Consider the following 63,839-nt stretch of genomic DNA (forward strand, 5'->3'; position numbering starts at 1 on the left):
TTTATATATTAAAGCCCCCAGAACCTCAGAATGTGACTGTATTTTGAAATAGGGTCTTTAAAGATGTGATTAACTTAAAATGGGGCTGTTAGGGTGGACCCTAATCCAGTCTGACTGGTGTCCTTATAAGAAATTTAGACACACCAAGATAACTGGGGTGAGAGCAAGCATACAGAAGAAAGATGGCGTGAGGACACAGCGAGAAGGTGGCCATCTGAAGAGAGGCCTCAGGAAAAGAAACCAATCCTGTTGACACCTTGATCTTGGACTTCTAGCCTCCACAACTATGAGAAAATCAATTTCTGTTGTTTAAACCACCTAGTATGTGGTATTTTGTTATGGCAGCCCTGGCAAACTAATCCACTGACTAAATGATCAGTTATATTTTTTCAAAGGTTAGGTTAGATTTTTAACATTCCTTTGAGGAACTAAAGGGCCCTAACCCAGAAAGGCAGTTAAGCAAATAAAGCACTAATCTGAGAGCCAAAGTATCAACCAAATCCATCTGCTCATGCATGGTTTATGAACAAGCAACATGGTCATCATTAGAGGAAAACATGTATCTAGTGCTTACTATGTGTTGGCGATAGTTCTCAGCACTGTTACTACATACACTCATTTCATCTTCACAAAACCCTGTGGAGGAGGTACTCTTACCGATGAGGAAATGGGGGCACAGGCTGGTTGAGTCACTTAGCTAGCAAGTGTACCAGCTGGGATGCCAACACAGGCAGTCTGGGCCAGCATCTTTGCTCTTAACCAGTAATCCATGTGGCTTCTTTAGTTAGTAGATTTCATATTTATTACCCCTCCTTCACCAACCCAACACACAGCAGTGCAAAGTGGTGAGAAGAGCATCTTATTCCTCCAGGCAGTTTCCTTATCTGAATAATGGGAATGATTATGCCTACCTGTAGTGTGGGGGTCAACTGAGATAATGATATAATGATGCTGGCAGGTGGCATTAGCCCCAGGCATTGCAGGCTATTTATAGGACCTGAGATTCCTTTTTAAGATAGTCAGAGGGGCGCCCGTGCTGAATGGGAATCCACCATCCACAGTGGCCTTAGTTCCATGGAGGCCTTAATAGTCCCTTCCAGTTGGTCTTATACCTGTAGTGCCTGAGGGCTCACCCATGCCCATCCACACAGGCCCATCACCCCTGGCCCTCAGTAAACCATCCTGTGGACAAGTCAGCGTGGGAGTGAAAAAGAGACCCCACATGCCCTTCTCTAGCCCCTAGAGTTCTCTCCCACCTTCCATAGGTTTCTGGAGAGCCCTTGGGAACATCACATTGAGGAAAAGCAGAGCCTTTGAATAAAAAACATTTGTGAAGGGGGCTCAATGAAAGAAGGAAGACAAGCACAGACCAGATCCTAAGGCACTCCCCTGTGGGAGCCAGCAGAACCCATGTGGAGCTTCTCCCCACACCCAGCAACCCAAAATGCCTTCGAGCTCCCCACCTGTGGTCCACATGGCTCTAAAGGATCCAAATGCCAGGCCAGCCATCCCTGGAGCTGGCCTCTGGTGTGCCAGTGTTGGATCCAGTCTACCCAGACTGTGCATACTGATCGTCCCCATAACCTCTGGGGCTTCCTCCCACGCCTCCCACAGCTCCGGCGTTTTGGAAGCACAACTGATAATGTGAGTTGTCATTCAGTCACCTCTATCTCTGAGACTTGGTCTCAGCAGCGTTGTCCATGCCTTTTGCCATACACCTGTGTGGGCTGATGACAGCATTTAACGAATCCCCTTCCTCATCTTTTTTCCCCATGGTTTTATTGAAAAATAATTGTCATATGTCACTGTAGAAGTTTAAGGCATACAGTATGATGGTTTGATTTATATATATTATGAAATGATTACCACAATAGGTTCAGCTAAAATCCATCTTCTCAAATAGATACACTAAAAAAAAAAAAGAAGGAAGAAAAGAACCTCTTCCTTGTCTTGATATTAACACAGGCCTCTGAATGGAGAGAGAAACACTCTTTTGAGAACCTGCTTTTGAAATCGGCACTCCCCACATACACTCGCATTCCTTTCAGCTCACATTACTGCAGCTGCTCCCATGTCTGGTTCTAAACCTGTCTTATCCCGTGTCCGGTGCAGCTGAATTACCTTGCGGAGAGAGCTTTCAGCATCTTGGCAGGGCCAGGGCACCAAGCCATTAGAGACTAGTTCTGTATTTGATATAAATCTTAACATATTCAGAGCCATAGGAATTGTTTTCCTGTGCTGAGTTTCTTTCCATACTTCCAAAATTCACAAAACAAATGACAAAAATGCCACAGGCCAGGCTAAATTCAGTGCCCGTTCTCTAGGTGTGCGCCATCACTGAAGGGGAATGCATGGGATTGCTTTCCCCCCTCTCATGGAAATAAACAATCCAAGAAACAGAGCACTCAAGTTTTTAGGACCAGGTGCTCATTTACCTCACGATGTCGTCCGTTGTCTCTGCGGGTTGCGAGCAGGGCCACTGAGAAGTCCAGCCTTCCCAGGTATATGTGGCACAGACAGCAGAGAACGTGATCTGGCCATCCCACATCATATACTCCTGCCACAACTCAAGTGGACGGCTCAATGGTCCATCCTCAAACTATCATCATCCTGAAAACTATTACAATTTAGGATTTTCAAATTACATATTCCAGACCTTCAAAGTGCATAGCAGACCACGTGCAATTGAGTTTTACCAATGGGATCCCCATTCAAAATTGTCCACAGTCCTTATGGGGTGTCAGAGAGCTAACATGAAGTTTTGTGTCCATGAGTCGTTCTTTAATACTAAACGTCTTAAGACATAGCTGTCACGCTGGGTTTTACACAGAAAATGGTTCTCTCTTTGCAAACTTAGTCATGGTAATTTGTTAGCTTTGATCTTCTAATTGAACTGTGTTTCTTTCCCTTGCCAGTGTCCTTCATCATTTTGTGATTAATGCTGAGGGGCAAGAGAAATGTTTTGCCAAAAATTTCTTTTTTGCTCAAACTAGTTTTAATAACATTTAAAAGCAATGTTTTAGTGCCCCCTACTGGTATGTGACATTAATAATAGTCCATTTGCAAAAGAGTTTCATTTTTAGAGAATAAACTCACAGAAAAGTAAAAAAAAAGTCTTTGATGAGCCTTTTAAAATTTAATTTTTATAGTATCTTAAAAGTAACAAGTACGCCACCATTTTCATTATTATTATATATACATATTTTAACATTAAACATCTTGATTTCTTGACATCTTTTATTCTATCTAGTTTAGGTAGGAAAAAAAACTTTATCAGTTACATTTTGGGAAACTGGATCATTTTTACTTCATAAGTAAATGTACTTATGAAGACAAAATTTTCTTTAGATCTTTATACCCTGAAGTGTCTTTTTTTATTAGTCTAAAAATAGAATCTTTGTTTCACTTGAGAAAAGGGGAGGAAGTGGGCTTTGGGACTAGATGGATCTTTAAAGGAAATTATGCCTTGGATTTTCATGAACAATGACAATAATTACAGAAGTGGATTGATGAATAGCCGTTATGATAAAACCCCAGATCTCTATAATAATATACAAATACTCCATGTCACATGAGAGACTAGTGGATGAAAAGGCCATTTACGTGGACAGGAACTGAGGCAAAGAGGTGAGGTGGAGGGTAAGAGGTGGAACTAGAATGATTACTAATTAAATGTAGAGAAAGATTTTGTTCCTGATAAGCAAGCCCTGCTTTAGACAGTAAAATAATTTTGCAACATTGATTTGCACATGGAAACCATTTTTCCCCCATTGTATTTGGGTAGAATGTACAGGGCAAAAAAGCATCCCATGTGGCCTAGAGTTCTCTGTCCACTCTTAGCCAGAACTGAGGGGAGAAAATGTAAGTGAGCATCCAAGCAACACTACTCAGCCAGCTGGAGCCTGATCTGCAATGATAGTTCCCAGGGCCCACTGGGGAAGGAAGACACACGGAGTTCACTGATCCAGGGGTTTCCGTTTCAGTCAGTGAGGGGTGGGCCTGTTTCTGCAAAGCCAGAGGGACACTAGAGATAGATTCATGTCAAAAAACGGGCCAAGTGAAATCATTTCACTTAGAATTTTGGGCCAGATTTGAAAGATTAACCCTGACAGTGAAAAATACTCTCCAAGTGTTATATCCTCACAAGGAACAAAGCTTCCCAGGAAATTTAAATTGCCTGAAATACTCTTCTATTCATTCCTCAAGGATCTTCTAAGCTGTTTTCAATCTTTTTCTTCGACTCATGTTTTTTCCCCTTATCCTAATTTTAATTTTAAGATCCATTGGCGGAGAAGCACTGAAGTTACATTTGTCATATAACTTTTATTTCTGTCACTTATTTCCACCTCTTGCTTTTAAAATCTAAGTGAGAATTGAACATCTCATCAAGGCATATACTTAAAATGTCCAAAACTTGGGAATGTCAGTGTGTTCTGCCAAAATCTTAATTCTAGGTATTTTAACTTCAATTTTAATAACTGACATTATTAGTCATAGTGTAGGGGGGAAAGCTGCCTTAAATGACAGTTCTCCTCAAACCAAACATACCCATTATAATTTTGCAGGAACTAGACAACTTGAAAACCTGTGCTCATCTCCAGGGTTTATTTCTCAGAAGGTCAGAAGCACATGATACCTTTAACTCAACTTTACGTCTCAGCTCATGCTGTAGGAGAAGAGAAGGGACAGGACAATTTTTCTTTTTTTAACAAGCAAGCTTATTAAAATATGAATCATTCTTATGAAGGAGCTCATATTCATCTGTATGCCAAAGTTTGACCAAAATACCTACCTTCAAGAAAGAATAAAAGTAGACTGTCACCTATAAACACATTACAGCTTATGCAGTCTTGAATGGGGATGTAGGGACTCCTTGTTTTAAAGTACAACCCCTACAGGTAGGAAAAGTTGGAAACCCTGATGTAAGAAGCAGTTGCCCTGATTTCCTTTATGCTGAGTTCTACCACTGACTTAGAGAACACCCAGGATCTGGTAGTTGTTCAACAAGAAACTCATTGAAGCTTGCTTACTCAACATTCACAGCTACAGTAGAGATGTATGAATAAGAGCTAACATTTAGTTCACGCTTATTATGTGCCAGGCACTGTTCTAAGAACTTTATTCGTATTACACAACCATCAGAACAAGCGTACGGGGTAGCGACACATTTTACAAATGAGGGAAGTAAGGCAAAGATGCAGTAAATAATTTACGCACAGTGACACAGCTTGTCATGGAGCCAGGCTTCCTGGGTTGGTGACCTAAGTGTAGTGTGCTGATTGACGCTGTGCTACACTGCCCTGTGGGAACAAGGGGGAGGCCAAGGCCAGCTCTGCAGGGAGCAGCCAACTCCTAAGTGGTGTCTTTGGGGGATGGTAAGGAGTTTCCCAATTAGGGAAGCGGGTGGTGCTCCAAACAGGAGGAACAACACATGGAAAGGTACAAAAGTATAAAGTTTGACATATAACCAATGCAGGGCTATGGAAGGCTTTTTGGGGTGGGGCGGGGGGTTAAAGAAAAGATTATTGACACCGTTTTAAGAAAAGATCACTGGAGAAATTCTGTGGTTTATTTGGGGCTCTTTTAGTTATGCACATAGTAGAAGCAAATTTATCCTCATTGTTCATGGGGAAGACAGGGATGCAATGCTTCAGGAGGGGATGCAAAGCCTCCTGCTAGTATCTTCTGGTAGGGCTATGCTCCAGGAAATTATGTTTCCATTAGGGGAGTCCTTCCTCCCCAAATCTGGATTTACCCCACTCTGTGCTTAGAGCTTGTAGGATGATCTTATAGACTTGAGTGTGCTGAGCAGGTGTTTGCAAGGATGGTGGGGACTGAGAGAGAAATCTGGGGGTTTGGTTCTTTCTCCACTTGGGCTGGATGCGAGACTGGGAAAGGGTGCTGGGCGGTTGAGTGTATGTAGGGCTGAGTTGCCAGTGTCCTCCAAGTGGGGGACTCACAAAAACTGACCTGAGGGTCAGCTGTGTGGCGCATTGGTTAAGAGTTGGCTTGGGAATACTGGCTCTGAGCAGCAGGGCCGTGGTTCGGATCCTACATGAGGGCCAGTAATGCTGCACCCTCTACAGCTAAGATGGTGAACAACAGCTCGACCTGGAGCTGGGCTGTCATGAGCTACCATGAGTGGCTGGCAGCCAGTGTGAGCGGCTGGCAGCTGGCATGAGCTGCCATAAGTGACCGTCCAGTGGCTGGCGACCAATTGCCTCTCTTGGAAAGAGCACAATGATAATACCAACATGGGCCAGTGAAGCGACGTCCTCCACAACTAGACTGAAGAACAAAAGGACAACTTGTCTGTTCCCCTTCCCCAATTCCCCAACGCTGTTCCCTCTCCCAATTCCCCAATAAAATCTTTAAAAAACAAACAAACAAAAAAACTGACCTGAAATGAGGGAGAGCTTTCAGAACAAGAAAGTAAGTGGAGGTTTTCATATATCGTGATAGCTTAAGAAAATCTTATCATTCTGTTATATTTTCATTAAACATTTATTCAATTTTAATTCTGCTAGCTAGCATACTAGATATTGAAAAATGAACAAGGCACATTTTAGGAACTTTGCAAAAAAAAAAAAGCAAGTTCTTAACTCTACTTTTCATGCCACTGATTTGGTAGTTATGAGTGAGGCCAACAAGCATCTAAGCATTGGAAACTCTACCATAGGTGGTGGGTGTGAACGCCAAAGAATTTAAGAAGAAAAAACAAAGAATGATGAGAAACGCGTACCACGACTCAATTTCTCTTAAAAATATGTATGCTCAGCATGACTTTCAGGTAGACATAGCACTTTCCACACTCTACTTCTCCTAGATGACACTGACATGCCCACAGTGCCTGCTCAGGGAAGCTTCCCTGCACTGGTTGGGGCAGGGTTGATCATGAATGGACAGAAGGATCAGAGGATCTGATCCGAGGGCAGCCCATCCACAGACAGGACTCTGAGGTAGCCTAAAAGGACTCTGGTCATTACTGAGACAGCCAGACTTCTTCTGAGTTTAAGTATACAAGGTTGAGGCCATGCTGGCTCGCTTGTTGGTAGGGAGAGGAGGCCAGGGCAGCTGTGCTGAGAGCACACAGGCTGTGATAACTGCAGAAAGGTGCTGGCTCCTAGCAGGGCCTCTGATCCAAGTCAAGTCCACATGGACTTACCACAAACCCTTTTTCTCTTAAGGGGATTTGAATGAGTGAGTCTTGGCTTCTGAAGTAACTAGCACCTAGAAACCATTTCAGGAAGAGTGTGGAAGATGGATTGGCAGAAAGGGCAGATTTTGGCAACTCGGCATCTGATTAAATATTTTATTAAGCTCTTTTCAAATTATTAGTCTAATTGATTTGCATTAGATGCTGTCACGTCTCATTTAGGCTCTCATCTTCTTTAGGCACTTTCTCTTCACTTTGCACTCCAGAGTGGCTGACGTATTCCCTAAGCTTTACATCTAATGGGTCCTCTATAAATGTTAAATTTAGAAAGCACAGCATGCTTGCAGACAAAACTCTACTCCTCAAAGCTTTTGGCCAACACGACATTCAGATTTAATAAACATAGAATTCTTGTTTGAAGAGTTAAGATGATTAATTACTGTAACACTTAGCATTATGTTGAATGTTACTGGGTTGTCAGAAAAGTCATGATGCTTTTTTGCAACGAAAAACATAGAAAAAATACATCATGACTTTTCCGACAATCCAATAATTGTAGTTCGTTATCGACTGCCTGACATGGAATAGGCTCAACGCTCTGCTCACCCCTTTTATCTCATTTACTCCTCACAGCAAACCTGTGTAACAAGTATGATCATACCTGTTTTTCAGATGAAGGGAACTGAAACTCAGCAATAATGAATGATTTGCCTGAAGTCTCTCAGATAGGATGTGGGGAAGTTAAGGCTGTGAAATCAATATATCCGGTGATCTTTCTGTCACATCTGACTTCAGTTTAAACTGTTCCATCCACAGCTTTCAAAAGGTCAGCTAGCATGCTAATTAACGTTTACTCCACCCATCTTCCACAGTAGCTAATTAGACTGGGAGAGGGCACCTAGCCCAAAGGGATCAATCCATAGTGTGGCCAGGGGCTTATGATGCGGATTACTATAAAGACTCTGCCCAAACTGAGACAAGATGGGTCAATTAGATTTTACCCTTCTCAAGAATGTAAACTAAGAGACAAAGATATTGTTGTAGCTAATGGCAGACCTCTGAGCTAAGAGGTTGTAATGTAGAATTGAGAAGCCACAGTAAATGCAACATGAACAAAGAGAGAAGCAGTGATGAAAGCAATTAGACTTCCTGCTCCGGTCCCTTTGAGCCAAGGTGCATTTGGCTCTGAAGTCCGAAAGAAGAATGTTTGTTGTATCCTTACACACACACACACACACACACACACACACACACATACACACACACACACACACACCCTCATATTACTCACACTTTATCTATACAGCGAGATACAGATATAGATATCAATTGCTCTATATGTAGTGGATGTGAATAGATGATAGATAGATAGATAGATAGATAGATAGATAGATAGATAGATAGATAGATAGATAGATAGATGATAGAATAACATGAGGAGAGTAGAACAGAATAGAAATAGCTCCAAATGTCCTGAGTGGGGCAGTAACATTCCATAATGAGTTTAAATAAAATTTTAAGTAAATGTCCTGAGATTTCTAAATATCACCAGCAGTAAAATGGAGAGAGTGAGAGAATGAGAGAGAGAGACAGAGAGACAGAAAGATTGGTGATAGATGGTTAAGTAATTTTCCAAAAGCACAGGACACAGTATCAGAACCAGACATCATGATTCAGATTGCTTTACAAGTAAACTACCAAAAAATCAGCCCATGTCCCCAAAATTCATATATGGATTTGGAGGAGTGTCAAGTGTTTAATGTATAGTACCAAACACAAAACAGTCACTCAGTAAGTATATGTGAGACAATTGAAAGGATGCTGTTGGAGGAGTTCATTGAGAAGACATGACAGCTGATTGACCTGCAGGCTGGACCCAGGCGATTGGAGGCTCCTGCCCTCTCCCCTGTCCTTGGAATGTATTTTCCACCCTTGTTCCCACACACTGGGAGCCACTTCAAGAACACAACCTTGAGGGAATCATGTGTTATTGAGACCACCTGGCCTGTGTATGTGATTGAACTCCATTAAGACCTCTGTATAAATGCCTAAGATTCTGGCAGGCAGGTACAGAGATTTGCTCATCCGTGGCTGTCCAAGACAAGTCTCATAAGTAAGTTCCTTTACTTATTAAACCTGCCACTTACCTCTCTGGAGTGGCCTGCCTCTTTTTTTGGTCGCACCTTGCCTTTCACGTATGGGGTTCAGTTTCAGATCTCACCAGGGGAACTCCCTAGGTTTCAAACCAACAGACACCTTAATCAGATTGGGTTCAAATTTACAGACCTCTGATTAGCACTGTCTTATAGCTAATTGTTTGTATACCTGTCGTTCACTCCAGACTGAAGCTGTTATAGCTAGGAATCATAACTTACCCACCTTTTTGTCCCAAGGTGAATTTGTAAATAGCAGGGAGTGTCCTGAACACAGTAAAGATCAAAATCAGTGGAAAGTGACGAAAGATGTAAGTAGTTGAATTAACTGGTAGGACTGTCTGCTCACTCATTGGTCCCTGGGCCCCTGGCTATATTTCTATTTCAGAATCACCTTGGGGAGGTAGAATTGTTAAAACTTCAGATTCCTGTGTTCAGTCTTAGTTGCGGGTGGGCATAGCCACCATCCCATGTGGGAGTCAAACTAGTGGCCTCGTTGTTAAGAGCGCATGCTGTATCCACTGAGCCATCCGGGCAGCAGCTCAGTTCAAGGTGCTGAGTTCACTCTTAGTTGCAGGTGGGCGTAGCCACCATCCCATGCAGGAGTTGAACTAGCGGCCTTGTTGTTAAGAGCGTACGCCCATATCCACTGAGCCATCCAGGCGGCAGCTCGGCCCAATTCCCCAACACTGTTCTCCTCCCCCAATTCCCCAATAAAATGTTTAAAAAACAAACAAACAAAAAAACCCCTCAGATTCCTAAGACTCACCTCTGTCACCGAAATCATTTGTAGTCCTATCAAACTCCCCAGGTGGCTCCCAGGTGGCAGATTTTGAAGACCTGGGTTTATAGAACCAACACCTACAGCAGAGTCTCTCGTACTTGCCAAGTATCAGAATCACCTGAGTAGGTTTGTTAAATGTCCAGGTCCCTGCCTTAGAGGCTCTAATCAGAAAGCCTGGGGAGAGTCCCAGGAATCTGTTTTTAACAGGCATCCCAGATGACTCTTATGACCAGTCAGGATTACTAGTCTAAAGGAAGGCCAATTGAATCCCGTCCCCATGCTGAAGGCTAGATGCCCACTTAAGATTGGTGGTCAGTTGTTATGCAGCATATTTATAGCAAGCACTAACCAATACTCCCTTTCTCAGAAAGCTGTTGGAGGATGTGCCTCACCAAAAGATGAAGTAAACCAAGAAGAAGGAAGACGTGGGCTACAGGAAAAAACATGACTAATGTCTCCTTCTTAAGGAGAGAGGTCTCCTTAAGAAGATGTAAAGAGAGATCCCAGCCTGGCAGCTGTACGCCCTGTGCAGAGGGCAACCAGTCCAGAGCAGGTGGAAAGCTCCCAGGTGAGACTTCATCAGGAAGGTGAAGTTGATAGCACTGGATGCATCTCAGTATTTTGAGAGGAGAGATTTAGACATTGATTGAGAAAGTTTTAACTTAATCGCTCTGATGGCAGTACAGTGTCTCTTATCATCTCCTGGTATCTTCCAGTCCAAAACTTCTGTTTTACCTTTTCTGGAACAAATCTCTGGTCTTTTGCCAGAGTAGGGTAGGTGATATAGGCACCTACCTGCTTCTTAACAGATTTCCAACCAATCTTCTTTATTTTACTTACGCCCTTCTACCCTCACTTCCAGAAGAATCCGGTAAGTCCATTACAGGTGTGGTGGGTGGGGATTCTGTAGTATAAAATAGGTTTGTCCCATTTTTTTGGTCTGTTCACTCCTTATCACTCACCCATTATCTATACAGACTCCAAACTTTTCATCTTTTCTCCAATTCTCTCCAGCTATATGTGCTAATGCCTTTAAAAAATAACTTTACTGTCATTTTAGTGAGGTTTCAGGGAGTAAGGTAGGTGCGTATATCCAATATTAAATCTGTTATATAGACAGAAACTCTGGTGTAGATTGCAATTATGATGATTGACAATTATGACAATTATAAAAAATATGCAATTATATTTCAAAATTTTTTATTATGGAAAATTTAAAATATATAGAAAATACAGAGAATGTTAAGGACATCCCTCCACACACACACACACACACACACACACACACACACACACACACACAGTATATTACCCATCACTCACTCAGTTTCAACAATTCCCACCTCAAAGTAAATCTTGTTTCATCCATATCCCTATCTATTTGCCCCTCCTCCTGGATTATTTTGAAGTGAATCCCAGACATCATATCATTTCATTTGTAAGTCAATAATGAATTTGAAATGCTTCTGTAACTACCACGAGAGGGTACTTCAAATGCTATCTAACCCCCCTCTAGAGCGTGGGTGCCTAATTAGGGTATGCAATTGGAGCAGCCTGTAGGCTGTAGATTAAAGTTCACTTATACACACATACGTCGCACTGTTAACACTAAAGTATTTTAAAGTAAATCATTATACAAACCAACACTGGAATTCAAAAATCTAGGAGAACTAATGGGTTTTTTCATCTGACTAGCAGAAGCTAAGAGACAGAGCACTCAAAGTTGATGGTTGCATTTTGCTCTTGGGAAAATAGAAGAGAGATATTAAGAAAAGTGGCAATTTCTGGAGAAAGATGGAAAACTAAAGATGATGTTGAACACACAAGAAGAAACACAGACAATTGTGTTAATACGTGATTAGGGCTCAGAGAGAAGTCAGGCTGGGTATTCATATTGAATAGTAGTTCTTATGGAAATAAGAATTGAAAACATGAGCACAAGTGGGTTGTCCAACTGGGAGATTGGAAAGAGATAAGAATGGCCTGAATTGGAGGATGGGGAGAGGAAAAGGTGACACCTGTTTGACAGAAAGGGGGCTGGGTTGTGGCACTTACAATTACATTACAATCTTTTATCATAGAGTGTGTGGTATAAATATTTGCATTATACATGCTCTGCTCCAGGGGCAGCATTCTAACTACTGTGCCAGGGACTCCTTTGGCAGTCTAGAGAAACCTGTGGACTCCCTCTCAGAATAATGGCTTTAAATGCATAAAATAAAATGTATAGGATTATAAAAGAAGCCAATTATGTTGAAATGCAGTTATCAAAATATTTTTAAAACAGTATAATAAGATTTATGCTTTTATTGACACACTGAATATCAGGATCTAGTAGCAGGTCTAATAATTACTGTAATTTTGAAGTAGTAATGAGCGTAAATTATATTTTGAGATATTTGCAACAGTTCTAACATGATATGAAAACGGCTGTGACTTCTATGGGTGACAAAGCCATAGTACTGCTAATACTACTTCTGTTGTGTATTTTCATAATTGAACGGAAATGCTAATTTTCAGTTAGAGGCAAGTAGAAGTAAGGAAATAATTTTTTTTTCCTATCTAAGTTCATACTCCCCCATGCCCAACTCTATCCACGCACACATCTCCTCCCCCAGTGAGGCTCCAGACCCCAGGTTAAGACCCTGTTCCAGAGGTAATCATTTATTCAACAGCTATTTATTGAATGTCAATCTGTGCTAGAGATGGACATAAAAAATAAATAAGCTGCAAGGAGTTCATCGTGAAGATGGGGAAACTGACACATAAATAGATGATCACAATTCAATATGGCGGGTGAAAAGATAGAGAAAAGCTCAGTGTTTAAGGAGAGGCTGAGGAGACCTCTGGAAGCAGTTATGCATGAAATAAGTGAATGACTTGAAGTCAAACTGAACTTGAATCCTAGTCTGTGGTCCACATTGGAGGATCTGAGGGCTGAACTGTGAAGAACCTCGTGATAGGCAGTATCCTCTGCACAAAGCCCAACATGCCTTTCAAGGCTCTGCGTGATCTATTCCCCCCTCCCGCTCTGGCTCCTTCTTGAGCTGCTCTCCCTATCACTCTCTTTTAGTCTCCTCATCTTCAACACAACATCTTCTTTCCTGCCTCAAGCTAGAGTTATAGCTTTTTCTTGGATGTCCTCTTCTCACTCCCAACATGCACACACATACCATGTGTATACAAATACACTTCACATACCTTATTCCTATTCATCCTTCAGTTCACAACTTAAATATCACTTCTTCTAGGAAGACTTCCAGGACTCCCCCAAAACTGCATGATAAATTCAAAGTACTTAATAATAATAATGATAATAATAATAATAATAATAATAATAATAAAACAACTGGCCCTCTCTTGATGGACTTCTAAGTTGTCTCCAGTTTTTCATCATTACCAGCAATACAGTCTCTCTCTCTCTCTCTCTCTCTCTCTCTCTCTCTCTCTCTCTCTCTCTCTCTCTCTCACACACACACACACACACACACACACACACACACACAGCTTTTTACACTGGTACTTACATCTCTGAAGTGAAATTGCTCAGACAAATGCACATTTAACATTTCAATCAATACTGGCAATTGCTCTCAAAAAGTTGCTGTAGAGTACCTGCTTTCTCACACTCTTAGCAATAGTGAATATGACCAATCTTTTCAATATTTGTTAGTATTTTCATAAGATGGCAGCAATCTCATTTCTAACTTTGCATATCTTTGATTATCAATGAGAGAAAATTTTATCATTTTATTATTTAAAATATAAGATATAATTAGTCTGACATGGATAGAAGAATATGAGACAGAAAAGAGAACATTAATATTCCTGCTAAAGAATAAGGGAGCACTTTAGAAAGAAAAAGCACTTTTCCAACTTTGATATAATTGGCTTTCATGTCTAAAGCACATCTTGGAGCAAACTGAATATTTTAAACTATTTAAAGCTAACCCATATATATTTTGCTGCTCTGCTTCAGAATTATTACTGAAAATACTGCATGATCCTATATTGGTACATTTTCTGACATGTAAGCTTTACAATCATCAAAGGATTAGCTTTCACCTAGTGTACACATCTTGGTTTCTATGTGTTATTCTCCAGGGAGAAAAACCAGGGCTCCTTAGAGAAGTGATTGATTACAGGACTGGGGCAGGGACAAAATGAGCCTGGAGCATCTTGTGTTACGAGACAACAAGGAAGTGCTCTAAAAAGACTGGAGCATGTCAAAAGGACACAAGAGCCAATCTGAGGGGGCTCCCAAAGGCTAAAGCTGGAACAACTTGAACAACAAAATAAATGATAATATTAGATTATAACCCATTGAACCAAATTAATATCCATCAGTCCATGCTGATATAAATAAATAATTGGATAAATAAATGTAGGGGAGAATGGGGTAACTCTCCCTTACAGGAGAATTCTAACTAATGTAGAGGAATAAGGAAAATTCAAAATCCCCGTTAGAATGCTGCAGTAATAATTGCTGTCAGCAAGTCCACCGATGGATGCTACAATCAGTGGGCAAAAGTTTGAGGAGAAAAATGATGTTAGCGTAGTTTCAAACTATTTCTTCAAGATATTTATCATTACCAAGGGAAAACCAATCATTTACAGTTGAGAAACCTGGCAGATACAACTTTAACCAAGTGACCAAGGTAAACATCACCAGCAACACGTGTTGAAATTATGTGCCCCTGATTTCAAATAATGACAAGGGCACTTCACCTCTGTGGTATTCTTCCCCCAACCTGTAATCTCAGTCAAAAAATGAGAAAAACATTGGACAAACCCAATTTTTGTACAGCTGGACATTGTACAATATAGCTTACCTGTGCTCCTAAAAAGAGTCCATGAAAGACAAGGAAAAACTGAGGAACTGGCACCGATTGGAGAATACTAAGGAGACAGAAACTAAATGCAGTGCCTTGGGTCATATCCTGGAACACAGAAAGGACATTAGGGAGGGAAATGGTGAAATGCAAATGAGGTCTCTACTTTAATTGATAGTATCATATCAATGTCAATTTTCTGATTTTGATCATTGACCTACAGTTATGTTAAGTTATTAACATTAGGGGAAACTGGCTGAAGGGTATACATAAGCTTCCACTATTTTTGCAATTTTCTGTAAGCCTAAAATTATTTCAAAAGTAAGATAAAAATATTAACTAAAAATAAGAATAAGCTTCATCTGAAGTACAATTTTCATAGTATACATTAAAAACCACATCCTCCTGATCAAAGCTATGTGGAGGACTTGACTTTTATTCAGAATTTCCCCTAATACTGGACTACTCTTCATCTAAACCATGTGCTTTTACAAAATGCTGAAATGTTTTAAAAACAATTTGCCTTCTATTTCTCTTCTTTTATTTTGTGAGTTTATTGAATTAATTGGTGTTCATTCAGAAAATAATTTTACCTGCTTAAGGTACTGATGGGTGTAAAGGAGAAATCTGATCCAGTGGAAAGGGTCCCTGGCCTGAGGTCTGAGGTTCTTGTCTCAGCTCTGCCGTTAATGAGCTGTAAAACCACTGGCAACATACTTGGGCTTCAATGTTCCACACTTATAAAATGAGAGAGTTAGAAAAAGATATTCGTCTTTCTCAGTTTGGGAATTCTGTGCTTCATACTTCCTAATTCCTGACTCCTATTAGCTTGGCCTTCACCTCCAAGTTAGGCTAACAGCTTTGCTGTAGAAGTGACCAAAGACTGTAAATGCCAGTTTGTAGCTTAATATGTCAACGCCTTAATTAACCACATTTTTAATATCTCAGAAAGTTTAATAAAGATCTTAATCTCATTTAAATCGCTTGATTATACACAGTAATGGATAGCAGTGAGCTATTTCACAAGGTGAAATTCAATCTATCTAAATCAGATACTTCATTTTAGGATAACATTTCAAACTCCCTTCCCACGTAAGCATTGTTCAGCAGCCAGAAGTATGGCACTCCCAACTCCTTTCCTTCCTTTTCTTTTCCTGGTACCTTGGTGACAATATAGGGAACACAGACACACTCAAAGTCAGAAATCAGCAGCCTACCGCAATCACCCATCCCCGGATTATTAAAAGCTGACCTAGAATCCAAAGGAACAATTTTCCTTGTGCCCATAAGGACACTGGAAAAATGACTTCTCTTCTCAGTTGCTGTTTCTCACTTGCCATTCCATTTGAAAAATTCTTTTTTCATTGTGGCCTTTGCTCCACTGAGCTTTCTTGTTTTAATTTACCCCCCCTCAATCAGTTCCAAATAGCCCTACTGAATTAGCCCTCTGAAACTCTTTGATTGTCTTGTTATTCCACTCTTTAAACTCTTTAATGATTTTTCATCTACACATTAACTATAGCTCCAAAGTTCTGATGTTTGTGGTCACCCCATGAGTACACCTCACTGAATGCAAATGAAGAAATTCCTATTCCCTTTTCTCCAGATTATCCATATAATTGTTCCTAAAATCTATTCTTTTTTTTTTTTTAAGATTGTATTGGGGAATTGGGGGAGGGGAACAGTGTTGGGGAATTGGGGAAGAGGAACAGCCAAGTTGTTGTCCTTCAATCTTAGTTGTGGAGGGCACAGCAAGCTCAGCTCCAGGTCCAGTCCTGCCACTCAGCTCAAGGTGCCGTGTTCAATTAGTTGCGGGTGGGCATAGCCACCATCCCATGCAGGAATTGAACCGGCAGCCTTGTTGTTAAGAGTGCACGCTCTATCCCCTGAGCCACCCAGGCAGCAGCTCAGCTCAAGGTACCGAATTCAGTTTTTAGTTGCGGGCAGGTGTAGCCCACCATCTCGAACAGTCAACCTTGTTAGGAGCACGAGCTCTCACCGCCTGAGTCATCCTGCCCCCGGTTGGCAGCTCAGTGGCACCTCAGCTTGAGCACAGCTCACTGGCCCATGTGGGAATCAAACTGGCGACACTGTTGCTTAGAACTCGCACTCTTGAGCAAGCTCTTAACCAACTAAGCCACTCGGCCAGCCCCTAAAATCTATTCTTGAGGGGTGCTAGAAATGTATTAAATTCATGTAAATGTGAATAACACCTATCTTAGAGGATGTTTCAAAAATTCAGTGAGATAAAAACACGTAAAGGACACAACACCAGGCCAGCAGCTGAGAAGGACCCTGTCCGTAGTGGCTTTGAGGATGTCAACCATGATGAAGATGATGGTAATTACCTATGGACTAGCATGAACGGAACAATACCCCCTACTGACCTGAGCCCCTGAACTGCACCCCTTCCAGCTTTCCTGTGCCCTTAGCTAACATCTGCTCTTTCTTGGGGTGGTATCGAGTTCTCTATTTCACTTAAGAACAAAGCATTCTTTCTTCAAATGGCCAGAATATCTTTATTATACACATGGTTTGCACTTTATCTTGTAAAAAAAATAATATTGTGGTAAGCTATATAGAACATAAAATGTAGCTATTTTAAGTGTCCAGAGCAGTGGCATTAAGTACATTGACATTGTTGTACAACAATCATCATTATTCATCCCCAGAAGTTTTCATCTTCCCCAATAGAAACTGTACCATTAAATAAAAATAACTCTCCAGGGCCGGCCGAGTGGCGCGGTGGTTAAGAACTGGCTTGGGACGCCAGAAGGCCCCGGTTCGGATCCCACATATGAGGGCCAGTGACACTGCCCTCTACAGCTAAGATGCTGAACAACAGCTCAACCTGGAGCTGGGCTGCTGTGAGTAGCTGGCGACGGCGTAGGCTGCAGCCCCTGCGGCAGTGGGTTGCCATGGGCTACCGTATGTAGCCAGCAGCCAGCGTGAGTGGCCAGCAGCCGCAGTGAGCGGCCGTCCAGAAGCCAGCGACTGATCTGCCTCGCCCGGGAAGAGCGCAATGACGGTGCCAACTTGGGCCAGTGAAGCAATGTCCTCCACAACAAGACTGAAGAACAAAAGGACAGCAACTTGTCTGTTCCCCTTCCCCCAATTCCCCAGCACTGTTCCCATCCACCCAATTCCCCAATAAAAATCTTTTAAAAAAACCCAAAAAACTCTCCATTCCCTCCCTCCTCAGCCCTGGCAGCCACCATTCTACAATACTTTCCATCTCTATTAATACTTTCCATCTCTATTAATTTCACTATTCCATGTACATCATGTAAGTGAAATTATACAATATGTGTTCTTTTGTGACTGGCTTACCTCACTTAGCATAATATCCTCAAGGTTCATCCATACTGTAGCATGTGTCAGAACTTCCTCCCTTCTTAAGGCTGAATAATAGTCCATTGACGTACATACCATGTTTTGTTTCTGCACTCATCCATTGATAGATGTTTGAGTGGTTTCCACCTTTTGGCTATTGTGACTTGATCATATTTTACATTCTGCAGCCATTTATACCTTTATTTTCAGACATATTAAATTTCATCACACTAATATTCTGTATTCCAGGAAGAGAGTTAATGAAAGAGTTTTTATTTTTGGCCATTAGAACTCATTTTTTGGCAGCCACAGACTGGGATTTCTAATTCTGTGCTGTGATAAGTAAGCCATTTGCCTTTTTTCTGTTTCCTTTTCCTAAAGAGAAAAACAGTATTTTCCTAAATTATGATCATGTCAGTTTAATCTATTTTTATAAGTGATAAGGAGAGCAGACGAAAGAATAACCCAAGAACTGGATATTTCGCTGAAAAAGTATGAGAAAGGGCAACCAAAAGGGTGCCTCTTCCTCCCCAAGTTCTGAGCCATGTACGAGACACAATAAAGAGCAGGGCATATAGAGACCAGGACGTTATTTTTATTATGAGCAAAGCTGATTTGGGAGAATGAAACTTATCTCTCTTTGTGGGCAGGGGATCCTCCTAATTCTGCACCCCAGAATTAGGCAGATCCACCCAGCCTCCCCGACCCCACTCCTACCACCACCACCAGACAGTGCCGGCCTGAGACAGCTCTCCTCCAGGAAGGCAACGATTCCAGCTGACATGTGCTGATTAAATGCTTGTCTTTTTTTACCCTCACCCATTTCTCTCCCTTGGCACTCATCGTACTGGAGAAATCTTTAACTTTCTCTTTCCCCGAGCATGTTTCATTCGTCCAGTCTTCTACTCACCCACAAGTTTTACTGAGCGCCTATTTGGGGCCTTGCGAGGTGCTAGGTCTTGAGCACCAGGCTTCACCGAAGTGACAGAAGCGGACAAAAACCCGACCCTTAAGGAAATTAGGATAGGGAAATATTGTAAAGGAAACAGAGTGCTGTGTTAGACAGGAAGAAGGGAGAAACTACTTAATAAAGCAAGAAGAGAAGGCCTTTCTGAGGAAGTGACATTTCAGGTGACACCTTAAGGCGAGGGCATACGTTGCCCACGCATTTATACTCGGGTGTCTCCTGAGGCCTCATTCACAGCAGAGCTCAGGACATGCTTAACAAATTCATGAAGGAGTGATCAGTGTGAAAACACTTTACGTGCAATAAAAATAGTGCACAAGCGTTAGTCACCATCATTTGTTTTTGCTGTGGGAAGATCTATTTTTATTCTGGTTTTTTGGGGGGACACTGAAAGAGATATCGAGGCAGACCACAGAGAAAAACATTCATTAAGGGCATCTGGTCATTTGGACAGAGCTGAGTTCCTTCCCCGTAGGAGTGAGCTTACGCTGTCAGGTATAGGGTTGAGCCCAGAGCCATCACAGGGCAAATCCTCCTGTCCCAGCATCTGCTTGTCCCATTTCTACCTATGAAAGCAAGGGTCCACTACATACTGATGAAAATAGTGATGAAATGATTGTCTATGGATACTGGAGGATGAGGAATATACATCATAAAAATTAAATATTTTGTTTCACCAACGGAAGGTAATGATAAGTAGATCTGAAACTATAAAAGGAGCAAGCTGCCATTTCCAAATAGATGTTGAATCGTGAAAAAAAAATGACTCATTGTATGTCCTTTCTGACACTGGGGGCCTGGAGAGGAGAACAGAGAAAGAAACCTGACATCATTTTTGAAGCACATAGAATGTGCCAGCCACTGTAATATACACTGCCTCATTCAGTCCTAATACTTACAAATCCTAAGAGATAGGAGTTCTAACCATCATTTATAAAGGAGGAAACAGGCGGAGAGGTTGTCATGTTCTCACAATCACAACTCATAGTAACACAGGGATTTGAATCAAAGTTTCTGACTTCAAAGCAGAGAAGACAGGAGAGAAAAATACAGGAAGGGCACTGTAGAATTGTCAACAGTTCAGGAGCTGGCAAGCAAAAACGATCAGAGCATTTGGCTTCCTTACCCTCTGAACTGTTCAGTAAACAGTACAGCATGCAAAGCTAATGATTTATTTTAGACTGGCTGTTGCATTCCATTTTAAAAGCAAGACAGGAATGTTCCATTTGTCAGAATTAAAATTGATAAAGGTAAACCACTATGAGATACACGAAATGCTCCCTCTTAGGATTACTATGCCAGATACCATGTCTGTTTTCTAAATTCTGTACTGCATTCAAAAGGAGCACCTGTATTTCATTCTTCAAAAAGATGTTGCTGAGCTCTTAGAAAACATTAGTCCTTCCTTTCTTCTACAGCTAACAGGATTTTTAAAAAGCAGCTCTAAGTCACAAGCATATCCCAGCAGCTGCTTGCTTTTCCTAGTATGAGCTACTTCAATCCTCTGCTACCATCACTAATATTCTAGTTCAAGGAAATATTAAAAGGCACAGTTAATCATGCTGTTTTCAGAAATTGCTTAGTCCTTGAATTAATATGTTTTAGAAAGCAGGTTTTCTTCAGTCCCTTAAGACTTGGTTACTTAGAATGAAATCTTCCTAATTTAATAGTCAATCTGCATACATGTTTAAATGCATGGGCTTTAAAAGCAACTTTAAGATTAAGAGGGTTTTGTTGTCTTTATTTGCATAATTTAAAGCTGATTACTCAAGCAAGTTTTAGAGCAATTTTAAGAATAGTAGCAAGGCCAGAATCTAAAGCTAATACATTCTTTACAATCAAGTGTGTAAATGGCCAAATAAGGGATGTTTTTAACATTGTCTCAACTGTGGAGATATCATCATTTTTCAAAACTATGGCTAAGCTCTGCGTATCTTCCAGTTATGTACCCATTTGTGTTCATTTTTAAAAATATCATGAAATGTTGTTACATACAAAGGAATATCTGTAATATAATTTTTTAAAGCATAATAATAAAATGGCCCCTGTGAACCTACCATGCAACTTGAGCAATAGAATGTAATAGGGCCAAAACTCCTTGTTTCCCTCCTCAACTCCATGCCCTATCTCCCCTGCCTCCCTAAAACACATCATTCCCATGCTTTTCTTTATAATCACATTTATTGCTCTATGCAATATATTCAAAATTCTGTTTTTGAATTTTATAGATAAATGGTATAATATTGCATGCATTTTTCTGCAACTTATTTTTCACTGAACATTGTTTCTGAAATTCATCTATGATGATGTATATAGTTCTATTTTAATCATTTTCACTTCTGTATAGCGTTCCAATGCATGAATAAACCACAATTTATTTATCACCTCTCCACGTGACAGGTACTTTCCTGATTTTTACTACTTTGAACATTTTTGTACATGCCTCCCAGCACCTATCGGCAAGGGTTTCTTTCAGCATGTGCTCCAAGAGCAGAGCTGAATGTTCATAAGGTTATGTAATTATATATATACAGAGGGTGCCAAACAAAGTATACACATTTTAAGAAAGGGAAACTGTATTAAAATTGTAATACTCAATATACACCAATAACAAAACAGAATACAAGTCACGTTTGACTTCTGCAATAACAAGAGGTGCTCAAAGTGGTTCCCATCAGCGTCCAGACACTTCTGATTATGGCGAACTACTGCTTGAGCAACGTTGACAAAAGGTGTCCACTTGTGTACATTTTTTTTTGGCACCCGCAGTATACTTCTATAAATATGTTATATATACACAATCATATGTTTATATTATATAGTTATATATAAATATTAAAATAGATCATTGTTTCATGTATAATTATACATTGCATATTTATATATGTCATCTGTATATATGTATATATTATAAACATGTAATTTTGAAAGTGGTTGCCATTTTACACTCCTACCACCAACAATGTATAAGTGATATTGCCTAGCTTTTAATTTTTCTCCTTTCTTAAGAGTGTACAAATGTTACCTTAATATGTTCTTAATTTGCATTTCCCTCCCATTCTCTTATATTGTCATTAGCCATTTATAATTCTCTTCTATGAAATTCCTGTTTATGTCATTTCCCCCATATTCTTTTGGGTTGTTTGTTTTCTTCTATTTGGTTTTTAAGAGTTCTTTATACATTCTATATACTAATCATTTGGCTATTATATGTGAGCATTTACCTTCTCTATGTTTCATGCTTGTATTTTCACTCTTGGTGCTGTCTTTTTTGATTAAAAGTTCTAAATTTTAACATAGTCAAACTTATTAATCTTTTCCTTAGTGATTGTGTTTTTGATATCTTAAACCCTGGCCTACATCAGAGCCATATTCTCATGTATTTTTGTTTTAAATTTTATCTTTTTCATTTAAGTTTTAAATCCAACTGAATTGGATATTTTGTACATTGTGTATTAGAAAACCTAGTTTTTTCCTTCATAGGAATAACCAATTGTGCTAACATTTATTGAATATCCACTCTTTTCTCATTGATCTGCAAAACCAACTTGGTCATGTATCAAGTTTCCAAGTTTCTAATGTGTTTATTTCTGTGTTCCCTATTTTGTTCCATCAATCTATTAACTATTTCTGTGTGCTGTCTAATTATTATAGCTTTACAAGTTAAGGCAACTTTCTTACCTCATTTTTTCTTCTTTTTCTAATCTAGAGTATTTTGACTCTTCTTGGGTTCTTTGCTTTCCTCTATGATTGACCAAAAATTTGTGAAGTTCCATGAAAAACCTGTTGGCATGTTGAATGAAACTGCATTAAACCTGTAGATAAATTTGGAAAGAATATCTTTATGATATTGAGTCTTCTTATCCATGAACTTCTTATTCATTTATTTGAATATTTTTTATTACTGTTTCATTCAAGTTTTAAAACGTTTTCTTCATAAAATTCTTACATCTTTCATGAAGATTGTATTCATTTACATTTTTTGATGCTACTATAAATGGTATCTTAGAAATTATATTTTGTTTATTGCCTGTATGTAGAAATGAACTGCAAACTTGCTAAATTCTCCTAATTCTTGAAATTCATAGATTCTTTTGTTTTCTACATAGACTAATAATGACAGTTCTATCTGTATTAGCTATCTTTTGGTGCATAACAAATTACCTCAAACTTAGTGGCTTAAAACAACATACACTTACTACCTCCTAGTTTCTATGGGTCACTTAGCTGGCTATCTGCTCAGGGTTTCACAAGGCTGCAATCAAGGTGTCGGCTAGGCTGTGGTCATTTTTAGAGCTTAGGGTTCTCTTCCTAGATCACATGGTTATTGGTAGAATCAGTTAATTGAAGCCATAGAACTGAGGTCCCCTTTTTGTTGCTGGCTATCTGCTTGGGGTTGCCCTCAGTTCCTAGTGCCCCCACATTTCCTTTCCACATGGCCCATTCACAAGGCTTCTCACAACATGGCAGTTGAATACTCACCCCATCGGCTAACAAGGAGTCTTACATAGGGTAATGTAATCACAATACTGCAATAATTCCATCACTTTTGCCCAGAACATAACCCAATCAAGGGAGTGACTACAACCCACTTTTGCCATATTCTATTTGCTAGAAGCAAGTCTCAAGTTCTGTCCACACTCAAAGAGAGGATGTGGTTCATTGGAAATTCCCTTAGTGTGAATTTTTAACCCCAACAGCTTTTATATTTCTTTTCTTTGATATATTGCACAGACTAGGTTCCCAGTACGTTGAAAATAAATTTTTATCATCTTAAAGGAAATGATTTAATGATTCACCATAAAGTAACATGTTTGCTGTAGGTTTTTGTAAATGTCATTTATTAGGTTAAAGAAATTCTATTCCATATTTTCTAGTATTTTATTTTTTATTTTTTAAAGATTTTATTTGGGAATTGGGGGAGGAGAAAAGACAAGTTGTTGTCTTTGTTCTTCAGTTTAGTTGTGGAGGACGTCGCTTCACTGGCCCATGTTGGTATTATCATTGCGCTCTTCCCGGGTGAGGCAGTTGCTCACCGGCCATTGGAGAGCCACTCACGGTGGCTCATGGCAGCTCACGAAAGTGCACGCCAGCTGCCAGCCAGCCCCACTGCAGCCTATGCCTTCGCCGGCGACTTGCGGCAGCCTAGCTGCAGGTTGAGCTGTCGACAGTTCACCATCTTAGCTGTAGAGGGCGAAGCATCACTGGCCCTCATGTGGGATCCGAACCTGGGCCCTGCTGCTCAGAGCTGGCATCCCAAGCCAACTCTTAACCAATGTGCCACTTGGCCGGCCCTCTAGTATTTTATTAATGTAATGTTTTTATTACTTTCAGGTGTACAAAACAGCATAATGATTAGACTTTTATATATTTCACCAAGTGGTAACCTCAGTAAGTCTATTAACCATCTGATACTGTACCGTTATTACAATATTAACTATTTCCTATGCAAAATTAAATATCCCTGTGACTATTTCTTTAAAATTATAGTTGACATTCAATATTATTTTATATTAGTTTCAGGTGTACAGCTTAGTGGGTAGACATTTATATTATTTATGAAGTGACACCCCTGATAAGTCTAGTACCCATTTGATGCTATAGTTTTTACAATATTATTGACTATATTCCCCATACTGTATTTTACATCCCTGTGACTTTTATAACTACCAATTTGTACTTCTTAATCTCTTCACCTTTCTCACCAGTCCAACTCCCCTCCCATCTAGTAACCATCAGTTTGTTCTCAGTATGTATGAGTCTGTTTCTGTTGTTTGTTCATTTAGTATTTTTTTAATTAGAAACGACTGTTGAATTTTATCAAACTTTTTTGCCTGCATCGTTTGAAGTGATTTTACCCCCCTTTGTTGCTAAAACTCTTGCATTCCTGGAATAAACTCAGCTTGATTACGGTATCTTTTCTTTCTTATTCATTGCTGGATTTACTTGACTCTTTTGTTTTGGGTTTTTCAAATGTATTTCCGTGATTGAGATTTTACCCTTGTTTTTCTAGCCTCTTGAAATTGAGTTGGAGTTTGTTCCCTATTCTCCTGTGCTTTGCAATAATTTGTATGAGATTAGAATTATTAGCTTTCTAAATGTTTAGCACTCTTCTGAGAAATGGTCTGGGCTTGTTGCTTTCTTTCTGGAAAGATTTTAAAAATAGAAATCCGCTTTCTTTAACAATTATTATTGTTTTTTCTTTTTCTCCTTCACTAACTTTAATAGCATAGTTTTGAGGAATTTGTTCATTTTGTAAGTTTTCAAATTTGTTGGTGTGAAGTTATTCATAACAACCTCTTTCAAAAAATCTTTAATCTTTGCAGCACCTATAGCTATCTCCATTTTTATTACTAAGGTCTTTTCTTTACTTAAAAAAAAAAAAAAAAAACCTTGACAGAAATTTGAGTTTATTAGTTATTTAAAGAACCAGTGTTTGACTTTGTGGACCCTCTCTACTGTATTATTTTTATTAAGTTCAGCTTTTATCTTAGTTTTCCTTTTTTTTTTTTTCATCTATTTTCTAGTATCCTAAGGTAGTAAGCTTACCTCATTAAGTATCAGCCTTTGTTCTTTTTTAACATGTTATTTTCTTCTATTTTAACTTCAGCCTACATTTTATTCATAGTGTGCAGTTTTGAAAAATTTTTTCTTTGATCCATGAATAAGAAATTATTTCTATAAGGTTACTTTTCTACAGTGATGCATACTTAGGCAAGGGTAGTTAATTTACTGTGAAATATAAAAAAATATAAATATGCATATACAGAAAAAATATGTGTGTATATATATATATATATATATACACATATTCTATGCATATAAATCTGTCTATAAATCATCTCACTGTTATAGCCCTCTGATGTCATCATATAATGGTATATGGATAACTGTATTTCAAAGAATGGTCACTGAATGAAAAAAAAAAGTTAGAGGCAGTTGTTTTAAACTTATTACTAATTCTAAGATATTCTTTTTTAAAAGAATTACTAGTTGAATCTATAAATGCTAATTTTTTATGCAAGAACATTTTTCAGTTACCATGATATATTTTAAATAATCTGACATTTATACCATTCAAACCAGATGCAATAGTTAACATAATATACAAAAATTTCTACTAAAAATATTTTATTTAGTAATAATATCAATCTCCAACTTGAAATAAAAATTTCCATCATCTTCAATTGAACTTTATGCCACTTTGTTTTAGAATGTCCTGTTTTTCATTAAAATAATTTCTAAACCACTCAATGTGTTCCACTTTCTGTTTAACACTCAGATATGGGTTTTTGGAAAGGCCACAGGTCACTAGCTCCATGAAGTGGCGAACTGGTCCTTGCTTTGGAAAATCCTCCAGGTATTTATCCAGAAATACATGTTCATGAAATTCTGAACCATCATCATCAAAACCTAGGAAATGAGACAAAATACATTACATTATAATTTTGAATGTAAAACCCACATCATAAAATTAACATTAATGAGGTAATATTACAATTAAAGTCATAAACTTTGAAATCAGACCTAGGTTTGCCCACCAATTTAATAACTATGTGACCAGGCAAATTAATTAACTTCTCTGAGCATCAGTTTCCTCAGGCATAAAATAAGGATTAAAACAGCACCTTCTTCATGGGGATTTTGTAAAGATTAAATAAACAGAAAGTTTTTAAAGCTGTTTTACAAAGTTTAGCATACTGTAAATGTTCAAAGTGTAGCAGCAATTACTGCTAATAAATATTTTAATATCTAAAGCAACCACTAAGTAAACTATACAAGGTATACTAAAAAAAAAATAAATACATAAACAAGATGGAATCCTAAAATATGTTCAAGCAGCCTACATGAAGCCAAAAAAAGGCAGAGGAATGAGAAACATAGAAAATGAACAGAAAACAAATAATAAAACAGGAGACATAAGTCCTAATAAATCAATAATTACTTTAAGTGTAAATGGTCTAAATCCACCAATCAAAACACCTCTGTCTTAGCAGAGTGAATATAAAAACATGATCCAAGTATACGTTATCTTCAAACACAACATAAGTAGCTTGAATGTAAAAGAATGGAGAAAAATATATCTCGCTAACATTAATTTTTTTAAAAAAGAAAGCATGACTGGTTGGTTATATGAATGTCAGAGAAAGTAGGCTTCAGAGCAAAGAAAATGACTAAGGAGAAAGAGAATCATTACATAATAAAAGAATAAATCACGAATAACACACAGTATCTGAATTATGTATGCAGCAAACAATCATTTCTAAATACATAAAGCAAAACTAGTAGAAATAAAGAAGAAATAGAAAAATTCACAATTATAGGTGGGTATTTCAATATCCCACTGTTAGCAATTGAGAGAATTACCAGGTCAAAAATTAGCAAAGATACAGAAGAAATGAACAACCAACAGGATCAAACTAATGTCTATAGAACACTACACCAAAGGAAGGCAGAATAAATATTCTTTTTAAGCACCCATGAAACATCCACCTAGCTAAATCATATCCTGGGTCGCAAAACAAATTTCAACACATTTAAAATAACTGAAATAATACACAGTATATTCTCTGATCATAATGGAATCAAACTAGAAATCAGTAACAGTAAGACAACAGGAAAATCTTCAAACAGTTGGAAATTAATATGCTTATAAACAACTCATTAGTCATAGAGGAAATCTCAAAGGAAATTTTAAAAAATAACCAGAATTGAATGAAAATCAAAACACAACAAAATTTGTGGGACACAGCTAAAACAGAGCTGTGCAGAAAATATACAGCACTAAATGCATACATAATAAGAGGAAGTCTCAAATAAATAATCTAAGCTCTCATTTTAAGAACCCAGTAAAAGAAGAGCAAAATAATCCCAAAGCAAGCAAAAGGAAGGAAATAATAAAGATAATATCAGGAATCAATAAAATTGAAAATAAAGAAAAATCAATAAAATCAATATCTAGTTCTTCAGAAAAAAATCAGTAAAATTGGTAACTCTTTAGTAAGTTTGATAAAGAAAATACAAGAGAAGGCACCAACTACCAATATTACAAATGAAAAAAGGGTTATAGTTACAAATCCTAAACTCATTAAAAGGATAGTAAAGGAACACTACAAACAACTATACACTCACAAATTCAACAAGTTGAAAAAAATGGACAACCTAAAAGAAAATCCATTAAACTACCAAAACTCAACTAAAATAACATAAATAGTCTCATAACTATTAAAGAAAAAATGTGCAATTTATCAAACATTTAAAGAAAAACTAACACCAATTTTACACAATCTCTTCCAAACTAGAAGGGACACTTCCTAACTCATTTTATGAAGCCAGTATTACTTAGTTATCAAAAAAAAAAGAGAGACAGAATGGGAGAGAAAGAACAATATGCACCAATATCTCTCATGAATTTAGAGGCAAAAACTTAATTATTTAAGGAATGCAAGCCTGGTTCAATATTTGAAAATCAATGTGATCCACCACATCAACAGGTTAAAGAAATTCACATGATCCAATACTCATTTTGATAAAAACTCTCACCTCACTTCATCTCATCACGTAGGCATTGTATTATCTCACATCATAAGAAAGGTAAGTACAGTACAATAAGATATTTTGAGAGAGAAACCACATTCACATAACTTTTATAAAGTATGTTATGATTGTTCTATTTTAGTATTAGTTATTGTCTATTAATCTCTTACTGTGCCTAATTTATAAATTAAATTTTATCATAGTTATGTATGTATGGAAAAAACATACATATAAGGGTCAGTACTATCTGTGGCTTTAGGCATCCACTGGGAGTCTTGAAACGCATCCCCACAGATAAGGGGGGATTACTGTACCATTGAAATTAGAAGTGGGGATGAGGGACAAAAAACAGGATTAATTAAAATTGGTTTAGGGAATAGCTAGCTCTCCCACATCCCATCTTCCACCTGTACCTCTAGAGGATTATACCATGCATTCCCAAAGAAGATGGGCAGTTTACTTTTTGGAGAAATTAAAATGGAAAAAGAACGAAGTCACTGAATTGATAAGAAGGGAATTAAGTGAAAGTCTGCATGCTGCATGGTGAAACCACCCCTCCCCCAATCCCCATCCTCCCTTCCCCCAACAGCTCTCAGAGCACAGCCAGGACCTAAAGCCTCAAGTCAGGGAGTTGGAAGATTTCTCATGGGAGAGAGTCAATTAAAAGAATTATAAACACGGAGCTGTGATGGTCTCCAAATTAGATCCTTCCAAATTCCTCTGAAATGAAGCCAGCCAGTTGACCAGTCCAATCCATGCACACAAATCCAATAAACACCTTTTTATGTCTTACTCTAAAGTATGAATAAACATCCAAAGAACAGCAGATGTTTCAGGAAAGCTTCTAACATAAGTGACAAACACCTTGGCAGAAACTGATACCCACCTATCAAAATCCATTTTCCCTTTTTATTATAGCAGAAGAATTAAAAACCCGTATGTGTCTGTTTAGCAACATTACATTTTCCTGCCCCCTTTGGGTTAGACATGGCCCCATAATTAACTTTTCACCAATGAAGCATGAACACAATTGACGTGTGACATTACCATGCCAGAGCCGCTCACATAGTGGAATTGCTTACACTATACTCTCTTTCCCCCTTCTTGTAAGCCTGAGCACAATGTTCCTGTGACTCATCTTTAATCACACACATGAGGAAGATACCCTATGGGAGGGAAGATAAATAAAATGGAATAAACCTAGATCCTTGGATACATCTGTGCAGCATGGCTGCTAACTGATCTGGAACTTGAACTATTATATCAAATTTCTATCCTGTTGAACCAATGCATATATGGGTCTCAATGAAAGAGCAGCTAGTGTTAACCTAATAGAAACTCTGAAATAAAAAGAAACTTTGAGAAAACGAAAAGAATGTGGATAGCAGAAAAAAAAATGTAATATCAAGAATAATAGCAATAATTTTTAAAGAGTTCTAAAAGGTTTAGAAGTTAAAAATATGGTAACAGAAACACAAACCCAAGAGAAAGGTTGTAAGATAAAGTTGAGGAATGTTCCCAGACTATAGAACAAAAAGAGATAGAGGGGAGAGAGAGGTTGGGAGGCCTAAATTATCAAATAAAAAAGAAAATATCTCCACAACTGAAAAATAAAGTTCCTAGATGAAAGGACCCAGTGGTGCCTAGAACCATGATTTTAAACAAATTAAATCCCTTATCAAGGATCATCATTCTGAAACTTACGAATGTTATAGTCATACTAGCATAAACAATCAATACAGACCTAACAAAAATTGTGATCTATCTATACTGAAAAGATGAAGGAAGACACACACACACACTAGATAATATCTAAAATGGGTAACAGAATTAAGTATATAATTTAGAAATGTAAATAATAAAATAAAGCCAAAAGATTAAAAGAGGTTGGCTTTGAGAATAGGTGACAAAAAGAATTGCTTTATATTATAAGCTTGATATTAAACTAAAAATTACTATGATTTAAAAAATCAAATTAATTTAAAAAGACAGACTGGGAAACAATATTTTCAGCTACGTAACAAATGATTAGTCCATAATGTGTCAAATTCCTACAAACTGATAAATTCAAAAGAAAAAGTCACAGAACTAATACAAAATACCCAATAAACATACAAAAAGATGCTTAATCTGGTTAGCAATCAGGGAAATGCAAATAAAAACACCAATGTATGTCACTTTTGATCCCAAACATTTGAAAGATTAATAAATATTCAGCATTAGGAAAAGTGTGATGAAATAAGATTTTCATATAGTTGGTTGTAGGGTCAATGGACTATCTTTTTAGAAGAGAATATATCAATATTTATTGCAATTTAAAATTAAACGTACTCAAAAATGTACAGAAAGACATATACAACTCCATCCATCAACAGGAAAATGGTAAAATATTTACAGTGCATTCATACAATGGCATACTATAGAACTATTTTAAATAAATATAAAATAGTTCTATTTTATAAAACTATTGATCTCTGTCTACCGATGCCTGTAACTGAGAATTACTCTGGAGAGCATTTCTAAAACACAAATTCAGTCTTTTATATGTACACACACACACACACACATACACACACACACACACACACACAAATACAGTCTTTTCCTTTCTTAAAATGCATTTACATTTTTTTGGCACCCTCTGTATATGGCTTATGGATATGCAAGAGCAAGATTCTGTTAACTGGGTAGTGCCAAAAATATGGTTAAATTTAAAGTAAAAAAATCAAAGCTAAAATAAAAATGATTTTATTATTTATCCAACATATAACAAATACTACAAAATCTAAGTGGGAACTATTCCACCTAACAGCTCTTGTAAATCTCTATGCTGGCAAAGCACAACAGAAGTGACAAACAAGTTCTTAAAACAAAAACTGAGACAAAAACCTATTTATTGGTAGAGAGAGCATGACATTTTATTAATCTTTAAATTTAAATATAAGAAATATACAAGAATGTTATTGAACTGTTGAGGCTCCAGGTTCTAACAGTTTCTCCGACTATTCAGAAGTTCCTAAGCTGTACCAAGAGGAGTGAGCAAAGTGAGCAAGTTTCCATAGTTCCTTTCCTGTTTTTCATTCCGATAACAATTGTCTTAAGGAGCTGGAAATGAGATACCTCCCTTTCTGACCCCGAAGCATCAATAATATGTACAGTGTATATAGATACTTGTCACATTTATCTCCACAACCTGACAAAAAAACATGTTGATTTTTTTTTTTTTTTACTTTTTTAGAAATTAAACTTTCCCCCAAACCAAGTCAAATTTAAGATAAATTCCTTTGGAGTTTGGGCACTCAAGATTTTGACAAATGCAAACGTTTTACTGTTAATGACAATGTATGGCCAATTCATGCTTTCCTATTACCCTATTTTGTGGTTCCTAGAAAATACATAATATCCTTGCTAATATTTTAAGATTTTAAAATGTTACAGTATAGAGCAGAAATAGTTACAGCAAATCCCCTTGCAATACTGTTGTTGTAGGAAATAGGATGATGATGGTGATGATGCTTTACTTGCATAATCTTTTTTTTTTTTTTTAAGATTTTTATTGGGGAATTGGGGGGATGGGAACAGCGCTGGGGAATTGGGGGAAGGGGAACAGACAAGTTGCNCGCTCTTCCCAGGTGAGGCAGATCAGTCGCCGGCTTCTGGACGGCCGCTCACTGCGGCTGCTGGCCGCTCACGCTGGCTGCCGGCTACACATGGTATCCCATGGCAACCCACTGCAGCAGGGGCTGCAGCCTATGCTGTTGCCAGCGACTCATGGCAGAGCAGCTCTAGGTTGAGCTGTTGTTCAGCATCTTAGCTGTGGAGGGCAGTGTCACTGGCCCTCACATGTGGGATCCCAACCGGGGCCCTCTGGCGTCCCAAGCCAGTTCTTAACCATTGCGCCACTCGGCCAGCCCATACTTGCATAATCTTACTTGTTTCTCAGAAGAATCCCATAAAATAAGTCCTATTATAATACCCATTTTACAAATGGGGGAAGCGAGGCTTGGAGAGATTAAGTTCATAACTCACTCAGGAACTTGAACTCCTAACCACTACACTTCACTGTCTCTCCTAAATAAAGTCCTATGTTATTCTACCTCAATACTGGGTTTTAAAACCATATGCCATATGTTTAAACATGAAGACTTGGAAAACCCAAGTTTCATTAAATAATGATATCTTCCCTTAATATCACATATTGTATTTTGCTAGTTTTTCACTCCATTTAAAATTCTATGATCATACAGGAGGGGGAAGGAACCACCATTTATTCATATGTATTACACACCAAGAACTGTGCTGAGCAACTCAATAACTTTATCTTAATTCTTATATTCTTCCAATGAAATATCTTTAATTTTACAGATGAGAAAACTAAGGCTCAAGATGTTAAATAATTTCCTTCTAATGGACAAAGCTGGGATCTATATTCAGGTTGACACAACTAAAAGTCCCTGGGTTTTTTGTTTTTTCTTTTTTAACCTTAACCTGATACTTTACAGAGTATAGAAACCATAAAACTTTAAGAAATATACATGTTGTGTAATAGATGAAACACATCATTCTATATTAGTGTGTATACCATATAAATATACAAAATATTAAGAATTTGTTAAAGGATTTGTAAATCTCTAAAGTTTTCCTATACAAAGTAATACTTTATAAAAATATAAGACTAAATATTTCTGATACTTAAGCTTCCATCCTACTTATTAACCTAAACACATGAAAGGTTATTAAAAATTAAGATATTACAGTGACAGAATAGTACTACAAACGTTAAAATATGAACTACATTTTCCCAAAACTTATTGAGGTGTTTGCTACTTCTAACTCGTCTTACCATACAAGTGCATGACTCTCTTCTAATTGAAAATACATCAATAACATTTAATGAAAATGTCTACCTGATGACAAGATAGGTGCCATAAAAATAAATAGCGCAGCAATACTCTTCTCCTTTTGACTGAGGAAGAAGTAACAACTCCAGAAAAATCTCCATCAAAGTTGATAATATTTTACTACCGGTTCAAAGAATCTAGGTATGCAGCCAGAGTTCCAAAGAATTTCAAAGCCTCCTAACATTTTTGCTTTGAGTGGCTTCAAGTACGAGACTCTTGCACCACATTAAAGCGATGGTTTTATGAATAAAAGATACCAGTATAAGATTTTAAGAGTTGTGATGTTCTCCAAAATTGAAGTATAATCTCATACCCAATATTCAGTGTACTGGACTTACCAGGTAAGCTTCTGCTTAGCAACCAGAAAACTGTCACCATTTGCAGTTTTCAACACTTTTATGTCATAGAAATTCATGAGGCATTTCTGTCATATAATTTTACTTCTTCATTTTCCAACCAAACATCTAGCATTAAGTGAAATTCTAACATCCTTTTTAAAAACACTGTCAGACACCACAAAAATGTTTCCACAAAGTTTTGAAATTCATGTAAATATATAGGTTCTATAACTGAACATCTGCTAGATTTAACCTCAATCACTAAATTTTATGAACCTCTAATGTTAGAACTTACCTGCTTCATTGTTAATTGGGAACTCCCATAGTATCCCCTCTTTCGTCCACTGGATCATCTCTTCAAAACCATTCTGAAAGTGCTGTTCATTCATTGCTGCTAACTGCTTAGCAAATTCCACATCCCAAAGTGAAGGTGCTGCTTCTGTAATAATAAAAACATTTCAAATAAGCACAAGTCAATGTCAACGATCGTTCTTTTTAAAAATGTTATAATTAACTTTGAATTGGTAATACATTTTTAGAGCTTGAAGCTCATAATTAAACAGTACACAATGAAAGGTCACTCTGAGAGCTAAAACAGAAACAAAAATGATATACAAAGACTACAACCACAGTAATTGCAAGCCTTAACTTTTACTACAATGCAAGGTAATCAACCCCTAAAGTCTCACTGCCTCCGCTACTAGAAAGGAAAAAAAGAAATGTATATTATGTTTAAGGATATTTTGATGAACGTGAATATTTTTTATACAACATGTGACTTAAAGTTCATCCTGTATATCTTTGGTCTGCCAAGTCACTAATGTACTACTAATAAAAACCAAAGGAAAATTAACATGATTATAATGATAATGATAATACATTTAATGGATACTGAGCACTTACTCTGTGCTAACCGCTTTTTGTGTATTAGTGCATTTAATTCTCACAACCAACTCTGTGGGTAAGGTAACATAATGTTAGCTTATAACCCCATCATAATACGTTTCAACCACTTATTTGTTTTAGAAGTTTAAGACATCTTTCAAGAATGAGTCATATTTCCACCAGTCACTGCTGGTGGGAATGTAAAATGATACAACCACTTTGGAAAACAGTTTCTTAAAAACTTAAGAATACACTTATCATACAACCATTTCACTCCTAGATATTTACCCAAAAGAAAATATATGTCCATACAAAGACTTGTATATGTAAGTTCATTTATGACCATGCCTGGCCACACACTGACTGCTGGGTATTAAGTATACTGGCCTAGAAACCCTGATACAGAGAAAAGACAGTAGCAGTTAGGCTTATTAGCCACACACACAGAGTAATCATTACAGTAAAATAATTATACTTACATTTTTAAAATGCATTCAGTGCTCAACCTATGTCTTTTCCAAGATGATCACCAACATCATCATTATTGCTGTTGTTAATAACTACTCACTGACTGTCCACTGTGTTCCAGGCACTGTGCCTGACACTTTAATTACGTTACCTCATTTAATTATTGAGATGTGCGGATTAGCCCCATTTTATAGGCAGGGAAAGGGTAACTCAGAGAGCTTAGTATGGCAGAATCTGAGGTTGAATAATCCAGATACCCAAGACCAAACCTCTTTCCATTAAGGTATACTGCCTCTGAGCTCTAGACTACTCCACGATAAGCTGTAGGGTCTATGACCATATCCTTTGCAGCAGTGGTAAGAACTGAGTAGGGAGCAAAATGTAGAAATCATGGGACAGAAGAACTCAGTCATTTAGTCAATAAAGGCTGTGTGTTAAGAAAAGAACACTATAAGCCTGATAAATATACTCCCCAAAGGCTCTTCTTCTCACCTCCTAAGCAATCACTAAATCACTTTAGTAAGTTACTTCTATAAATGCTACCTCCTCTTCTACATAGGAAGCTGCCTAGGGCAGAAGCCAGTTTATCTTTCTGCAACAGTACAAAGATACATTGCAAATAGCAGGAGATCATTGATGTTCTACCCCAAATTAGTAGCCAATTTATAGGTCTGGATTCATGCAGCTGGTAGTCAGTCCTTACCTCCCATTGTCTCACAGAATGCAACATTTTAAGAGGAAAATCTGACCAAGCCTAGCAAGGTCAACAACTGCATTCATAAGCAGGATCCAGGCCAATGACAGAATGCAGTATTAAAATACCTGATTATTATGCAATCACACATTAAGGATGTTTTTTAAAGATGGAATGTTTCTACACCTTAGAAATAGTATTGTTCTTTTCTTAACAAACCTGTTTCAGGTGCCTCTTCAGTAACTGCCTTGGGATCGAAAATATTAAGTCTCTTTCCCTTGAATATATTTTTCCTAAAACTTAAAAAGAAAAAGACAATTAATTTAATGAGTACTTTTTTATATACTGTCAAGAAAAAATTGTTCATGAGAAGAAAATTTTATATGAAATATTCAGTGTTTAAATTAAAAATAATTGTACTGACCCACACCAGACATTTTAATTAAATTGCCATGTCTTTAGGACTGATAGGTAAAAGCAGGAACAAATACACTTGAATTTTTACATCATAATACAACAAAGCAGTTAAAGCAGTCTAAGTTCCAAAATACCTAATTGAAAAGATTAGCTTACTTTGTCATAATCTTTATTTGATCCATCTTATATTAATGTTTAGAAAATTCAATGTTGTGGGAAGCTAATTTAGCATATCAAAATATGCTAAATTAGAAGTTGTTAGGAATGAATCCAGGACTTCCAGTCAAGGTGCAGAAATAGGTAAGTGCTGTGCTCAGCTCCTAAAACCACATCAAAATTACATACAACTAAATTATAGAAAAACTACCCTAAGAACCGCCTGAAGACTAACAGAACTCCTATAACTGAGGATATAAAGAAGCAGCCACCTAAAGACAGGTAGGAGGGGTAGAGATGTGAAACAGGCTGGTCCCACACCCACCTGTGGAGGTTAATAAGTAGGGATATCTTAGCTGCAGAGGTCCCCCATGAAGAGCAAGGGGTCCCCAGCCCAAGACTACTAGAGCTGTGAAGAGGAGTCCCCACAACATCTGGCTGTGAAAATCAGCAGGAATTCTGTCTAGGCAAGACAGAGGGTGGCTGGAGTCCCCAGCATTTCTCTTAAAGGACCCTTGCATGGACTCACTTGCTGACGGACTCACTGGCTCTGAGCTCCTGCAGAGCAGCAGCTTCCAAAGCACCAGGGGGGGAACAGCCGAGTGGCTCGGCTGGTTAAGAGCTCGCTTGGGAGCACCAGCTCTGAGCAGCAGGGCTGCGGTTCGGATCCCACAGTGAGGGCCAGTGATGCTAGTCCTCTGCAGCTAAGATGATGAACAATGGCTGGACCTGGAGCTGGGCTGCTGTGGGTCACTGGCAACGGCGTAGGCTGAAGCAGGGCTGCAGTGGGCTGCCGTGAGCTACGTGAGTGGCTGGCAGCCAGCATGAGCAGCTGGTAGCCGGTGTGAACTACCGGGAGCCACTGTGAGCGGCCCACCAATGACCAGCAACCGATTGCCTCCCTGGGGAAAAGCGCAATGATCATGCCAACATGGGCCAGTGAAGCGACGTCCTCCACAACTAGACTGAAGAACAAAACAGCAATTTGTCTACCTGTCTGTTTCCCTTCCCCGATTCCCCAACGCTGTTCCCCTCCCCCCAATTCCCCAATAAAATCTTTAAAAAATAAAAAGCACCAGGGGTATATAGGGAGGAACTGAATTCTCTGGCTTCAGGATGGAGAGGCACCTCTGGCCGAGACAAAAGTGCTGGCAGGCACCATTGTTCCTTTGTTGAGCCCTCCCCCCACACAGCCTGCAGGCACAGGTGGAGGACAAATCTGAGTCTCCATCAATCTTGCCTACATTGGTGATTAACTCACCCCACCAAACTCCCACACAGAACCAAACCTCTTTCAGTGGCTATAACTCACAAGCAGCTGGTTGCGGCTCATGCTTCGGACTTTCCTAAAATCTCTCCAAGGTGCACAAACCCCAAATAAGCAGCAACTGGCCTTGGCGTGCCCTGTGTGTATTATTAAGTGGCCCCAGCCCAGCACTGGTGGCAGGGGCCTCAGTTCACAGCATAGCCTCTCCCAAGTGCCTCCACGCCCAGCATAGGCATCTATTACTTTCAACTACAGATACTTTGTAGCTCCTACCAGGTGGCCCCAGGCTGGGCACAGGCAGCAGCTGACCTGAGCCTGCATTGGAGCCCCTCCCAAGAGGCCCCAGAACCAACACACTCAGTGGCCAGCTTCAGACCACACTAGAGCACCACTCAATTAGCTCCACAAATGACATACCCAAAGGGTGGACCCAGCAGGCACCAGAGCCCCCCGCTAATGCAAATCCCACTGCATGGGGTCAGCCCCCCACACAATAGTTCATCTGTAGTCACAGCCAGTCCTCATAGCCAGTTAGCCTGAGGGTCAATCCCACCACTGAGGTGCCAACAGCAATCAAGGCTCAACTACAACAGGAGTGAATGCACAACCCACACAAATGACACCCCTCGAGTACCTGGCTAGGCGAACTGGGAGACTGTGCCACTGGGTCCCACAAGACACCTACTACATAAGGCCACTCGGCAAGACTGGGAGACATAGCAGCCCTGCCTAATACAGAAACAAACACACGGAGGCAGCCAAAATGAGTAGACAAAGAAACATGTCCCAGATGAAAGAACAGAACAAAACTCCAGAAAAACAACTAAATAAAATGGAGGCAAACAGTCTTCCAGATAGAGTTTAAAACACTGGTTTTAAGGATGCTCAATTAAGTTAGGGGAAGAATAGATGAACTCAGTGAGAACATACACAAAGAGATAGGAACCATAAAACAGAACCAGTCAGAAAGAATAGAATAACCAAAAAGAATACATTAGATGGAATTGACAGCAAATTACATGAAGCAGAGGATCAAATCAGTGATATGGAAGACAGTGTAGTGGAAATCACCCAATCGGAACAACAAAAAGAAATTTAAAAAAAATGAGAATAGTTTAAGGGCCCTCTGGGACAATATCAAGCATAACAACATTCGCATCAATGTGGTACCTGAAGGAGGAGAGAGAAAGGGATTGAAAACCTACTTGAACAAATAATGACTAAAAACTTCCCTAATCTGGCAAAGGAAATAGACATACAAGTCCAGAAAGCGCAGAGAGTCCCAAATAAGACGAACCCAGAGAGTCCCCTCCACCCACACACAAAGAAACAAAAAAACATTTAAAGTCAACATTTCATCCTAGTTTAAAGGCAGAAAACACTGCAGTTTAATTACGAATTATAATTATAAAAGATTGCACAGATAAATCAAAATATTCCCACTTATAAAGCAATCATTCTGCAATTTTAAAATGATTAACTTTCTTTACATAACTATTTTTAACTATTGAAATTAATGTCAGAGAGTTAATAGGAAACTTTTCCCTGTACATTTTAATCAACTGCTTTTTACTTCAATTCACGTTCATACTTCAGTAAATTTACTGGCAGATTGAAAGCCAGTTTATAAATGGAGGATTAGTTTTTAAAATAATTTTGAATGATTTTCTGGATCAAATTAATTTTTCTACTACATTAAATTAACTGAAAAATGCAAATACCACATTAAAATTAGATAAAGTGATCTCATATCACATGTTTTCCTCTAGCAGGTTCCTAAGTATTTGTAAACAAGGCAATTATGCCCCAGAACTATCCTCAGTGCCTTGCATTCTCTCCCCAGCTAGCAGTCCTTCAACTTTGCATCAGATGAACAGGATGCTGGATTACAGGAACTCACAGTAAAGAGGGAAGGATTCAACAAAGTGTCGGATTTTGAAAGCAGAATGTACTAAAGAGAAAGGGAAGAGAACAGATTTACTGTGAATCTATTGTACTACATATGGTTTACGCATGTTTCTTTCCTATTCTTCAAGGAAGCCAAGTTAAGCTAGGCTTCACTTTCAGCATTTTATAGATGGGGAAACAGACTGATTGGGGGGGGGGGGTTCTGAAAGTCCCCAGAGAATTAGTAGGTGGTACAGCGCCAAGATTCTGAGGCAGGCCAGTGTGACTCCAAGGCCAGTTCTCTGTGACTCACACCTCTCTAACTAAAAAAATCAGTCCAGGCCTGGATTGTGTTAGGGTGTTCCAAGTGAGAGCAGAGCGAACAATTTGGTATCTCACTATTGCTTCCCCTTGTTCTAGAGTCCTTCAGTCAGCTTTGTAACATTGTCATTATATACACATAAACCCCTTTCCTACTTTTTTAGCTAAGATATAGCATTCTGATGTAGTTGCACAGAATCATCTTAAAGAAGACTGATTCAAAGAAGACTGAATTTAAATATTCTGGAGGAACCTTAAGTAAAACTCTAACACATATTCTACTTTAGTCAATAATATGTCATAGCTATCAAATCACTTTAAATTAGTAATTCAAATAATCTTCCAAAGTCACTGTAACCTCTTGAACTTCCTTTGTTAACTGCTGACCATCCTTTCTAACCTTCCTGTACAAGTTAGTAATTTAACACCTGGAAGGCACTAACTCAAACTGCTGAAATTATACTTAAAATCTATAAAATATGCATCAAAAGTACTCCATTTGTGAGCACATCTGCTATAAAGTTGAGTTGGTTTTTGTCAGATCATGTTAAGTATTTGGTTCCCCATCCCCAACTATCACTTTATGGACTTGAGAAAGAACAGAAACTTTATGTAAATACATACAAATTTCTATTACAAAATAACTATATAAGGCATGGCTTAGCGTTTTTAAGAACTGCAAATTGCTAAACTCAAATTGCCACAAATAATCTACTTTAAGGTATTATAATGGATCTTTGTTTTTTTGATGGTAGGTTATTTCTCAAGGTACATAGAAAAATTATTACATAGAGAGATATAGAGAGTATATGAATATATATTGTTAGGCACATATCAAAATGAAAATAATGCTTCTCACAAAATGTTCATTTGTTCAGAATTCAGTCAGCTCCACTTATTCGAAATCAGGAGACTTCTATTCACCATGGGTAAAGGTGAGGCAGCACCCATTTTGACATATGGTATAGAAAAGTGTAGGATTGCCAAACTTAGAATCTCTCTCCCTCTCTAGGAAATGGTACATGGAGAGTAAGGAGACACATATAAATGCATCCATAATGCTCAGATACCTATCAGCAATAACATGCACAGCAATAAAGTAAATCTACTTGTACAGTTAAATAAACAAAACCAAATAGACCACAAAGCTTCAATACCTTTTTTTAAGATCGACAGTCTTCTGGTCAGCATAACTGTCAGATCCTTCATCAAACTGAATCTGATGAACCGGTCTTGTACTAACTCTAGCTGTGGCAGATCTGGCAACTTTCATATCTGATATTATGTTACCGAAACTGAAATAAGAAAAAGTCAAGTATAATACACATTTTTGCTACAGAATAGTAATAACTTTTCTTAAAAATGTAATTCATATCATTTAATTTTTATTTCACTTCAGCAAAATAACACAACATAAAAAGTATGTTTAAATAAAAGATATGTCACATACTAACATTCATATTCCACAGGCCACTAAGATTTGTTTCCTTCTGTCTTTTTTAAGGATGTTCTTCAAAAATGTTCATTTAAAACATAAATTAAGTGCCACCTATGAAAAATCATCATCTAGAGCAGTTGCTATATAATCAATATCTATATACTTATCATGTAGATTAAAAAACTGAAGCTGAAATTTAGCCATATTTATTTGTTGCCCTGCATTCGTTCAAATACAGATAAAACAAATGATCTGACTGAAGTCTAGTCATCTGTATTTTTCTTATAACTTCCTGAGATAAATCTTACGCACATGCTCATTGTGAGATACTCATTTACATCTCTCTCCAAAACATAGCAGCGCCACCCTACATTTCAGCAGCAAGTCATAGAACTTGGCATAAAGTAATGAGAAATGAGGGGATAAGTGGGAAGATGTCAGCAAAAACTTAAAAATAAGAGGAAAAACAGAAGGAAAAACAGGCCTGAAAATTATCATACTATGCATAAAAGCAGAAAATTATTTAACTGAAACAAATTAATCTTTTCAGAGAAACTGTCTTATTCTGTTATTTACTTATTTATTTTTAATAACACTACTGAATTTATCACTTCTTTTTAGGGAACAAGAAATTGCATAATTTCTCAAAAGAAAAATTTAACCATTTAATTGGTATTTTAAAAACTGCAATCTTACTTAAGACATGAGGTTTTTTAAAAATCAAAATGCTAATATTTCATTTATATAAATGAGTATATTATTTATTTTACTAGTCAGTTACATGAAAACAGCCTATTTTGAGATGTCAGCATTACTGACATGCTATTTGATTCACTAACCTAATTTTAGGTCTTTCTCCATCTTTCTGTGCCCTTGAGTCTTCCTCGTGCTTCCGGAGCTGCCTGAGCAGCTCTGACTTGGTTGTCTGCTTGTCAAAAGGGAGAGAATCTGCAACAGCAGATGCAGCAGCCACCAACTCAGGACTCAGGGACTCACTTCTGAAAAAGAAGATGAAAAAAACAAATGAGAAAGAAAAAAGAGGCATTATTTATTACGCCACTAGTTTAGTGGAAAGTAAAATGATTTTTTTGGAGAAAACATGTGTTGTTCAAAAAAGTATTCAATTTCTGACAAAATCAAGAATTCTTAAATATTAGTTATCAGTTTTACATAAACTTAAATGTCAAAGGTTAACGTTAATGGATACTTGCTGAAGCACAATACTAACTCACAACAAAATATTAAGGTGGAGGGGTGAAGAATCAGCCTTAAAAATCATAAATTAGTGGGTTTTTAAATTAGATGCCATTTTATTTCAAAAACAATATATATTACAAGCAAATATAAGAGTGGCTAAACCTGTTCATAGAAGCTTTATTCATAATAGCCTAAAACTGGAAACAACCCAAGTGTCTTTCATCAGGAGACTAAACAAATTGTGATATACCCATATAATAAAATAGTACTCAGCTCACATCATGACATGAATGAAACTGAATGAAATAAATTGGGATTAAAAAAATGCATATACTGTATGATTCCATTTGTATCAAGTTCTAAAACAGGCAAAATTAATCTAAGGGGAAAAAAATCAAAATAGTGGTTGCCTCAGGACAGAAAGCTGTCAGGGAAGATGAAAATGGGAAATGCTCTGAATCTTGCTAAGTGTGTGGGTTACATGGGCAGATCCATTTATCAAAATCCTACATCTAAGATTTATACACTTCAATGTATGTAAATTTTACCTGAAAAAAAAATCCCATAAATCATCATCATCATTATCATTATCATCATCATCAAGTAGATGTAAAGCCGGTGAAGGTACTGATGATAAAAGAATGGCAAAATGACGATGAAGAACTGAAGCTGGGTGACAGGTATAAAGGAGTTCATTTACACGATTTTGTTTACTTTGTTTTAAATTTTTCAAAAGGAAAAGCTAAAAAAATTAAGCTACTCTTCAGTAAATTATAAGTTAATAGAAAAACATGCCAGATATAAAAAGAAATTATTTATATTTTTTAACTCACTGAGAATTTCCATCTCAATAAGTAGGATCCAAATTAATGTTTTACTATACCTGGCTTTCTATATTATGATCTGTTGTCCAATATGCAAATTAAAGTTCCCAAATCCCTGATGTTGTTGGATTAAGATTTTAAGGACTTTACTTACTAAAATATAGGGGCTCTAAAATCAATTGGAATGGAAGAAAAATAGAATAAAAAAAGGAAATATAACAATTAAAAAGATATGTGCTACTTTCAACTGTTACTTGTAATAAGGCTTAAACCTTATCTCAAATCACTGTATTTCTTTTATAAACTACTTGTGAAGTTTATTTTCAAATTTCAATATATATTTGATCAGAGTATTGATTTTCTAGAATGATGCACTTTATGACAATGGCATTCTTTATCATCATAACTTCTGGGCTTATAATTTGAAATGTTCTAATTAATAACAATGGTCGGGGAGTCTCTGTCATCAAAATGAGATAATTTTTTACATACAGGGACCTTTCTACATAGATTTTTAACAAGATGATGAGAACTTGTTGAAATATCCTTTAACAATCTATTCTATCCTACAATTGAGACTATTTTGTGAATATGTACTTTTTCACATTATGCCCTTCTGAATTTCTTTAAAATGAACTGTGTGACAAACAATTTCAGAAAAGGAACTCTGATGAGGTGAAAGATAATATTTAGTGGACACATACTCGTAAATTGGCATAACTTTTGGCAGGCAATTCAGCACATGTATTATAAGCCTAAAAAATATACAAATCCTTTAGCCTAGCAGTTCCTCTTCTAGGAATATTCGTCTAAAGAAAATAGACATAAGGAATTTGAGGGATTACTGCACACTCCAGACTCAAGACCCAAGCAGTTCTATTCTCTGTGCGAAAGACAAATAATTTCTCAGCTATCTGCATGGGGGATGTTTCTCATTCTTAGCCCCTCCAGATAGTAAACGATGCTAAACTTTAGAAATGGCTTCTGAATGGAGATAAAATCCAGAGATGTGTCAGGAAAACATGGCTGTAAAACCCTTGGTTAAGATCTTGAAAAGATTTAAGGTGGTGCCTCAGAGAGCCTTTCAAACAAGCAATAGACTTTCTAATAAACTTAAGGGTGTGGTCGCACAGCCTCTCAGGAGCTCAATGCAGATGAGGACCTTGGTTCCCAAACTGTACCCTAAGGCACCCTGGAGCACAACAGGAAATAATACAGTGTCTATCACTGACCATGTGAATACTAACTTAAGGTACCTGTATTTTTTTTTTTTTTTTTTTTGCAGCAGCATATATACCTGTTAAGAGCTACGCCTTAGGATTTGATTTTTGGTTTTTTTTTAAGCTGAGCCATTCTGCCACCTTTTAGCAGCTCAGCAGCTGCTCAGCTCAGGCCAGGACTTGAACCGCTGTTGCTCAGAGCTCAAACTCTTGAGTGAGCTCTTAACCAACTAAGCCACTCAGCCGGCCCCACCCACATGCTTTTAATGTTAGACTATTGCATTCCTTTTGATGACATATCTTTGTGAAGATGATTTTCTGGCAGTTGCTGTGATAAAAAGCAAGTACTCTTCAAAAATCAATGCAGCACAGAAAGTGAGAGTAGTGGTATCCAATCTGATTCTAAGCCTACGTCATAAAAATAGATTCCTCCTGGTTCCCTCTCTCTTGGGACACTCGCCCTAGGAACCCAGTCACAATGCAGTAATTACAAAAGCCCAGGCCACACAGAGAGGCCACATGTAGGTGTTCTGCTAACAATCCCAGCCAAGGTCTCAGCTGACAGCCAGCATCAACTGCCAGACCTATGAGTGAGCAAATTTCAGATGATTCCAACTCCTGGGCTTCCAAGTCTTCAACTGAGGCCCAGATATCATGGAGCAGAGATTTAGTCTTCTCCACCATGCTCTGTCCAAACTGCTGACCCCAGAATCCATGAGTATAAAAACGGTTGTTAAATGCCACTAAATTCTTAGGCAATTGTTATGCAGCTACGGTAACTATTGGGTTGTCAGAAAAGTCATGAAGCATTTTTGCAACACATAGCACTAGTTCACTTTGGAAGTACTAGAGTCATTCGCATCTATGTTATTGCTATGTCATTTGACAGCTGACAGTTCTAGCTTCATCCTAAAAAAGAAAACGGAGCGATGTGGTTGAGTTTTGGAGATTTTACACCAAGTTCAAGATGGAAGACCAAACTGTGCATTTTTGCCACATTTTACCAGTTTACTTACATAAAGGGAAGAACGCACGTCAAGCTTGTGAAAAGTTGCATAAACTTTATGGTGACAATGCTCTATAAGAACGTCAGTGCCAACGATGGTTCACTAAATTCCGTGCTGGTGATTTTGATCTCAACAACGCTCCTCTGTCAGGGAGGCCCACCGAGGTTGATGACAACAATATAAAGGCATTGATCAAGTCAAACCCATATTACACAACATGAGAGATTGCAGGAACATTGAATATCCATCATTCAAGTGTTCACAACCACTTGAAGAAGCTGGGAAACGTAAGCAAGGTCGATATTTGGGTTCCACATGAACTCAAAGAAGTTCACTTGACGGCACATATAAACATCTGCAATATACTCATTAAACATGAGGAAAACGACCCTTTTTTGAAGTGACTGATAACTGGTGATGAGAAGTGGATTGTTTACAACAATGTGGTGTGCAACCGGTCTTGGTCCTGAAGTGATGATTTGCCTCAAACGACATTGAAAGCAGACATTCATCAGAGGAAGGTTATGTTCTCAATGTGGTGGGATTTTAAAGGTGTCGTGTTTTTCGAGCTCCTACCAAGGAACCAATCAATTTGAATGTGTACTGATGGCAATTGGACAGTTTGAACAAATCCATCATCCAGAAATCTCCAGAGCTTGTTAATTGTAAAGGAGTTGTGTTCCATCGCAACAATGCGAGACCACACACAAGTTTGATCACCTATTAAAAATTATTGGAGCTTGGATGGGATGTGTTGCCACACCTACCATACTAGCCTGAACGTGCACCGTCAGACTTCCACTTGTTCCACTCTCTTCAAAACTCCCTGCGTGGCATAACGTTCAATTCAGATGAGGCTGTAATCAGCACCTTGTTCAGTTTTTCGCAAATAAAGACAGGTCCTTCTATGAACAAGGAATTATGAAGCTCACTGAAAGATAGCAAAAGGTTATCGAACAAAACAGGCAATATATCATTGATTGATCTTTGTTCTTTATATAAATCAATGACCTTTGAAAAACATGGACAAAATACGTTATGACTTTTCCAACAACCCAATATATCAATTGTGGTTCAATATACAAATAAAGAAATCAAAGCAGGCCATGCATGAAGCAATGATGACAATGCATCATGAACTAATGATTATTAACCCAATTCTGTGCAACTGGGATCCCTTAAAAGGAGAAGAGAGGTCATTAAAAGATAGTTTAAAATTTTATTAAATGTACTAGGGTGACATTGGTTAATAAGATTATACAAGCTTTGGCCTGGCCAAGTGGCACATTGGTTAGGAACTGGCTTGGGATGTCAGCACTGAGCAGCAGGGCCCCGGTTCGGATCCCACATGGGCCAGTGACGCTGCGCCCTCTACAACTAAGACGGTGAACAACAGCTCGACCTGGAGATGGGCTGCCTTGAGTTGCCAGCGGCGGTGGCAGCATAGGCTGCAGTGGGGCTGGCCGGCAGTGGGTGTGAGCTTTGGTGAGCTGCAGTGAGCCACCATGGGTAGCCGTCCAATGGCTGGTGAGCGACTGCCTCAACCGGGAAGAGCACAATGATAATACCAACATGGAACAGTGAAGCGACGTCCTCCACAACTAGACTACAGAACAGAAGGACAGCAACTTGTCTGTTCCCCTTCCCCGACTCCCCAATGCTGTTCCCCAATTCCCCAATAAAATCTTAAAAAAAAAATTATACAAGTTTCAAGTGTACAATTCTATAATACATCACTGGTATACTGCATTGTGTTCACCACCCAGAATCAGTGTTCCTTCCATCACCATAATTTGACCCCCTTTTCAGTCTTCTACCATCTCACCTCTCCCCTTACCCTCTAGTAATCACTATAAACTGTTGTCTGTGTCTATGAGTTGTTGTTTGTTTGTCTGTCATTCATTTGTTGCCTTCAGTTTTATGTCCCACATATGAATGAAATCATATGGTTCTTCACTTTTCGTGTCTGACTTATTTCACTTAGCATATTCTCAAGATCCATCCACGCTGTCACAAATGGTAGGATTTCATCTTCTCTTATGGCCTTGTATAATAATATTCCATTGTATATAGGTACTGTATTCCATTGTATATAGGTATCATGTCTTCTTTACCCAATTATCTATCGAAGGACACTTAGGTTGTTGACATGTCCTGGCCACCATGAATAATGCTGCAATGAACATAGGAGTACATACATCTTTACAAATAAATGTTATCAATTTTTTCAGGTAGACACCAAGAAGAGTCCTATGGTAAACCTATTCTTAATTTTTTCTTTTTTTTAAAGATTTTATTGGGGAATTGGGGGAGGAGAACAGACAACTTGCTGTTGTTTTGTTCTTCAGTCTAGTTGTGGGGATGTTGCTTCACTGGCCCAAGTTGGCACCATCATTGCGCTCTTCCTGGGCGAGGCAGATCAGTCGCCAGCCTCTGGGCGGACGCTCACAGCAGCTGGCCGCTCTCTCTGGCTGCTGGCTACACACGGTAGCCCATGGCAACCCACTGCAGTAGTGGTTGCAGCCTACGCCGGCGACTCACAGCACCCCAGCTCCAGGTTGAGCTGTTGTTCAGCATCTTAGCTGTAGAGGGCAGTGTCACTGGCCCCCATATGTGGGATCCGAACCAGGGCCCTCTGGCGTCCCAAGCCAGCTCTTAACCAATGCGCCACTCAGCCGGCCCCTATTCTTAATTTTTCGAGGCACTTCCATAATGTTTTCCATGGATATTGTATCAATTTACATTCCTAACAACAATGTATAAGGGTTCCATTTTCTGCACAACCTCTCCAACACTGGTTGTTTTTTTGATTTATTGATAATAGCCATTTTAACATGTGTGAGTTGGTATCTCATTGTGGTTTTGGTTTGCATTTCCCCTATACTAGTGAGGTTGAGCATCTTTTCATATATCTGTTGGCCATTTGTATGTCTTCTTGAGAGAAGAGTCTCAGGTTCTCTACCCATTTTTTTTTTAAAGATTTCATTGGGGAATTGGGGGAGGGGTACAGTGTTGGGGAATTGGGGAAGGGGACTAGCCAAATTGTTGTTCCCCAATCTTCATTGCGGAGGGCGCCAGTCGCCATATGACTGCCCGTTGGCAGCTCATGGCCTCTAAGTTCGAGGTGCTGTGTTCAAACTTAGTTGCAGGTAGGTGTAGCCACCATCCCATGCAGGAGTCGAACCTAGCAGCCTTGTTGTTAAGAGCACATGCTCTATCCACTTAGCCATCCTGACGGCAGCTCAGCTCAAGGTTCTTCAGCTGAGTTCAGTCTTAGTTGCGGGAAGGCGCAGCCCACCATTGAATAGGCAATCTTGTTGTTACACCAGCTGAGCCATCCTGGCACCTGTTGGCAGCTCAGCGACTGCTCAGCTCAGGCGCGTCACTGGCCCATGTGGGAATCGAACTGGCGGCCCTGTTGCTCAGAGCTCGCGCTCTTAAGCCAACTCTTAACTAACTGAGCCACTGGGCCGGTCCATCTGACCATTTTTTTAATTGGATTGTTTTTGTTGTTTGTTGTTGTTGAGTTATCTGAGTTCCTTATGTATTTTGGATGTTAGCTCTTTATAGGTGTTCTAGAATGAAAGGCTCTGTAAATGCCAATTATGTCCATGTGGTCTAATGTGTAATTTAAGGCCGATATTTCCTTACTGATTTTCTGTTTGGATAATCTATCCACAGCTGTCAATGGGTATTTAGGTCCTCTACGATAATTGTGTTTTTGTCAGTTTCTCCCTTTAGTTCTGTTAGTAGTTGCTTTATATATTTTGGTGCTCTGAGGTTGGATGTGTATACATGAATAAGTACTACGTCTTTTTGATGCATTATTCCCTTTATCAGTATAAAATGTCCATCTTTGTCTTTTGTTACATTTTTTCCTTGAAATCTATTTTGTCTGGGGCCGGCCGAGTGGCACGTTGGCTAAGAGTTGGCTTGGGATGCCAGCTCTGAGCAGCAGGGCCCCGCTTTGAATCCCACATGAGAGCCAGTGACACTGCGCCCTGTACAGCTAAGATGGTGAACAACAGCTCGACTTGGAGATGGGCTGCCATGAGTCACTAGGCGAAGGCGTAGGCTGCAGTGGGGCCGACCGGCAGCTGGCGTGCGCTTTCGTGAGCTGCTGTGAGCCACCATGAGCACCATCCAATGGCCGGCGAGTGACTGCCTCACCCGGGAAGAGCGCAATGATAATACCAACACGGGACAGAGAAGCAACGCCCTCCACAACTAGACTGAAGAACAAAAAAAAGGCAGCAACTTATCTGTTCCCCTTCCCCGATTCCCCAATGCTGTTCCCCTCCCCCAATTCCCCAATAAAATCTTTTTAAAAAAAATCTATTTTGTTTGATATAAGTACAAGTATACCCACTTTTCTCTGGATGCCATTTGCTGGCAGTATTATTTTCCATCCCTTTACTTTGAGTCTGGATTTGTCCTTGCAGCTGAGATATATCTCCTCAAGGCAGCATACAAGGTCTGACAATTAAGTTTGTGAACTTGTTGTAACAATGTTGCTAGCCTTTTTTGATATCAGAGGGATTATTCATTATGAATTTGTACCAACTGGACAAACAGTTAACCAAGTTTACTATTTGGAAGTGCTGAAAAAGGCTGTGTGAAAAAGTTAGACAACCTAAACTTTTCACCAACAATTCATGGCTCTTATATCACAACAATGTACCAGGTCACACGGCACTGTCTGTGAGGGAGTTTTTAGGCAGTAAACAAATAACTGTATTGGAACACCCTCCCTACTAACTGAATGACTTCTTTCTTTACCCGAAGATAAAGGAAATATTGAAAGGAAGACATTTTGATGACATTCAGGACATCAAGGGTAATACGACTACAGCTCTGATGGCCATTCCAGGAGAAGAGTTCCAAAATTGCTTTGAAGGGTAGACTAGGCACTGGCGTCAGTGCATAGCTTCCCAAGGGGAGTGCTTCAAAGGTGACTGTAGTGATATTCAGCAACGAGGTATGTAGCACTTTTTCTAGGGTGAGTTGGTGAACGTAATTGTGACTTTGTATAGTTGGGTTTGGTTTTTGATGCAATCTGCTACTCTGTTCCTTTTAACTGGTGAGTTCAGTCCATTTACATTTAGGGTGATTACTGATAATTGAGGATTTGCTATAGCCATTTTATCTTTTGTTTTCTGGTCGTTCTGTTTCTCCATTGTTTCTTGTCCCTTGTGTTTCTGTTATTTTAGTTTGGTGGTATACTACAATTTTTTTTCCCGCTGTTTCTTCTTATTTTTATATTATGTGTCTCAGTTTGATTTTTTTTTTGGTGGTTACTATTAGGTTTATGTAAAAGAAATTTTCATATTTTTCTTCTGACTGCATCTTATCTCCATTCACCTGTTGCAAGTTCAGTCCATTACTCCCTCCCCTTTAATGTTTTTTGTTTCTTTTAAAAAATTTAGTTATTTTTTTTCAGGTATAGTTGACATTCAATATTATTTTATATTAGTTTCAGGTATACAACATAGTGGTTCGACATTTATGTAACTTATGCAGTGATCCCAATTAGTCTAGTACCCACCTGGCACTATACATAGTTGTTGCTCTCCTTTTATGTTTTTGTTGTCACAAATTATCCCTTTTTATGCTGAATCAAGTTCATTTTCAACTTGCAGTAGATTGTCTTCTTTTTTTAAAAAAAATGTTTTTACTTCCTTTAATCTTTATGTTATTTTTAAGTGTTTAATACCCTATTCTGAAGAAGGGCTACAATTTCCTGCTTCTGTCTGTCTGTCATCGTGCTCATAGTTTCGTATCCTTTTATCTTTTTGTTCAGGGTAGAGCACCCGTCAGTATTTCCTGTAATGCAGGTCTTGTGGTGGTAAATTCCCTCAGTTTCTGTATGTTTGCAAAACCTTTATTTCTTCTCCATATCTAAAGGATAACTTTGCTGGATCAATTACTGTTGACTGATGATTTCTCTCTTTCAGTAATTTGATTATTTGATTTTACTCTTTCCTAGTTTATACGGTTTCTGCTGAAAAATCCAATGATAATCTAATGGGATTTCTTTTGTACGTTACCATCTTCTTTTCCCTGACTGCCTTGTGAATTCTTTCTTTGTCATAAATTTTTCACAGTTTTAATATAATGTGCCTTGAAGAAGGCCTTTTTGGATTGAGATAATTTGGTACTCTGCTAGCTTCTTAGATTTGAGGATCCAGTTCTTTCCATAGGTTTGGGAAGTTCTCAATTATTTGTTTGAATAGGTTCTCTGTTCCCTTCTCCCTCTCTTCATCTTCTGGCAAACCCATTATTTTTTTTATGAAACACTTCACAAATTTACAAGTCATCCTTGCACAGGGGCCATTTTAATCTTCTCTGTATCATTGCAACTTTAGTGTATGTGCTGACAAAGCAAGCACTACCCATTAGTCTTACATTGTTCTTTCTGATGGAGCTAGTTACTGTACAGTTCTTTCATTTTCTTTTACCCTCCCATCTCTCTCTTCTTCTGAGTCATTTCTAGATTTCTATCTTTGATATCACTAATTCTTTCCTCCATCTGGTCTACTCTATTTCCTAAGCTCACTAGTTCATTCTTCATCTCTTTTATTGCATTGTTCAGCTCCAGAATTTGATTCTTTTTTAGTTTCAATTTCTTTGGTAGAGTACTCCTTTTGTTTGTTGATTTTATTTTTAAATTCATTAAACCGCCTTTCTGAGTTTTCTTGTATCTTGTTGAGTTTTTCCAGAACTACAATCTTGAATTCTATCATTTAAATCATATATTTCTGTCTTTATTTTCTGGAGATATTTCATTTTCTTTCTGAGCTGTCCTGTTACCTTAGTTATTTATGGTTTTGTGGGTTATTTCTTTGCCTAGACATTTATGGGAATGAAATCTGCTTTTTAAAAAACTATTCGATGTTTCACTATTTTAGGAAGTTGATAAATTAGAGGTCTTTCTTTTGTTTTTCAGTAGGTGGCGCTGAAGCACAGGTTTTATTTTCTTTTAACTTGCCCTGCTGGGGCTTCTGGGATCTCTGCGGGGTGGTGTTGCCTTGACAGTGGAAAATGCCTCTCATTTCCTGGGGTGGTGGGCATCCCCTCTGTGACCAGGTCACCTCCGTCTTGGGGTTTCACCCCCTTGGGAAATACGGTGGGCAATGGAGCTCCAAGCCCAGGAGATCCCAGTACTGCCTTCTGCAACTAGATGCTGCCAGCAGTGCTGTGCTATCTGAGGTGTCCCAGGTACACAAGGCTTTGCTGTGATGGATGGGAGTTGAGCGGGCAGAGAGAGGTCAGTTCATGCATTTGTGGCCTTGCTTACTTCCCTGTAATGGCAGCTGCCAGAACTCACCTGCCACACCTTTGGGTTCCATCTCTGCCTCTGTCGCTGGGTTTAGCCAGAATATGTGCTGGCTACTCAGGCAGGAATGTGGATTCTATCCCACTGCTCCTTAGAGCTACACAATATGTATGCTGTAACCCAATTCCTCCCTTGCTTCTCAGTCCTCAGAAGCAGCAGTGAGCCCAGGGTGTATCTATGGCACCGGTCTCAGTCCGTCTTCCTTCCCTTCTTCCTCCTCTGTTCACTTGGATACGCCCACCTTCAGATGTTTCAATTTGAGGATCTCTCAGACATGTTTGTGTGTTGAGCAGGGAATCCTTTGTTGAATTATAGCTGTTCAATTTGTTGTAACTTCAAAGGGAGAAACTTGGAGGATCTCTCACACTGCCATGCTGCTGACATCACCAAAAGATAGATTTTTAAAAACTCAAAACAAATGCACCTCATTCACCAATCTGGATGTAGGACCAAGTCTCTTCTTTGAACACAGGACCACTGATAGAAGTTTCAATATTTTATACATATAAAAGATTTATATAAAAGTTTCAAGATTTTATACACATACAAACACACACACACACACACACACACACACACACACACACACACCCCACATAGTACATTTTTCAATATTTCCAAATTTTGTTTAAGTAGAAACATGGAGCAAGAACTTAAAAATGCTTACAAAGCAATCTGAGTACAGAATTTTCCTAAATTTTTATGTTTGTTGCATTCATACCTAAGTGGAAAGCAATTTCAAAAATTACATTTATTGAATCTTTGCATAGCATTCAACTCATTTTAACCTTTCAATAATAGTTAATTAAATTGTATAACTATAATAAAAAGCTCAATGGGTCATAAACAGTCTAGGAGCTAAACAACTCTTCCAGATAAACACTTATATATGTATGTTTGCTTATTAACTATTCTATACACATATATAATTTTTAAATTTTATTTTGTTTCGAGGAGGAGGCAGCGGTACCTATTATGGGCACTCACTGTTTGAATTAGCTTATTCTTTACTACCCAATTATGCTTTCCAGAGGTATTTTTGATACAATGTGATACAATGTAGAAAACAAGAGATTCCATAAAAATTCGGGAAATAATAAAAAATTAAGTCATTCTGGGAAATAGGAATCTACCTTACCTGCATATTCTGCTAAGAGAAATCATTGATGGGGATCTTGAAGTCACATATGTCATTACTTGAATCAATGATGTCATTGATGTAAGACATTACTCATCACTAAGACAAAATACTGCCATTTATACTACAACACAAATGCTAAAATTTCACTGACTGCACTTAAAATCAGTGAAATATAATGCTCTTGACAAGCACAATTACAATATTTTGAGGAAACACATAAGCTCAGAGCACTGATAACTACTGGTCAAAGGAAGTCATAGAAAACAGTTGTAACCAATATGCTAAAATTCCATGCTTGGTGGAATTTTTAAAGTGGAAATTTCATATAAACAAGTCCTTCAGAGACATGAGGCTACCTTCAAATTAGGATGTAAACTATCTGTTAAATTAACAACTTATTAAAGAGGCAACTAAGTGGCAGTTAATAATATTGATATGTAAGAGAATGTGTAGAATTCTTAATTAAATCCCTACTCTTTTCCTTTTTCTAGATTATATACAGATAGCCCTTCTAGTTTAAATATAGAATAACAGCATTTCTCAAGTAATTACTACAGTCTGTTTACAAACTGATATTTTAGCCATCATTAATTCAGTATCTCCCATGTACTCTAATTTAAAAAGGTTTAATTAAAATTTTTAAATTAAAAATTCTGTCAGGATGTGCAGAGCTGTGTGTGATTCAAGTCTAGGTCAAACTTATTGTCAAACACACCTCCAGCACTGTTACTCAGAAGTCTCTAAGAGTCTACAAGTTTGCTGCATATCTGTCTAGCCTTCAGAAAATTCACCAAAAGTGAAGAGATAAAATCCACACAGATAAAACAGAACTGAACAGTGATCATTAAATGATGTAAAATTTGTAAATTATATATAATCATATATAATAATGATTGTTTTACTTTAAATAGTTGCACTGTACAAAAGGTTTCAGCATAGGTTTCACATATCCGGCTTCTAAATTCACTTAAGATGATCTGTTTGCAGATATTTAGTTTACAGTTTTTCTAGAACACAGTTTTCACATATCTGTTTTATATAGATGAATGAATATTTCACATAAATGAAAATCTATGAATCCATTTGGCTCCTTGAGACACTGGTAATAATAAGTCAATAAGCATTATCTAGCACTTATTCTGTTAGATACTATGCTAAATCCTGGAAGAGAAACAATGAGGCACACAGGTCCTGCTCTAAAAAGGCATCTCTCCAGCAGGGCAGATAAATCAAACAAGTGGAGAATTAAGTAAAAGAGTGTTTTTAATGTTACTGACAACAGGGGAAAAAATAGATATATAAAGATTTTACCAGACTAACTAGTATTCAGATGATACTCGATATATAGAGGCTCAAAATGGAGAGATGGGATCAGGGACAGGAGGGTTAGAGAAAGCTTTGCAGAGCCAAGAATTGTTGCTTGGTTTACAAGGCAAATAAATGTTGAAAGGCAAAACAGAATATATTTATCAGGCCCAAACAAAAGTATAGAGGAAGAGTAAGTATAGGAAAGAGTAAGTGGTTTAATTTGAATTTGAAGAAACATCTGCAAATGGACTAAAAATTTTAAAACCATATTTTTTTTAAAAAAACCCAGCTTACTGGAGTTTCAAATATTACTTGCAAACAAGCACATTCAAATCGTAGTTCAATTTACCTCTTCTTTGGGGCATCTTCTGTAGCTTTTTGAAGACTGCCAATTGTAGCCTCTGAACTTTTAAGTGGTCTTCTGTTGGGCGGCTTTGTGGTTTGTACACTTACTGTGCTTACTTCAACTTTCATGCCCTTAATGATATTTAACAAGTCTTTTTTCGTATTCTCCTTTATACTGTCTTGGTTCTCTGGCTCCTTGGAAATCTCAGGGGTTGGAACGGAGGACTGCCCATCTTTCTTGCAATAGATCACGCTGTTAGTGCCAAAATATCTTTGGATATTACCTTTTGCCCTGGAAAGATTAAAGAAAAAAATGAAAATATAATAAAAAATAATAAAGCAAGGACTCAAAAAAATGTTTCTATGGGTTTAAAAATTTTTTCAATTCATGCCCTTCCCTTTTCCTTTTTTACTGAGGTATAATTGACATATAGTATTGTATTAGTTTCAGGTATACAACATAATGATTACATATTTGTATATATTATGAAATGATCACCACAGTAGGTCTAGTGCTTTTTATTACTAGTGTTAACAACCATAATGACAGCAATTGAGCATTTATTGAACATATACTATGTGCCTAGTTTTATAAAACATATTTTTTGGTAAATTTTCTCATACCTATATCAATTCCACAAGGTAGGTATTATCCCCATTTTGCAAATACGAAAACCTGATTTTCAGGGAAGTGAAGTAACTTACCCAAGGTCATGAAGCTCATAGCTCACTAAGGCCTAAGACACACCGGTATGCCACAAAATGGGTTACAGGTGTGATTAGACATTGATCGCCTAGTCTGTGAGGTGGCCGGGTGAGGCCTGCAACTGCTGGTGCTCCTATCTGCTTGCCCCCTTCCTTTCACCTCAGTGTTTGGTATAACTATCACTTTCCATGTGTTTCATGACATTAAAAAAAGGTTGCGAAACACTGACATCGTTAATAAATTTCAATTTATTATTCTCAAACTCAAATCTGACTACCAAGTCCTTGTTCTTAATATGATATAATACCTTTTTTAAAAGTCATAATTAAACTATGAAAATAAAAAAAAATCTATCTAAAAAAGGTTACTTTCTTTAAGAAAAAAAAAATCTGGGTGTTATTCTAATCTGGCCAACTTTCTCATTGAGCTATGTGCCATTTAACCAATCAGCATTTGTAAGCTAAGCTAAAATGGAATAGAAAGAAGAATATTTTGATATTTGATATTAAAGAACTTTAAAAACTAATGAATGTATTAGTTTCAGTAAGATGGTATAGTGTATAAAAAGTCATTCATTAAATATAGTGAATTGAATATCTACTCTGTGTTGGGCACATTAATGATATATTAGTAAATAAGAATTTTATTGTCTCTATCTTCATGAAGCAAACAGTATAGAGCACTGTTTCCCAAACTTTAAAATGCATAACAATTACCTAGAGGACTTGTTAAAACACAGATTCTTTGGTCCCACCAAGGAGTTGTCATTCAGTCGCTTTGGGGAGGGATTCGGGAGTTGGCATGTCTAACAAGTTCTCAACTAATGCTGATGGTGTCCGTCAGAGGACCACATTTCAATAGCTGCGAGTATGTTATGTACAAGGTGTGATCAAACAATACGGTGAATGTTTAAATAAAAACATTTTATTACAATAAAAGACACATTGCCATTAATCCCCTTCACTTCGAACACACTTATCCTGTTGTTCTTGCCACTTTCTGAAGCAGTTCTGGAAGTCCTCTTTCATGAGTGTATTTAGTTGCGCTGTCATGGCTGCCTCAATGTCCTGAAACGATTCAAAACATTTACCTTTCTTTCATGGTCATTTTGATTTTGGGAAAGAGCTAGAAGTTACATGGTGCCAGATCTGGTGAATAAGGTGGATGGGGACACACCATAATGTTTTTATTTGACAGAAATTGCCATACCAGAAGGGTTATATGACACGGAGCCTTTCTGTTGTGATCACAAAATACAGTGAATGCTGCTGCCAAGTGCCATCCAATGGAAAGGCAGGGATCTTTAACACAGGAAGCGGCGCATCAAACACTAGTAACAGTGTGTGACAAGTTTCAACTTGTTCGGTGCAGTCAGTTGGGTGTAAGCTATGGTTGAGAGAAGGCGTGTTTCAAAGTGTGCAGTAAATCATCCTCCATCATGACAATGCTCCATGTCACACATCGCTTCTGGTATACAGCAATTTCTGTCAAATAAAAACATTACGCTGTGTCCTCATCCACCTTATTCACTGAATCTGGCATCGTGCAACTTCTGGCTCTTCCTCAAAGTCAAAATGATTCAGGACATCGAGGCAGCCAAGATAGCGCAACTAACGACACTCACGAAACAGAACTTCCAGAACTGCTTCAGAAATTGGCAAGAGAAACGGGATAAGTGTGTTTGAAGTGAAGGGGAGTACTTTGAGGGGGATTAATGGCAATGTGTCTTTCACTGTAATAATTTTTTTTTTATTTTAACATTCACCATATTGTTGATCACACCTCATATGTTATTTAAATCCTTACAATCTTATGGGACAGGTTTTGTTTTTCCTGTTTTACTGAAGGAACTGTTGTTTGAAGAGGTTAAGTTAATGGTTTCTAACCTTTCGAGGTCATATGAATCACCTAGGGAGCTTATTTAAAACTTAGATTTCTGATATTCTTAGCTGGTAAGTTTGGAATGGTGTCCAAGGACACATTTAACTAGGTGATTCTGATGCAGTTGATCTCAAGACCCTGTATCAGATCCTGGGTTAAATACTGTATCAAGTTCTCAAAGCTAGCAAATAGTAGTACCAGGTTAGGGGCTCTTTAAAGAAAAAGAAAATGTCTATTTCCAAAAATGCTGAAACAAACTATTTGATCTGCTTATAAAAATGTCAGAGGCTAAAACATCAGGCACTTAAAAATTGGAATAAAAAACCCATTGCATAACTAGTATCCTCATAATCAGTACAAAGGACCCTCATTACTCAACTTACGAAAATGCTCTAATTATTATTTCACATGTGAAAGTTAAATTAAAGGTATAACAGGACTGGCGAGTGGCTCAGTTGGTTAAGAGCTTGCTCAAGAGTGCGAGCTCTGAGCAACAGGGTCGCTGGTTCAATTCTCAGCCCGAGCTGAGCTGCCGCTGAGCTACCAACAGGTGGCAGGATGGCTCAGCTAAAAAAAAAAAAAATTAAAGGTATAACAGAAAGGTGGCAATCAGAAGAATGAATCTCACATATAACCTGTACTTCCACGTTTTCTTCCAAGACTGCTATAGTACCACAAAAAGTATATTTATACCAGGAAAGTCATGCATAGGAAGTAACTCCATAACACCATAATAATAAAACGCTAGCCCTAACCTTCCACCTGAACTTGTTTCCACTGAGAGCATCTCATCGCTTCAAATGCAACACATCTGAAACCACATTCAAGCGCTCCCCTCTCAGACTGACTCCATTTTTCACCCAGCAGTACTGAATGGGCCTCTTACCATAAATAGATATTTTTGTAATCTGAAAACTATGATATATTTGAAAAGCTTTCTCAAAGCTGCTCCTCATTCTTCTGTTAACATTAATGGTACCCTAATCCTTCAAGGCAAACAGCTGAGATCTTTGCTCTGACTGTCCTACCCTTATCTCATCATATGTCGCACCCTATCAATTCTACCTGTGCAATTTTTCTTCTCTATCCAGCTACTTCTTCCCATCGCCACTGCTACCAACCTGCTTCAGTGCTGTACTTACCACAGTGGCCCCAAATCGTACTGTATGGAATATATGCAGTAGAATTAAGTCTTCCTAATCATGCGAGTTCTCAGAGAATAAATACCAACCCCAACTATGCTGCAACGCCTTTTCTTGCCTGGCTAACTCCATCCCTGGGTCCGCCTTCAGATTTTATCAGACTTCTTTTCCAGACAGGGTACCGCAAAACTACAATGGTTAAGTGTCCCTATTTGCTCGCCCAGCAATTACTCGTTAAGTTAACAGAGCATTTTGTGCTGCCTATACTATCTCAGATATTACGCCTCTTGAATTGCCTACTTGGTGTAACTATAAGCTCCGTGATGGCAGGAATGTTATTCGGGGCTTACTTAACACCACTGCTGGCCCTTAACACCCTGTAAGTACTTTCAATAATGAACTAAAGAATAGATGGAGACAGGAATGAGACCATCACAGTCTTAGGAGACAAAAAATAAAAATAAAACTTTGCTTCTGGCGCCTGGATAAAACGAGAGACGAGGAGCGGTGTAGTAAAAAGAGCACAGGGCAGCAGGCCAGGCATGTAAGTTTAGCTCTGTCTCCCACGGACACTGTGACCTTGGGCAAGTCCTTTATTTTTCTGGAATGTCCCTTTCCTCAGATTGAAAGCAATGGCTTCTAACATCGACCCCAGGAAGCCGGAGAATGACAAGTGCATGTACGTACGGGACGGGGTATGGGGATTGCCTGAAGACCTGCGGGGACCAACAGCGCTGAATGAAATGCGGTACCTGACCGTTCCGTGCGGAGCACCGAGAAGCACAATCGCAGCCGCCGACGCCTCCGGGCCTCCAGAGCACAAAGGGAGGCGGGAAAGGGGGCGAAGAGGTAGGATCGCCGAGACTCTTGGAAACATTGCCGAGAAACTAACCGAACGGCGAACCGGAATAGCGTATGACCTGCCAAACACATCCCCCGCCTCTCTCTTCCGTTCCTCAGTCTGTCGCGTCCCTCTCCCTTCGCGCTCCGGTGGACAACAGGAGCCGGTAACTGTGTTCCGGGCTCGCCCGCGGCTCCACCCTCCCCGCGATTCTAATCCCAGAGATGGAGTCGGAGCTGGAATTCCGCGAGGGTGCGCTGGGTGCGGCGGGACAGCTGGGAGAGGGGAGGAAGGGATCAACTGTGCAAACACGGCACATGGGGCCAGTAAGATGAGGCGGAGAACCGACCCTACTGTGTGCGGTGTTTCGGGGAGAAGATCAAAACGTTCAGCATATTGTCAAAATGATCCGTGACCACCAAGGAGGTTAAAAAAATCACCATAGGACATCCTGCCCGATAAATGAGAATTTCTTTTCAGTCTCTGTTCTTGATGTAGAGTAAAAACATGAGACATAAATGTTTTGTTTTCCAGAAGTGGCTTTAAAGATTAAAAAAAAAGATGTAAGAGAAAGATTTGGCTTCTCCCTGTCCCTCATGAAGGCAGTGAACAGTGGCCCAGGAGAGACGAGGGGCTCTCAAATCTGGAATGCACGAGCATAAACCCTGCTAGAAATGTCGGCTGATGCGTCACATGGGAACGTCTAGCCTAGAATTCCGTACTGGTAATTGAATGTTGACGTCAACATTTCCCCTGACGTTTCAAGTCAGAATCAAGATTGGTGGTAAATTTTTTGTGATGCTGAAAACACAGCTTACACTGAGCAGATCTTGCTAAGACCCACTAGTCCAGACAGAACCTTTGTGACAATGCTAAACACAGTACACTCAGGGATGCTTTCCGTTGTCTTTTTTTTTTTCTTAACTGAAGTATAACTTAAATACAGAAAAGTGCATGAATAGTAAATGTTCTTAATGAATTATCACAGAGTTAATTTGGCCATTTAAACCACCACCCAGATCAAGGCATAGAATGTTATCAGCAAGGAATTACTTAGTTGGATATCATTTGCTATCCAGTGGGAAATCCATCTTCAGTATAATAAACAGTCCATGCAAATCACATTTAATAGATACTTCATCATTCTCCAATTTCTTACATATCCCTCAAATGGATTTTTGGAGAAAAAACAAATACTGACAAAGAAGACTGAAACTTCCATCTCAAATTCAGTTTTTCTGTGAAAAGATCCTGTCCCAATTATCCTGATCCTAGTTAACTCTAAGGCAGTGCAGACCCTGTAAATTGCCTACCTGCTGCATGAGGGGGAATAGACTATATGAGTGCCCGCTGAGGGTCACATGTGGGGATTGAAATTCAGTCTTACTCTACTCTCTGGCCCCTTCAACTACCTCTTTCTAAAAGAGGCCTTCTTTGACTAGCTTCATTAAAGTAGCTTCCTGCTGTTGTTCACCAATACCTTTTCTCCTCTTCCTCTAGAGTTTTGGCTGAACACATGGCCACAGCAGTAAAGACTACATTTCCCAGCCTCCCTTGCTGATAGGTATATCTGTGTCTAATGGACAGAATGTGAACTGAAGTGATGTGCCTTTAAAAAAAATGGGCATGCACTCCCTACAACATTTTCTCCTTCTAACTAGTTGGAATACAGGCAAAAATGACAGCAGCTGAAGCAACTAGAGAATGGAGAGATGAAAGATTGCAGAGATGAAGATGACAGAGTCATCCTACCTCTGCCCTCACCACCTCCTCTAGACAGTTACAAAGAAAAAAGGGGGAAAACACTTCCATCTTTTTAAATGTATTTTTGAGTTTCTTTGTTACAAGCAGCCTATATTGTATCTTAACTAAGGTACTATGTCAAAACCAAGAAGAGGTTTCATTTTCTACAGGATATCACTATCTGAAATTATCTCATACATTTATGTGCTTAAATACTTGTTATCTTGCTCTGTGTTCCATAAAGGAGTGGATTTTGTCTTATTCACTGCTTCAACCCTGGTTCCTAGAACTGTGTCTGCCACATATTAGATGCTCAAAAATATTTGGTGAATAAATTAATTATTTCTAAGTATACTTGACTTTAATCATGCATAAAAGTCACATGAGGATGCTTGCTAATACTACACATTACTGAGTAGCTCAGATACTGACTCAGTAAGTACGAATCTGAGAGTCTAATAAGCATCCCAGGTGATTCCAATGCAGGTGGTCCTCAGACAAAACTTCAAGAAATTCTGCAATGATCCTGTGACTTACTTAGTTATTCATAGCTCTGCATACCCTTAGAATACATAGCAAAGAAAAAGTGAAAAGTATTAAAACTATTGGTGAGTCTCAAAGGCATTATGTTAAGTGAAAGGAGCCAGACCCAAAAGACCATATACTGTGTGATTCCACTTATATGACATTGTAAAGAAGACAAAGCTATAGGACAGAAATCAGACCAGTGGTTACCAGGAGGTGGGGATGGAAGGAGGTGACTGAGTATGAAGGAATATGAGGAAACCTTTTGGGGTTATTGAAATACTCTATATCTAGACTCTAGTGGGGTTATGGCCTTTCATGCTTATCAAAACCCACAGAACTGTACACCTAAACAGTGTGAATTTTACTGTATATGGATGATATCTCAATAAACCTGACTTTAACAATAATTAATTGTAAGATAATTAATGAGTAATTCTAATTGGCCACAAATTAAACCACAAGAGAACAATACATTCTTAAAAAAATAAACATGCTCTTTGAAAAAACAATAACTTATGCAATCGTCCAGAGTAATCATTTATGAGAGCAACAAAAATGTAGCCTGAAAGTAGAAAAACTTTTCCCTCATCCTTCTCTTCCAGCATTAATTCTCCAGTCATTTTCTTCTCAGTGCCCCACTGAAATTCACTTTCTAGAACAATGTATCTTTGGCAAGAGGCAGCAAATCAAATGAAATAAGTCCTGATATATGTCAGTGACTTTGTCCTAAATGTCTTATGAAATTCTACACTAATTAACTTGGCAAGCCTTCCATGAAAATGAAAAAAACAAAATCACTCTACATCTCAGTAATCAACTACTGCATAACAGACCATTCCAAAACTTAGTGGCTTAAAACAATAGTATATTACCTCGCATGTCTCTGTGGTTAACTGGGCTCAGCTGGGTGGTTCCTGCCTAGGGTCTTTAAAACGAGGTTGCAGTCAGATAGCAGTTAGTCTGGACTGGATGTCCAAGATGATTTTTTCACTCACATGGCTGATGGCTCAACTGGAATGCCTAAAAGAAAAACGGTCTCTCTCTCTCTCTCTCTCTCTCTCTCTCTCTCTCTCTCTCTCTCTCTCT

General features: G+C 38.4%; 1 protein-coding gene across 1 annotated transcript; it reads right to left on the bottom strand.

Annotated features, from left to right (window-relative positions):
* Positions 1 to 25,618: 25,618 nt before the first annotated feature.
* On the bottom strand, positions 25,619 to 60,616 carry MRPS31 (mitochondrial ribosomal protein S31). The gene is made up of 7 exons (XM_019651756.1): positions 60,394 to 60,616; positions 55,917 to 56,204; positions 42,374 to 42,532; positions 41,254 to 41,391; positions 36,268 to 36,347; positions 34,297 to 34,440; positions 25,619 to 26,638 (listed from the first exon to the last, which is right to left on the bottom strand). Exons 1-7 carry the CDS (start codon positions 60,516 to 60,518, stop codon positions 26,409 to 26,411), a joined length of 1,164 nt encoding a protein of 387 aa, XP_019507301.1. The 5' UTR covers positions 60,519 to 60,616; the 3' UTR covers positions 25,619 to 26,408.
* Between the last annotated feature and the right edge of the window lie 3,223 nt (positions 60,617 to 63,839).

The sequence above is a fragment of the Hipposideros armiger genome, unplaced genomic scaffold, assembly GCF_001890085.2.
Source record: "Hipposideros armiger isolate ML-2016 unplaced genomic scaffold, ASM189008v1 scaffold_165, whole genome shotgun sequence".
Taxonomy (NCBI): domain Eukaryota; kingdom Metazoa; phylum Chordata; class Mammalia; order Chiroptera; family Hipposideridae; genus Hipposideros; species Hipposideros armiger.

What these genes read in the sequence shown, in the direction of transcription:
- MRPS31 (XM_019651756.1), bottom strand. Translation starts at nt 60,518, where the DNA reads ATGTTTCCAAGAGTCTCGGCGATCCTACCTCTTCGCCCCCTTTCCCGC. An exon ending in GCTCCGCACGGAACGGTCAG is followed by an intron (nt 56,205 to 60,393) that starts GTACCGCATTTC and finishes TAATCTTTCCAG; the next exon opens with GGCAAAAGGTAATATCCAAA. An exon ending in GGAGAAAGACCTAAAATTAG is followed by an intron (nt 41,392 to 42,373) that starts GTTAGTGAATCA and finishes TTCTTATTTCAG; the next exon opens with TTTCGGTAACATAATATCAG.